The following is a 72,089-nucleotide window of genomic DNA, read 5'->3' as shown; positions in this document are numbered from 1 at the left end:
AGAACTGGTTTGTCACAAAGCCCAGACTCCCTTGCTCCATATCCTCACAACAGCAAATGTCCAAGAAACTCGCTTAAAACATTTCTATAAGATTTGATTTCTTTAGCAATAAGCATTCAAGATAAACTATGTAATTGAATAGCATAAATAACATTGAGCATCTTCAATTCTATTCCAAGCCATATATTTCTAAGGCAATGACACAGTAGAAATTGGAGGGGGTTTTCTGCTTGAAATAATAATAAGTGAGCTGGAAGGTACCTTAGGATGTCATCTAACCCAGTCCCCTGCTGTCTTGGCAGGGCCAAGCACCATCACTAACATCTATTTACCCTGACTTCTGAATAACCTCCTCAAGGCTTGAACTCATCACTGTGGGTTGAGCAGGCCAATAGTCAAAACCACCCAGCTATCCCAGCACTGGACAAATCATTTTGTTAGTCTTTAAAGTGCTACATTTCTGCTGTTTTGTTTTGTTTTGTTAAAGACATGAAAAGTTCATCTGTATTTCCAGCGTAGGGTGATGGGTGTTCTCCTCCAGCACCCCAATAGGGAAGTACTATTTCCTCGTGGAACCTCCTTTAAAAAGACAATCCAAGCCATAGCCCCTTTCATTTCAAAGGGAACGTTCCTCCTGCGTAAAATTCTGGTATTTTCGACAATTCACTCAGCAAATTTCAGCCACTTGCACCCCTTTATGTCGATTTCAGGGACTTTAAGGCCAGAAGGACCCTGAGATCATCTAGTTTGAAGTCTTGTGTGTTGCAGGCCATTAAATTTCACCATGTTGCCCCTGTTGAAATGAAACTATTGTGTGCTACAGGAAGAGAACAGTAGAGACTGAGGTGTCACAGATGCAGTGGCAGGGGATGGATTCTGTGAGATACTTCCAGCAGCTGATCTGTGCTCCAGGCTGCAGAGGAAGGTGAAAAGCCGCAGAGGTCCCTCCCTATTTGTTCTAAGGGAAAACTCTTTCCCAACCGCAAATTTAGCAATCGTTATGACCCTGAGCATGTGAGCAAGACAACAGCCAGAGGGCTAAGAAAGGGGATTCTTGGTACCCCTTCAGACCACTGATTCGCACTCTCTGGTGTCCTGCCTCCAGTTCTTGCCCACCGCTGATGCATCAGCGGACAGGGAAAGAAACCCAGACTACACCCGGCCAATTGTGAACTGAGTTAAAAAAAAAAATCTCTGCTAACTCCAGCCTGCTGACCAGATGCAGCACAGCAGTTCCTAGGGGAGTCCAGGGCCAGGGCAGAAGTGACTTTTGGGATCAATCCATCACTTTGGAGTCCAAGCACACCCCTAAAGCACAGGGTCTGGAGCAGGGTCTGATTTTCTGTTCCCTAGGGGCAGCAGTGAGCAGAAGCCCGAGATTTGATTGTAGTCATCGTCTGACTGAGGAGCAACAAGGGTTATGAGTACGCTGGGGGAGATGGAGAACGTCAGTTCTCTCCAGGGCCCGAGCAGTGTTCCTTGTACGTTAGATAGTACTTGGTCCTGCCATTGGGGCTGGGGGCTGGACTCAATGGCCTCTTGAGGTCCCTTCCTGTCCTTGTGTTCTATGATTCTATGATTCTAAACTGTGCAGCCGTGCAGCTGCTCAGGAGAGATTCCAGTGCCACCCAGCTGAATAGCAGCCCCCTGCAGGTATGTTTTTCGTTTTCACTGATGGTGCACATGTGAACATGTCTGGGTGCACACGCAAAAGTTATTCCACACACAGATGGAAAAAATCTGCACATGGATGGAAAAGATTAGAGGGAACATTGAGGGGTGGGCAGGGAATGAACCCTAGTCACTGAGACAAAAAGCTTTGAAAAAGATGATTGGTCCACTTCTCCTGCACAGGGATCTATGCTTGGAGAGGGAAGCATCACCTGTGAAAAGGATCAACCCTTTGAATAACTGGTGTGTGGGGTGAATGCCATTGTAGTAAGTTGTACATACTGACAGTGACAGAACCAGACTTTGGATGGGGGGGTGCAGGGCGGCTGTAGAAGGGGATGTGTTCCTGTCCAACATCATGGGCAGAAGGGGCAAAGGGCCAGAGACCCTGGGCATGCAGGGGACCTAGTGAGGAGGTCTGGTGCCCGCTGCAGGGATCCAGCCCTCCCCTAACACTCACTGGCTGCAGTGGGGGAAGTGGAGCAATGGGGCCCCATCTTGTTCTGCTCTTTTGGCTGCAATCGCTCAGGGAAGAGGGGCGAAGCAAAGATAGGGAAGAAGTGGGGAGAGAGCGGATCGGGGTGGGGAGAGGCAGAGCTTGGGGAAAGGGGAATTGTCCCAGCCCCTCCCCAGGCAGGGTTGGGCAGTCCCATGGCCAGGGATCCTGTTACCCCGACCCACCAAATAACAAGATTGTTCTGTCATTTGTTGCCATGAACGTAGTGAACTAACAGCAAAGAAACACTGAAAACATTAAGCCAGTCTTGGTGCTGAGTATGCAGCCACTGAGCCTGTGATGCTACCCCACACAAAATCCCAACTGAATGGCAGGTCTTCATCATTCAGTGATACTGAAGATGGGGCTTGGACAAATTGTTCTCAATTCATCAAATGCCAAAGGAAGGTGAGTTAAAGTTAGGTCTCTTGTAACCAGTCAGAGCAATAGATTATAAGGCCAGAAGGAAATATGGGGACTATTTAGTCTGACATCCTGTGTAACACAGGACATTGGACTTCCCTATGTGAATACCTTCTGAACTAGAACAGAAGTTTCAGAAAAGCATCCAAGCTTGATCTAAAACTGTCCAGTGAAGGTACTTTCACCACAAGCCTTGGTAAATTGTTCCACTGATTGATTACCCTCCCTGTTAAAAAGTTTCACAAACAACAAGCAGTCCAGTGTCACCTTAGAGGCTAACACATTTATTAAGTCATGAGCTTTTGTGGGTAAAACCCACTTCATCAGGTGGAAATGGAATGGAAAAACAGAATCCAGGGTTTATATAGCGGAGCGGGGAAAAGCTTTACCTGTCAGTAGTAGGACCAGTTAATGAAGCAAATGTGTCCTCATTCCTGTGGGTATTAAAGGTGGGGAAGGTGCCCTTGTAATGCATAAGCCATTTAAGATCTCTATTCAGGCCAAGGTTAAAGATGTTAAATTTGCAAATGAATTTCAATTCAGATGTCCTCCTCTGTAACTTCGTGCTAAAATTCTTTTGCAGAAGAATGGCTACTTTTAGATCCATTATTGAATGTCCAGGGAGGTTAAAATGATTGCTCATGGGTTGTGTATTTAACCATTCCTGACACCAAAGGATAAATGGACAGAACTCTGACATCAGGAGTAGAGTGGAAGAATTACTTCTCATAGCATATTTACAACACTCCTGCTAATGCATCCCAGAATTACAGTCCTTATTTGTTACAACAGTATTACACTGAGGAGTCACATTTATTTTGAGAGCTACTATAACCCCTAGTTCCATTTCTGAAGTTCTCCTTTCTAGGCAGTCATTTCCCCTTTTAGAATAATTGAATCATAGATTTGGGTTGGAAGAGACATAGTCCACCCTCCTGTTCAACACAGGACCAACCCAAACTAAATCATCCCAGCCAGGGCTTTGTCACACCTGGGATTAAAAGCCTCTAAGGATGGAGATTCCACCACCTCCCCAGGCAAGCCATTCCAGTGCTTCACCACCATCCTAGTGAAGCAGTTTTCCCCAATATCCAACCTAGATCTCCTCCACTGCAACTTAAGACCATTGTTCCTTGTTCCATCATTTGCCACCACTGAGAATAGCCTGGCTCCATCCTCTTTGAAACCCCCTTCAGATAGTTAAAGGCTGCAATCAAGTCCCCTATCACTCTTCTCTTCTGAAGACTAAAGAAACCCAGTTCCCTTGGGCTCTCCTCTGCAGTCATTAGCTCCAGCCTCCTAATAATTTGTGCTGCCCTCTGCTGGACTTTCTCCAATTTGTCCACATCCTCTCTGTAGTGGGGGCCCCTAAACTGTACCTAATACTCCACATCTGGCCACACCTGTGCCAAATCTGGAGGAATAATCACTTCCCTAGATCTGCTGGCAATGCTCCTACTCTGAGAGCTCTTCAGCTAGCTCCTGAAGTACTCTAGGTGTGTTTCATCACTGCTGCCTACTTGAAGACATCTAATTTCAGAAATTCTTACTTTTTCTGTCCCTCGTTTTAGTCTCAGACCCCGCTGCATTCACATTGATGTTCACGATGTTAATTGTCCGATCACCGATCAGCTCTTTGGTCAAAACTGAATCAGAAAGGTTTTTCACAGTCGGGTCATTGCCGCATGTTCTGTTATTGTATTTCTCTGCTCATTGAGTAATGGGCCTATTGAGTAAAGTCCCGTCTTTGGACTTCCTCTTGCTTCTATGGGGAATGAATACATGGATGAATGTGTAACTTCTCCTTTATACCGTTTTTGTGGATTAATTGCTGGGTGTACGTATCCTAATACATAAGGCCACCCCTGCGCCCTCAGCTTCAGAGCCAAAATCTGAATTACAACCAGTAGGGCTGACAGCCAATGCAGGCCCTGGGGCAAGGTGGGAGGGAGGCATTCCCACCCCCAGAAGGGGTGGTTCCAAAGGGGGCCTGGCTCTTAGCGCTTGGAAGGGGCAGGGACAAGGGTGGAAGGGGTGGGGCCCAGGTTAGACAGTCCTTAGCACTGCACAGCCCAGGGCGCTGGGGCCACCCTCCCTTCCTCAGAGTTGCATGGAGCGGCAGAGGAGAGCTGCGGCACTGTTGCAAAGGAGCTCAGAGCTCCGGCCACTGCTGCTTTGGTAGCAGCAGTGGCTGGAGCTCTGGGCTCCTTTAAATGCCGGGTCCCTGTGTAAAACTGGCCCATTTGTTCCCTGACCCCTCAGTGGGCCTGACCAGAACAATTTCTATCCACTCTTTTCAGAGCACTAGTTGAGCTGTTGACTTGGGATGGGACACTCATTCCCTCTCGCACCAAAATCCAGAGACTCCTGCTGCAGAGCTGAGACTGTTCCCGATGCTATGTTCATCACATCCTGTAGTGGCCGAAGAAAAATCCCCATGATTTCATCTTTATTTAGCCTTGGACTTTTTAGAACTGCAGATAGCTTCCTTGTGGCTACAGGAGAAACTATAAATCGCCCCTTTATGTGTGAGAAAAATCAATTGTTATTTGACATTTTACCTTAATATTACCAACTTCCTTCAACTGCAATAAAGAATCCATCTGCTTTTTATTTTACAGGCAATTAGTAAGTCACCTCTTTTTAATTTCTTCACATTTTCTATCAAGCCAACTCTAGAACTAAACGAGAAAAGCGATTTTATGGCACTGAACTTATTGAGTAGGATGGATTTATCTGTAACCCTCTAGGTACCAACATTTATTAATGGCTTTTATTGATCCATGTGAACGTTTTAACCCTTAACAAAACTACAGACGTCTCTGGCCCAACACTGGGAAAATCTACGAATACAGGGTTTGCCTTGCACAGTTCTGAACCTGGCACATGTGAGGAGATTGGTAGCATTGGATAGACTCCTTGGCATATGGCCTTGACCATGCTGCTCATTTCCCCCTTCCTGCCCTGCTAAGCCATCCAAAACAGAAAGCATTTTACCAACCGATTTTCAAATTTTGGCTCTGGTGGTAAACTGGGGCCTCCAGGTAGACCCCCGGATATCCCGACCGAAAATAATTTGGACCTGGGACTCTGTTTGTAGGACCTGCATGTCTAACTATTGAAATGCAGCCACCTCTGTGGTAGAACTTAGCAGCTGTTAAATAATGCACAGCCAGACCATTTAGAACATAAATCAGACATCAGGAAAGTAACATACAAAAACCTGTAGGAGAACACTTCAATCTCGCTGGACACTCAGTAACACATTTAAAAGGAGCAGTCCGACAGCCAAAAAATTTCAAAAATAAAATGGAGAGAGAAATTTCTGAGCTGCAATTCATTTGCAAATTTGACTGCAGCCACCAAGGATTGAACAGAGAGTGGGAGTGGCTGGCCTATTACAAAAGCAGTTTCTCTGCTCTTGATGTTCAACACCTCCGCATTAGCATCTGATAATGGGCCAGATTCCCCCTGACTGATCTGACTTGTTTTCTCCTCTCTTGATGTTCACATCTCCACCTTAACTGCTGATAATGGGCCACATCCACCCTGACTGAATGGACCTTGTCAGCTCTGGCCCTCCCCTTTACTGAGATCCCCCTCTTTAAATCCTCCTCTAAACCTCCCCCCGCCATTCATGCATCTGATGAAGTGGGTCTTTGCCCATGAAAGCTTATTCTCCAAAATATCTAAAAAAAAAAAATAATAATTGGAGATACTCATCTCCTAAAGCTGGAATGGACCTTGGGAGGTCACCTAGTCCAGTCCCCTGCCCTCTTGGCAGGAGCAGGCACCATCCCTGACATCTATTTACTGCAATCCCCAAACTGGCCTCCTCAAGGATTAAGCTCACCACCCTGGGTTTAGCAAGCCCATGCTCAAACCACTGAGCTATCTCTTCCCCCCGGTTAGTCTATAACATGCCACAGGACTGCTTGTTGTTTTTGAAGATACAGATTAACTCGGCTACCTCTCTGACACTTGTCTCCATTTAGAACAGAAAGTGAAGAAGAATCCTGTATGTAGTTGAATTTGCAGGGAAAAGTTTAGGCAACCAAACCAGATCATGGTGCCATTGTGTTAGTACTATTCAGCCCTTGGTGGAAATACTTTTTCCAGCAACATCCAACTTGGCGAATGCCCCTTAAGCCCCACCCACAGTCCCTCCTACTATTTGCTGTGCGCGCGCGCTGTGAATGCACCTCCATAATGGTAGGCAAAGGACAACAAACTCCCTTTGTTTGCACACCATTGGGACTATCTGAAAATGCCATCCCTCCACAGCCATCCTCACAGAACTACTCACCTCGCTCACTGATCTGACTACATCACTGTACTGGTTGGCTCAGCCATTACTGTCTGTACTAGTTCCTAGATGCGCCTGGTTAATGGCTTTGATTGCTAGAAGAAATTTAAATCAACACAATTTTCCTCCAGAATTTTCAGGTTTTGATCAAAAAGCAAAAAAAAAAATTTTTTTCCAGCAAGTGAAATGAAATGAAAAAAAAAAATCAGTTAAAAATTGGTCAGTTTCCATTTGTTGTTTTTCCCACCAGAAGTAGAATAAAATTCAATTTGCCACAGAGCAGGGTGCCACTTCAGCTTGCAGCTGAGCCTGGCTCTCCCAAGAAACTCTGTTTTGAGTTAAAAAGCACAGCAGCACTTAACCCTGCACAGGGTATACTTGGAAAGCAGAACACTAACAAGCCTATTGGCGTTTCTTGGGCATACCCTACCTCTACCATCTGCTCTGTTATATACTGACTCCCTCGCTCTTGTGGTAGCAAGGCTTCTCCACCATGCACAATGGCAAAGACCCTTTCAAATCCCCACCTCCTCTGGCCACTTTGTGCTGTGTTCTAATGAGGCCCTTGATAATAGTTATAATTTTCAGTAGGGTTGAGGGCCAAGGTGATGCAGATTTATATGCGAGGTGGCTGTATAAATAATCTTCATGGGTTCGCTTTACACATTTCATTCCATTTGCCTATTTTGCCAGAAACACACAAAAGTTTCAGATCGTCATTTCAAAAATGATTTATCGCCAGTTACAGCTTTAATGTAAGTGACCCATGTGTCTCATTAATCAGATTTAGTTTTATGATGTAAAGATTCCTTCTTCATTTTACCTGGTCTTATCTTCTTGTGCCCAAAGGTTGTTTTTTTTTCTTCTCTCAGATTAAGAGCCATTTCATGCCTAACACTTTAAAGTTCTAATCTCTTTCAATCCACCTTGCTCAATCGTCTGTCCTTTTGTAGTATAAACTCACCCAGCAACAGGGGGAGAGGACAGAGAGGGCCCATGACAATGTCTCCCCTATTTTCACTCAGCTCCTACCCCCCAAAAAAGAAAAGAACCATTTCTAAATGGGAAGTTACCTCCAGAATTCACTCATTTAAAAGGCTGACCCAAACCAAGACTCATCTAGGGCACAATAATAGATAATAATATTAGTGATAGCCTAGCCTGTGCCCTCTGAAAAAACAAATCTAAACACAGTATCAGTGCGTAATAACATTACTCTTACAGAAATGGAATACAGAAAACGCTTGAGTTATGCAGGCGTTGCATTCCTGCTACCCCCGTGCAACTCAAATTTTCATGCAAGTTGGGGTCGGGGGGAGACAGGAACCAAGCCGCTGCCTGGTTCCTGGCTCCCTTGAGCTTGCAGGAGCTGGGAAACTGACCACCCCCGACCAGGGCTATATCTATTACATATCTATACAGAGATATAGATACGTATTAGCTATCTATAGATAAAAATAAATATATAATACATTGCTTAATACTCTCCTCCTCAAAGAGCCAGGCACTCCCAGCTTCCCTACTCTAACCCAATCTCCCTCTTCTCTGGCAGAGCCAGGAACCCCTAGCCCCGCCTCTCCTTTAACCCAGTACCGGCGACTCACCGGAGCCACTGCTGCCACCAGCAGTATCTGCTTCTCCTGCTGGGCTCTGGGGTGTGTGCGCAGAGTGGTGGTGAGCAGTCTGGGCATGCAGCTCCGAGTAGGATTGCATGTTGCTCGAGAGCTGCGGGTTGGCCACCCCCGGTTTGGATAAATCCAAAGTTTTACAATAAATAACCATTTGACAATGATAACAGTCATGCAAAATAGTGAAACAATTTCTTTTCTCCATCTTGCAAGAGGGGTAGAAGTCTGGCAACACAGCAAGGCTGACGAACCTTGTGCTGGCCTCCCCTCTCCTCCAGCCTTCTCCTGTCTATACAGCAACGTAGCAACTAGCAACGATGAATGGCACACGCACTATGCCGGCGTGGCAGCTAGGCTGTCCGTCAGCTGCTTGATGTCAGCCAAGGTGCACGTGTGGCCTGCGGTGATATATTGAACATATTTGTGAGCAGTTCGCACCTGGGCCTGGGTGGCCTAGTGGTTAGGCCCCCTGGCCGGGGCCTGTTGAGTGGGTCTGCAGCCCCCACCTAAGAGTCTATGGTTTGAGTTTGGGGCATGGCCTGAGAAACTAGTTCCCCCTTTTAGCAGGAGAGGGGTTCCCCGGGGTGGGGCCCCCTGCTCCCCTTGCTACCTTGGAGAAGGTCCTGGGCTGCACCCTCCGGCAGCTAACCGGGTGGCAGCCCTGGCCTGGAGCCTCCTGCCTCAGCGCCAGTTCCTGCCTCTTGGCTGGTCCGCCCCCAAGCTGAACTGGCTTCTCTCCCTTTATACCCCTCCAGGCCTGACACTGGCTGGGCAGGGCTGATTGGGCTAACAGTCCTTGTTTAACCCCTGCCTTGCCTGGCCTCCCTCTCACGCTCCTCCATATTATTTCCCTGATGTGGGTAAACAGAGTAAGTTACATTTCTTTTTCAAAAAGCCAGAACTGATGAAAATACTAATTAAAAAATGTTATCGTTTGGTGTTCCGTGGTCTCAAAAAGTTTAAGAAACACTGCTTAAGGTACCATACGATTGCTTATTATTTCTGAAGAAATAATATATGCTAATTATTTAGAGCGAAATTCACCACTACATAGGAGGGGCAATACAAAGTCTCAGGGACTTCAGTGGCGTAAATTTCTTCTTTTAGCCTTCAGCAAAGGCTGACTGTCTGCACCGCTGGAAACCCCTGCTTGATGTATATTTGTTTGCATTTAGTTCAACATGTTCCTGCTGATAGAATTATTCTGGATAACAGCAGCAACAGCAGAAGCCTTCAGTGTGGATCCTGATTAAATACAAACACTTCAAGCACTAAAATTAGAGAGGATGAAACAGGGCAAGGAACTGATCAGTTGGCAGATTTTCCTCTGACCCAATTTTTTGCAACGTTTCCCAAGGTGCTCTGTTCTCTTTATAGGCAGATCCATGAAAAATGCACATGGCAGGGCACGATCGCTCCCTTCCCAAAATGTGTGTGCATTGTATGTTTATAAATAGATGTTGATTTGTTCATCTATATCTGCACAAAGAGGCTGGAAGATGTTGCACACTCTGTTCCTAGCACCGCTCCTTGGGGATGCCATGGTTCCTGTTTCTTTTGTGTGGTCTGATGCAAACTGCAGATGAGCGCTCAAATCTGCCAAAAGCTGAGCTAATTTGGTATTTTTAAATAAATTTGTCCACCATAAACTACTTAACTCTTCAGCTACTGGGCCTAAATAGCTTCCTGTTGCTACACAGAATCAGGTGCCTTCTGACCAAGGGCTTGTCTATACTACAGGGAAGATTGACCTATTCACGGTTGATCTTCTGGGTTCAATTCTGCATGCCTGATAGAGATGCATGAAACCAAACTGTCTGGGGTTGACAGTCAACCTCTGTACTTCTCAATATTGCAAGGAGTAAGGGAGGATGGTGGGAGAAACTCCTGCTGTGTGGACAGCCAGGTAAGTTGATTGCAGGTAAGTCAGTTCTAGCTATACAATTGTGCAATCTGCAATCGACTTACTTGTCTTGGGAAGACAAAGCCCAGGAATCAGGGTGTCTACGCTTACTGGAGGATCAGTGTGCTGGCAATTGATCAGCTGGGGTTCAATTTAACACTCCTAGTAGGGCTGAGCTAAATCAAATGATCAAGGTACCCTGGTACTCCTGGCAGTCACAAGGAATAAGGGAAGTCGATGGGAGAAATTCTCCCCTCGACCTCCTGCTGTGGGGATGGTGGCAAAAATCAAATTAAGGTACATGAGCTCCAGCTACACAATTCTCTTACCTAGATTTGCATGTTTTAAGTCAATTTTTTCTCCCTCACGTAGACCTGGCTCCATATTCAGTAATGTTCATGTCTTCATATCAGTCTCCGGGGGGTCAGCAACCTTTGTGAGGCGAAGTGCCAAAATTTGACCTCTTGACCTCCACGTACAGTCCAAGTGCCGGTGATACTTTTTGAAATATTCCTCCTGACAACAGTTTCATTAATGAATAAATGAAGAGGCTGAGCTTTACCGTTTCGGTTGTGGCGGGGAGCAGGAGCTGCGCTTTTGTTAATCCATAGGCGGCCTGGCTTTGAGCAAGCTCCTAGCTCTGGGAAGGAGGGGGAATGGGGCTGAGCTTCTGTGTTGAGCGCTGATTAAAATGGGCTCATGTTCCACTCTTGGCGCTTGTGCTGGTGGTTGCTGACCCCTGCCCCATGGCATGAACAGTGTAAGTGTGGATCGCATTGTGCTATAATAAAATGTGTTTGTCCAGTGGTCTCCTGCTTCTAAGGATAAAGGGGAAGCCAAGTCTCGATTCGTTATTATGGCCATTCAGGGGAAGGAGATGTGCACCATCAATAGAAAAAACACATGCTGTTGGCTCTCGGTGCCCCGCTAATCAGTTAATCAGCAAATGAATCTGTCCTGGGCAGCTACCCTAGCACTCAGCTTTCAGGGAACACTGGTCTCATGTAATTCCATCGAGTCCAGTAAAATCAGAGCAAGGATTAATTTTACTAGTACTGTCTATTCCAACATGACCCCAAATTCCCAATCCTTTACGTTGAAAATATAATAATAAAAACAGCAAGACAAGGCCCTGGTCTTTCAGAGTTAAAATCTTGCAGTGTTTTCACTGTGTAATATGATAGTGCAGCTTCAAGATAATTTCCCCATACAGAATTATTTTCCTTATAATATTTTCCCCAAGTTGAAACAAACTATATTTAAAATCCCCTTCTTTCTCTCTCTCTCTCTCCCCGCCTCCCCTCCTCTTCTTCTTCTTTTTGCTGCTGGGGCTGCCTGTTTTTAAGATAAATTATCATCTCAGTCACTCTGAACACATTTTGGTGTTTCCTGACCCTGAAACTGTTTTCTCACTTCTATAAAGCCATCCAGTCTAATTAATACCGGAAATATTGACTTAGTTCTAAGAGAAACATTATCGTTAAATTAGAATTCTTGAGACAGTGATGTCAACTGCCAGCTGTAGGGCGAGTCAGACACCAAAGTCTCAAATGAACCTACTGAATAAAGACCACGAGGAAGGAAAAAAGCTACAAGGCTCTGTGGCGTGGTTTAACTGCATAGCTCCCACTGACTTTAATACAGAGTCTGGGGACTTTAATGACTCCCACTGATTTTAATGTGAGTTGTGTGGCTAAACCCACACACGGTGCCTTGCAAATTTACTGGCGAACTGAAGAAATTGAGAAAGTGCAAAAATCCAAGCAGGAGAAGATGGATAATGTAGAGGATAGAAGAATAAAATGGATGGATGGCTTGATGCACTCTGTGCAGGAGAAGGAGCTAGTAAGAGAAGCTTTTTGAATATTCCGCTTTGCATTGTTAAACCAAGATTGCTATATTGTCAACAGATCCCAGTTGCAACACCTGGCCATTAGCAATGCAGAAGTAAGGGTGGCAATACCATTACCACTCTTACTTCTGCACTGTGGCTGTCAGAGCTCGGTGGCCAAAGAGTGGTGGTGGTTGACTGAGGGCCCAGCTCTGCAGGCAGCAGTGCAGAAGTAAGGGGTGGGGAGTGGGGTGGTGGTTGTGTGGGTGTGGGGGGAAATACCGCACCATCCTTACTCCTGTGCTGAGGTTCACAGTGGTTCTGGCTTCAGAACTGGATTCCTGGCCTGCAGCCACTGCTTTCCAGCTGCCCAGCTCTGAAGGCAATGATGCTGCCAGCACCTGTACAGCTGTAAGGGTAGCAATAGCACACCCCTTCTATAACCACCTTGCAACCCCCCCACCAACTCCTCTTTTGGTCGGGACAAGGGTTCCCACTAATTTCTTCCATCCATGGGTGGAATAAAATTTGTTATGTGCACCAAGGCATGTGTGGAGATGCACCGCCAATAGAAGCAAAATGCTGCCCCCTGTGGGTGGCTCTGGGTGCTCTGCTAATCAGCTGGGCAACACCTGAATCTCTTCTTCGCAGCTGCCCAAGCACTCAGGTTACTGGGAACACTGATCAGGAACTTACAATTTCAAGAGGGGAAAAATTCAGATTTAAATACCCAAAGTTGTGAAATTTACAATTTTAAACATCACTAGACCATGAAATTAACCAGAATGAGCTGAGAATTTTGCTGGTCTCTACTTATTCCATAACAATTCCAAAAGGCAATTCAGGCCAGCTGAACCAATAAGGCAAACCCTCCGAGTGTGTATCATAAAGGTGTAACACTCTAGGGCATTAGGAGGAGAGGAAATTTTCTGTTCAACTTGAGTCACTGGAAGTAGATCTGATTTCCACATCCTAGTGCCACTCAACCAGTTAAAACCAGTGGGTTTCTGGTACAGCATCCAGTTCTCAGGAAGTCCATACCAGTGAGAATTTGCTGAACTGTGCCACTATCAATTGTGCCATGTGCTGGTTTAACATTGTGAGTCTTTACAAACAGGTCACTTGTGTGAAATATGACAGCGTAACCAAAATGTTGAGTGGGGCAGCACCAAATAATCCCACAGACCATCAAACCTGTTCTTTCCAATAGTGTATTACAAAGTGGACATTTTCCTTAATGCACTCAACAAATAGCTCAGCTGAACACAATGTTAACAGCGGGAACTGACCAGATGAGTATAAGAGAAATACATTGAGTGCAGCTGGATGGTATTCCAAGTTAATGCTCATTAAATTACCCAGATCTTTAAAAAAAAGACAGCCACACTATTTACTTAAGAATTAAAAACTAGAACTGAAAGGGACCTCAAGAGGCCATCAAGTTCAGTCCCCTGCCCACATGGCAGGACCAAGCACCATCTCACCATCCCCGTTAGATATTCATCTAACTCGCTCTTAAATACCTCCAGCAATGGAGATTCTATAACCACCCTAGGCAATTTACTCCAGTAATTAACCACCCTGACAGTTAGAACACTTTTCCTAATGTCCAAACTAAACCTCCCTTGCTGCAAGTTATGCCCATTGCTTCTTGTCCTTTTTTCAGAGGCTAAGGAGAATATTTTTTCCCTTCCTTCTCCTTGTAACACCTGTTTAGATACTTGAAAGCTGCTATCATATCCCCTCTCAGTCTTCTCTTTTCCAATCTAAACAAACGCAATTCTTTTAATCTTCTCTCACAGGTCACATTTTCTAGACTTTAATCGTTTTAGCGGCTCTTCTCTGGACCCTCTCCAGTTTTTCCACATCTTTCCTAAAATGTGGAGCTCAGACCTGGACACAGTACTCCAGTTGAGGCCTAATCAGTGCAGAGTAGAATGGGAGAATTATGTTTCGAGTCTTGCTCACAACACTCCCGTTAATATGAACGCCATAGCTGAACTATTTGCTGCTAACAAAAATATTCCCTTTGATCAAATTATATATTTTCTGCCTCTTGTTGCTCTTCAGTGTCTTCTAGCTCTTGATTTTGCACTGTGCTAAGAAAGCAGTAGATATGTGCATTTTCCCGGCTCCAGGGATCCCCGCTGCTCACCATGGGATGAGAAAAGGATCACAAGAGCTGCAGCGTGTGACAAAGCAGGTGCAGATTTCTACCAGGAGTCATTAGGGATAAGCAAATTTTAGCTTATTTAATTTTGAGCTCTGCGGCTGGAGTGTAAGAATTATTTTATATGTTATCTCTTGAACAAAGACAAAGCCTCATCTGCTCCCTGGAAGAAAATATCCTTTCAAACCCAAAATGGAACTAACTAGATCACTGGTTCCCAAGCTCTTCACTAGTGCAGACCCCCGAATGCTCCCGCAAACTGTTTGTGGATTCCCAACAAAGCCAAATTTTAGCCGCTATGTACTCTTCATTAAACAAAAAAGGAAACTGCAACATCGATTTTTCAGACAGCCCTTAATAACATCATGGGAAGGTATTTAATTTAAAAATAATAATGATAGATTGTAACTTTGCAATCTATTTAAAAACTTACTATCTACAATCATTTTTATTTGTCTTATTTTTTTCACAGAGCCCCTGCAATACCCTTGCAGACCCCGAGGGATCTGTGGGCCCCACATTGAGAATCACTGAACTAAATCTTAGTAACAGAGAGGAAGCCATGCTAGTCTATACACTATCAAAACAAAAAGCAGTCAAGTAGCACTTTAAAGACTAGCAAAATAGTTTATTAGGTGAGCTTTCGTGGGACAGACCCACTTCTTCAGACCGTAGCCAGACCAGAACAGACTCAATATTTAAGGCACAGAAAACCAAAAACAGTAAGTAAGGAGAACAAATCAGAAAAAGATAATCAAGGTGAGCAAATCAGAGAGTGGAGGGGTGGGGGGGAAGGTCAAGAATTAGATTGAGCCGAGTATGCAGACGAGCCCCTATAGTGACTCAGAAAGTTCCCATCACGATTTAAATCATGTGTTAATGTGCCAAATTTGAATATAAAAGCCAGCTCGGCTGTTTCCCTTTCCAGAACGGTGTGATAATTCTTCTTCAGTAACACACATACCTTTAGGTCATTGACAGAATGCCCCATTCCATTAAAATGTTGACTAACTGGTTTGTGGATCTGGAGTGTTTTGATGTCTGTTTTGTGCCCACTGACCCTTTGTCTAAGGGAGTTAGAAGTCTGTCCAATATACAAAGCATTTGGGCATTGTTGGCACATGATGGTATATATGATGTCTACTAACATATATGTCTACTAACATCATATATGCCATCATGTGCCAACAATGCCCAAATGCTTTGTATATTGGACAGACTTCCAAGGAAAAGTAAATCCTGCTGGATTTCATGTACGAAAACCCATTAATAGAAAATGGGGACGAGAAAGATTTGCTTTCAACTGTACTGTGTTCAAGCACTAAATGACTCTTTAAACCACTGGCCATCATTGGGCTACATCCAACTTTCAAAGTGCTGCACCTAAGGAACCTTCTCAGGAGCTTAAGGTCAATGAAGTTACATGTCCCTCATTCATCTCTGCTAGAACAACACCTTGGAAGGAATCAGAAAATTTCTGTTCTTTTCAGGAGTTTGGAATGGCAGTGATGAAACCTACCGGCTGGTATAACCGCGAGACCCATATTACAAAATAGCTGTCATAGTCTTTGGAAATTTATCTTACTGGTCCCTGTGCTCACAGGCTCTTCCCCTCAAAACCTAATATTCCCCATTAATTCACGGCAAATATCAGCCTCTGAAATTGGACTAATTTGTCACCTGGGATTACAGCAAAAGGCGAGTTAATGTTTCCTGACATTTTGCCCAATACCTAATGTCTTTTTACATTGCTCCTTAACCATGCGGCTATTTAACTTTCATTGCTAAGAGATCATTTTCCCCTTCCATGTACATTGTCTCTATTAGTCCCAGCTTTACACTTTTCTCTCTCCTTTTATTCCTCAAGAATGCTGAGATAACTATTAAAATGATAGATAGATCCAAAGAGCCCATCTTTGGCCTTGGCATTTTTTCTTTAAAGGTTCCTTAGCCCTCCCTCATCTCCTCGGTGGCCTGCCCCCCTCTTCCCTGCAGGCTGTGCCCTCTCTCTGAAACAGTTCCTCTTTTTCATTGTCCTGCACAGGCCCTCCCTTTACAATGGTTCCACTTGGGGTGTGTCTCTACTACCAGGAAGATCAACCCAGTCAGGGTCAATATTCCAGAGTTTGACTTTGTGCATTTAGTAGAGACACAGGAAATTGAACTATCTGGGGTTGGCAGTTGAGCCCTGAACTCCTATTGTGAGGAGCAACGGAGGGTGGTGGGAGAGTCTGTCCCATTGACCTCCCTCTGTTTTGATGGCCAGGTAAGTTGATTGCAGATAAGTCAATGCAAACCACACAATTGCTGCAGCTAGAATTGAGTATCTGCAATCAATGTTCAGTCCCTAAGTGCAGACCAAGCCTTGGTTTCCTTTAGGCCCCAGTTCAGTGAAGCCCTGGTGTACCTGACGCCAGGTCTTACAGTAGGAGGTAAAATCAATTCTAGATTCGCAAATCCATCTACAGGAGTTGCGTAGCTGGAGCTGACGTATCAAAAATTGACTTTTGCTTCTGTCCACGCAGCAGGATGTTGACCGGAGAAACTCTCCCATTGACTTTCGTTACTCCTTGCGATTGCCAGGAACATCGGGGACGACGGCAGTGCCATGGGAGTTTGATTTAGCATGTCCCCCCTCGGCACACTAAATCAAACCCTGGAAGATCAACCATCAGCGCATCAATCTTCCCTGAAGTGTAGCCATACCCGGAGTCTCATTCACTTCCTTGGGATTTAACGCCATGCTTCAGAGATTTGCTAAATCTGTGATTTACTTTCACCCTCTCCTCTGCCTACATGGTCAGTCTATTTCTGTCATCTGTTGTCTGGCTTATGTATTTCGACTGTAAACCCTCCAGGGCAGAGAATTGTCTCTCATTCTCTGTGAAGTGTCTGTGGAATGGGACCCCGTTGTTGGTTAACCCCTATGTGCTACCATGGGAAACTTGACAAATTAAAAAAGAAGCCAGGTTATGCAGCACGTCAGCCACCTGAGAAGGTTGACTGATCACGTACCATGCCAGGGCCAAGGATATCATTGGAAATGAAATTGATCTGAAGAAGTGGGTCTGTCCCATGAAAGCTCATCACCGAATAAATCATGTTGTTAGTCTTTAAAGTGCTGCATTTCTGCTGCTTTGTTTTGATAGTGAATGGGGCACACTACCTGGATATCGTGAACTAACTGTCCACTTACAAATTATTATTGGATTTTTATCACTTAGGATGGCTTTGTTCCTTAAACACTGAAACAAATAACAAGCAGTCCTATGGCAGTCCCATTAAAGACTAACAAATTTATTAGGTCATGAGGGTAAAACCCGCTTCATCAGATGAGTTGGAGTGGAAGTTATAGAATCCAGGGTCTATATAAAAAAGCAAATTACAAAAGTAGTTACCACTCATTAATAGGACCAGTTAATGAAGCAAATTAAGTCAGGATGGATGTGTCTCATTTATAGACTGTGATGTAGAAATGCGACTATTAAAAGATGGAAATAAATTATTTTTGGTCTGTTGGAGAAGGGCATGTGATTTGATGGTTCGTTCATGATACCAGGCCTCAGGATTCCTGGAAATTATCTCCATCTACAACTCACTGCATGAGCTAGAATGAGTCTCTCAGCATCTCAATGTAAAATACCGATTTACTGCGTTTGGAGTTCTGATTCATTTGGTGTTTGTACAGCACCAGAAGCTCCTCAGATACAAAAGATTCCACAGACGAGCAAACTGTCATTATTCCTAGTTAGAATCCTCCACACTCTGTGACAGAATAGAGGGGAACTGTAGTGAGGGGTTACTTTTGGAGAAAGGGATTACAGATCTCCAGGTTTGGGCTTTTCGGCGTCTGTCACTAGGATAAAGTGTTAATTTGAAATTGCCTCTTGCCTGAGGGAATCCTTGTCTACTTTGACCTTAACACCAAAATCCTAGAATATCCTGTAATTTATATGCTTTTCAGTGGGCTAAATTGAAAACTCTCAAATAGTTGCATCAGTCTGGACTTTCTTTCCCATTATCAGTTCAATAGCTGTTGGGCTAAGACACAAAGAGTGTGTCTACACAGCAAAATTATTTTGGAATAATGGCCACTATTCCGAAATAACTTTGCGAGCTTCCACACAACACAACTGTTATTTCAGAATAATTTCAAAATAACAGATGGCTTATTTCAAATTTGGTAAACCTCATTCTACGAGGAATAGTGCCTATTTTGAAATAGGGACCGTGTAGACAGGGAATAGAGCCTATTATGAAATAGGCCAGAGTGTGTCCAATGCACCTATTTTGAAATAGGCTCTATTGTGTGTAGACACACTATTTTGAAATAGTTGAGGGCTTTTGGCTGTGTCTGCACTTGCATTCCTGTTTTGAAAGAGGAATGCAAATGAGGGAAACTGAAAAGACAAATGAGGCACTGATTTACATATCTCATGCTTCATTTTCATAATCTCTTCTCAGAAGACATTTTTTCAAAAGAAAAAATAAAGTGTAGATGGAGCTCTTTTGAAAATAAACTCCATCCTCAAAAGAGCCCTTCTTCATATTTTGTTTCAGGAAGGAGGGCTCTTTCGGGGATGGGGTTTATTTTCAAAAGAACCCCATCTACACTGCTTTTTCTCTTTCTAAAGAATCGCTTCTGAAAAGAGATTATGCAAATGAAGCACAATATATGTAAATCAGTGCCTCCTTTGCCTTTTTGATTTCCCTCATTTGCATTCCTTCTTCAAAAGAGGAATGCAAGTGTAGACACACTGGCCGTTTCTACACATGCCACTTTCTTCGAAGTGGCATGTTAATAAGTGGCCCAAAATATGCTAACGAGGCGCAGATGCAAATTCCCCACACCTCATTAGCATAAGGTCACATGATTTGGAGTCTGGAAGACATTCAGCATCTGCTGAAAATTTTTGGGAAGAAGGGGCCTCTGGAAGAAGGACTTACTTCTGGAAGACCCCCTGGGGGCTGTGCTTCTAAACAGCGTTTTGGAGTCTGGAAGACAGTCTTCCGGTCTCCATACCACATGACCTCATGCTAATGATATGTGGGGAATTTGAATCCATGCCTCATTAGCATATTTCGGGCCATTTATTAGCATGTCACTTTCAGAGAAAGTGGCATCTGTAGAAGACCCTTGTGTGTAGCTGTGTTATTTTGAAATAGTTCTGCTATAGCTTATTTTGAAATTAGGCTTCTGTCTGGGGACTCCAAGCTGTGCTCATCTAGGGAAGGCGAGCCGATGTGGGAAGAACAGTGCACTGCTTGGGGTCTTAGCTCACCCTCTAGACTTTGGAGGGTCTGAGGAACTTGTAGAATTGAGCAAAGTGTCTCTGAGAAGTAGTGCCCTCGCCTTTGACGGGGAAAAGGGTTGCAGCAGTGAGTGAATTGTAATGCAACTTCCAGACTCACCCCTGGCTTGCACCACTCTGCTGGGACAGCAAAAGGCCTTTTTCCAGGCAGCCCTTACTTATTGGAAACTGTTCCTCACAGTTCCGCTTCCTACCACAGGATGTCCCTGCTGGAGCTCCCTTCAGGTTCAGGCATTTTCGCATGGCATGCTAAAGTCATTTCTTCCTGCTAAAAAAAGATTTGCAGCAAACATGGAAATTCACTTTTTACAGACAACCGATTGACTTGAATGGCACTGGACAATGAAGCCCGGAGGCCCAGCTGTCTTGACACCAGATGTGGATAAAAAAAAAAAAAAAAAAAAAGCACCGGATTCAATTTCAGTATTTAAAAATCTCTGTTTTAACTCTTTTTGTGCCTTGCTGTAAAGTCCTAACGGGGTTTGAACTCGGTGCGTCCCGGACAGCTGCCCCATTAAATTAACTCTTTCAGCAGTGCTGTGCAGAACCATCAAGAAGCCCCATTTGATGGGAGCTGTGAACAATGTATTGACGGCGGGTCTGATTTTCTCCCCTTTCATACAGCGTAGAAACGGCGTTCTTCTCAGGCGCAAACACCTCACGTATCAGCTGCGTCTGCTTTCATTTTCCCAGTGCTTGGCTGGCTCCAACAAGCTGCCCCATGCACTAGCTGCTCTAGGAAGTGCTCTCAAAAGACTAGAGCAAGGGTCAGCAACCTTTCCGAGGCGGAGTGCCCAAATTTGACCTTTTGGCCTCTAAGTACCGGCCGAGTGCCAGTGATATTTTTTAAAAATCACTCATCCTCCTACTTACAACAGCTTCATTCATAAATAAATGCCGAGGCTGAGCTTTACTATTTAGCTGGTGGTTGGGAGCATTAGCTGGTCTTTTGTTAATCCACAGGCGGCCTGGCTTTGAGCCAGCTCCCAGCTGCATGGCGGGGTGGGGGAAAGGAGGGGCAGGGCTGAGCTCCTGCCTTGCATATCGATGAAAATTGACTCATGTGCCAATCATGGCACCCGTGCTGAGGGTTGCTGCTGCCTGGACTAACTCGAACGCTTGTTTCTCTCACCAACAGAAGTTGGTCCCACAAAAGACATCCCTTCATGACCCCTTCTCCCTCACAGGGACTTAAAAGTCTGCCTTTCAACGCTGAACGGACAGACTGGAAACCAGAGCTCAGTCGTTCTTGTTCGGAAATCATGGCATTTCAACCCCACACAGTTCTCCCTTCAGACAACCAGCCTTGGCCTTCTCAATGAAGCACTCAGGGACTACCCGGCCCGCCGACAAGAGGAGGAAGAGGGGACCACTGCACACGGCCTTGCCCTTTCAAAGGGCCCAGATCTCCTGCCACAGTAGCAGAGGTGACAGATGGAAGTGCCCCTCAGATGCTCCATGTGTCTTCTGAGAACTAGGGGAAGGACCAGTGCCACACTGCTGGCAGCTTTGAGGGGCCTTCACTCTGCCCCTTCCGCCCAAAGCCCTTCTGGGGTCATGGAGCCAGGCTTCCCTACACCAGACTCCGGGGTCCACCTTGGTTGTAGCTGCCAGTGCAAGGGACTGCTCTGAATTACAGCCTTCTCAGCAAAGGTCCTGAGAGGCAGTTCCATTCCATTCAAATAAATGGGATAGAAGTTTTTAAAAATGCAAAATACTAAGGGAGCAGAATTTCATGGAAAGGCCGATTCCTCATGAGGGGAGGGGATATTAAAAGGCCTGTATAGGTTGAGCCTCTTTCGTGTAGCAGTCTCTTATCCAGCAACATCTGTAATCTGGCATGATTTTAGTGGGATGAGTGACCACTTATCAAGGGTCTGGGCAAGTTTCCTGCAGTCCCATGAAGTTAGTTTCCAGCCACCAGTCTTGGCTGTCAGTGTTCTGTGCTGTTATTTAGCTGTAATTTACCCCTAAATCTCTTCTAAGGGCACAGTAAGCAGTGGAAGTGTTGGTAATGCTGCTGGACAATATTGACCTCCAGTGGTTTGGCAAATTCTCTCGTTTGACACCAGTCAGGTCCCCAGGTGCAGGGCTAGAGAGACTTTTTAACCTATTGCCTTAGGAAAACCCAACAGCCCTTCTCACCACTGTTCAGTCCTGCAAAACTGCACGGGCCTGGCCCAGCCCTTCCTTAGATGCATTAACTCTCAGGCCTGAGAAGTTATCTCCCCAGTTCTTCCCATGTTTGGACATAATCCCCACAGGTTCCAAAGAGCTTTGAGTGCTCCCTTCCCCCTCCTCGGAGGACACAACTATCAGACAAAAACAGAACAAGAATTTGCAAGGCTTTGAAAAATATCCCTTGCTGGAAACAGGAGTTCTGAGCTGTTGTTTAATGGAAACCCATTTCCCATGCCCTGTCCTTGGAATGGCAAATGCAGAAGGCTTGGCTACACTGCAGGGCTGCCTGTGTTGCTGATGGAGGTGAGCAGGTCATCCCTTTAGTGGATGCAGGTGTTCCTCTGAAACTCCCAGCAAATGTTCAACAGCTGCCTGCCAAAGACTCCAGGCTGGTGGATACGGTGCCGGTCACAGTGCTGGTAACAGGTTCCCGGCTGGAGCTCTGTTCAGCGTTTATCAAACAGAAGCTCTCTTCATTCTCACAACACCCACAACCGAGCAGATTCTTCAAGTGGTTTTAAAGTCCCCTCACTATATAAATCTCACAGGCTATGTCTATACTACAGAGATCTTTCAAAAGAAACCCTTCTGGAAGATCTCTTCCAAAAGAAGTTCTTTCAAAAGAGTGCATCCACAGACAAAAAAGCGGATCAAAAAAAGGGATCTGCTCTTTTGAAAGAGTGTGTCCACACAGCCTCATCTTTTGAAAGAACAGGCCAGGGATTGAAAAAAAAAAAAAATCAGGCTCCAGGAGGACTGTTCTTTCAAAAGAAAAAAAAAGTGCCTGCAGAGGATCCACACACCGGTCAGCGTACATTTTAATGGAGTGGGCCATTCTGTTAATGACTTAAGAGTTTGTGTCTTACTGAAGAGGAATTTTCACACTACTTTGGAAAGAGAGGCTGCTGAAGTCTTTTATATTCAAATTCAACACACTAACACATGGTTTGAACTGGGATGTGAATTTTCTGGGACATTATAGGGGCTCTTTTGCATACTCGGCTTAATCTAATTCTTGACTCCCCGCCCCCTTCTGCCCCTCTACTCTCTGATTTGCTCACCTTGATAATTTTTTTTCTGATTTGTCAACCTTGATTACTATTTTTGGTTCTCTTTGCCTTAAATATTGAGTCTGTTGTGGTATGGCTAAGAAGAAGTGGGTCTGTCCCACAAAAGCTCACCTAAAATTATTTTGTTAGTCTCTAAATTGCTACTTTACTGCTTTTTTGTTTTGATAGCATACAAGCCGTGTATACACGTGCACGCTACTTCAAAGTAGCGGCACTAACTTCGAAATAGCGCCCGTCACGGCTACACGTTGCGTGTCCCACAACATCGAAATTGCGGGGTCCTCCATGGCGGCCATCAGCTGAGGGGTTGAGAGATGCTCTCTCTCCAGCCCCTGCGGGGCTCTATGGTCACCCTGTGCAGCAGCCCTTAGCCCAGGGCTTCTGGCTGCTGCTGCTGCAGCTGGGGATCCATGCTGCATGCACAGGGTCTGCAACCAGTTGTTGGCTCTGTGGATCTTGTGTTGTTTAGTGCAACTGTGTCTGGGAGGGGCCCTTTAAGGGAGTGGCTTGCTGTTGAGTCCGCCCTGTGACCCTGTGTGCAGCTGTGCCTGGCACCCTTATTTCGATGTGTGCTACTGTGGCGTGTAGATGTTCCCTCGCAGCACCTATTTCGATGTGGTGCTGCGCAACGTCGATGTTGAACATCGACGTTGCCAGCCCTGGAGGACGTGTAGACGTTATTCATCGAAATAGCCTATTTCGATGTAGCGTTCACGTGTAGACGTAGCCACAGACTAGCCTGGCTTTCTCTCTGTTACTCAACTTTCAAAAGGGGGCGCTCTTGCTGAAATGGGAAAGGAAGAGTGATTTCGAAAGGCGTGCCACCTTCTTTTGATTTACTTTCAAAAGAACACTTTTTGTGTATAGACGCACAGCGGGATCTTTCGAAAGAGCCCCCTTCTTTTGAAAAATCGTTTGAAAGAATTTGCTAGTGCAGATGCAGCCTGTACAGTGTTTCTGTCTCTGTTCCTAGTAGCAACCTTCCTCCCCCGCAACTCAAAACAGAATAGTTTGTCCAGGAGCTATAAGCGAGGAAACTGCAGGATGACTGGGGATTTAGAAACGAGATAAATCGAATCTCTAAATTCCTAGTCAGTTGTGACAGTCTGTCAAGGTTTCTCATTGCCACAGGACAACATAATGCAGAGCACTCCCCGGGTACTCCCTTCTGATGGCCCCCTCAGCACCTCCCTTTCTTTTGGGTTCCTCTGCTAGGAGAAATGAAGTAGCAGGGACTGTGGCGTTACGTGGTGGGGGAATTCCTGCTACCAGAAGTGGGGTTTCTGTCTGTGGACTTATGCACAATGGTATGGCTGCACTTAGGGTGAATTTGCAACCTCTGCTTTAGTTTGACAATCAGTCTGGTTTCCTTACGTTTGTGTAATTCACCCCTCCAGCTGACAGAGCTGGTATTCAGCTTTCAGTAGATAAGGGGAGAAAACTGCACAAGTAAAGCAATGGAAAGGACAGCGTAACCCATACATCTACAGGGGAGCTTCATTGTTGCATATAGTGGCACCTAGACCACTTAAACAGAGAACGAGTGAGTCTCCTCTACAATCTCAGCTGAGAGCCAGCTCAGACACTAGGCTGCAAGTCTGTCTGTGATGACAACCACGCCGTGCAGAAAGACAGGAAAACAAAACACGGGTCCTTGAATAGGGTTCTGTGGCTGCAAGGAAGGGGAAGGGCAATTCTGATGAGAGACCCAGAGTAGGAACCATCTGTAACTAAAGCTACATCTACGCTTACCTGGAAAATTGACAGCTGCTATGTGACTTTTGGTACACCAATTGCGTACCAAAAATTAACTTTGCAGCTGTCGACTTCTGTGCCTGTCTTCATGGCAGAAGGTCGATGGGAGCCCTCCTCCTGTAGAGCTTTCTTAATCCTTGTGGCTCGTGAGGCATTCCGGGATCAAAGTTGACCTCACAATGCACCATTTCGCCCATGCGCGAAACGGCATCCTGGAAGATCGAACTTAAGCGGTCAATGATCCAGAGTTAGTGTAGATGTAGCCTAAGAGCCATTATCACAGTTAGAACCTTCCTTCTGAATTTGCTTCAGTGGGCTTTACCTGTGTTCCCTGTAAGACGAATTCTTGGGCAGCCACCCAGGAGAGATACAGATGCCATGCAGGTGATTAGAAGAGTGCCCACAGCTCACAGCATGTGTTTTTATCAGTGGTGCACATCTGCACATAAAATTTATTCTGCACATGGATGGAAAAAATTAGGGGGAACACTGGGCTTTGCCCCCCAAAACTTCACATTTCTACCCCAGTGGTAATTAACAGCATTGTCCCTCAAGATGGGGCAAACTTTGGGAGCACCAAAAATGAGCCACCGCTATGAGGAAGATGCTTGCCAAGGAAGATGTGCAGAGAATAATCAGCTCCCTGCATCTGCTTCCTTTGCCACCTGAGCTACCTCACCCTGCTGGGCTGTAGCGTCCTGTTTCCACAAGGGAGACCAGGAAGCAGTTGACAACTTGGCACAAGAGAGGTCTATCTTCCTTCACAGTTCTGGAGCTTGGTTAAGAGGCCAGAGGGATTTATTGAAGAGGAGAGATTAGATTAAGGGAGCTAAATACATGTGGGTTGGTTATAAACTGGCTGAGCAGAGGGCAGTCATTGCCTGCAAACTTTTGACCCATGGCAGGTGATGGTGGAGAGCTGGCCAGGATTACACCGAGGGCTGTGATTAGGCGTGACGATATGAAGGTGTTCAATGGAAAACTGAGTGTAACTAGCTGAAAACACCCTACCAGGGAAGAATTCCAAACACACCCACAAACAGATGGGCAGGAAATCTCATTGTTAGGGACATTTTAAATGGAACTGGGAGAAGCCCTAGAAAAAGTTCCATGAAAGCAATCAAGGGACTCAATGATCTATTAGGATTTTTTCCATCTCTCTCCTTGTGGTACAGTCACCTCCTGGACAGTAGCACAAAGATGAACAGCTATTATTTCAGCTCAGTCTCCACCTCGCAAGAGCTAAGGATGCAGAGTGGTGCCAAGAGCAAGGGCTCAGCCACGAATTCCCTAGCCCTGATGGAGATTCACCATCCAGATGCCTAGCCCAGTTACTCAGCTGCAGACCAGCATGGTGCCTTTTTTACATGAAAGGAGCCTAGTCTGTTGCAAGTTAACAAGTCATAGAATGGAACAGAATGATTCTGCGCCTCTTGAGTTTTCTTCCTGACAGGGCCTTATTTTTCTCACACTTGAAATGAGATCGATCTTTAAGGGCTGCGTCTCTGTCCAGATTGCAGGACACAGGAAGTTTTAAATTAGAAAGAAACTCTTTAATCTCAGACATCCCCCTTTGGGTGTCAGCTCCAGATGCTCTGGGGAAGTTTCATGGATCTGCTCCCTACAGGTGGCTTCCCCATTACCCTGTTCTCTTCTCCCCACAGGCTAATTGCCCAAGAGCGTTATCTTGTTGCTCACTGTAGACTTGTGCTAAACATTTCCAGAGACTTTTTCAAATGTCTTAATTTAACGGGCAGGATGGGGTGCGGGAGGGAAGGGGGACAGAAGAGATTTCATATGTATTCTGTGCAAAAATGACTTATCTCCAGCTTCATAAATGAACCCTGGCACATCTCCAAATTGGCTACATTAGGAAAGAATTGTCCCTGCAGGGAATGTTGACCAAAGGATGAAGGGGCCTGAACCCCAGAATCAGAAAGTGGAGTGTGTGAGGGTTTTATCCCAGAGGATAGGTTGCACGTGTTTCCTACTGTTCTGTAGTAAAACCTGGTGTGTGCCTCAGTTTCCCTAGACAAGCACTGCAGTAATGAACAATGGTGATGGGAGTTTTGGTCTGATGACTTCTCACATGTACACAATGGCCCTCCCCGGCCTTGTAACCCAGGCAACCTGGTGACACCTTTCTTCCCTAGGAGACAGGACAAAGGAAGGGCCTGGCTGATTTGAATTGGAAGTGGATGGTTGAGTGGAGCAGTTTCATCTGGCTGGGGAGGGAGCAAGGGGGGCCAGGACCCCTGCATGGGGACCCCCTTTGGGTCGCTTCTCCTCAAGATGGATGGTGCTGACGGCTTCTGGTTCCTGTGCTGACAAGTCTGTTCTATGCTGTGTCCCTGTCACCTGCTAACCCTTCTGAGTGAGAGTCACACCTGCCTGCGGGTGGGGGTGTAGCACCTGGGGACCCCCCACACTCCATGACAGGAAGCTCCTTTCGAGAAAGTGATTCATCTCTGCCCATTCCACAGGGGTGGGGCTGACCACTCATTGAGCAGGGATGGGCTCTCCGTTGGCGCAGCAGCAGGAGGGAGTAGCCACACCGAGCATGTGCCCCTCACAGACCCCGCATGTCCAGTGGGCCCATTCCGGCACTACAGCTACGTTTCACGTTCGTGCATTAGCTCCTAGGCGCTAGACTGAGTGTATCTCCTCCAGCTGGGCTCAGTGTAGACACAGCCACAGAGCCACCAGCCAGTGACGCTGACCTGAGGCCACCTGAGCAGGCTCAAGCCCATTTTATACCAGTGGGGCACATCCCCATGGCTCTCATGCTGAGTTGACACCTCTGTGGGATTCTCCTCATAGGAAGGGGGCATTCTGCCTAGAGAAGCTGGCGCTGGAGGCCAGCTCCGAGGCAGGGGCCATTACCGTCTGGTGGCACCAGGCAGAGGATCCACTTTGTTCCTCATCTTACCTTGCATGGGTGGCACTGAATGTGACAGAGATTGCCGGGCATTGCCCTTTCACTTCTATCACTAGGCTACTTGAGCTCCCTCCAACTGTCCTGGCCCCATCTCACCCGCTGCCCTGGCACAGTACTGGGGCTCAGCAAAGCCTGTGTGACACCTCCTCCATAGGAGGGCTGGCCTGGGCCTATTCCTGCTGCACGCTGGGGAGCAGGAAGGACATAGCCCCAGTGTTCTCTGTAGGCTGAGCGCTTGGGCAGCCGCCCAGCAGCGATTCAGGTGCTGATCTGTTGATTAGCACAACGCCCACGGCCAGCAGCCTGAGAGTCTGTGGGTGGTGCACATCTGCACATGCCTCTGTGCACACAACAAAATGTATTCAACTCATGGAGAGAAAAATTAGTGGGAACCCTGCACGGCCCTGGCCGCAGGGCACTCTCTGAATTAGCTGTAGATCGCAGACAGGCTCAGCAGCTGTTCTAGGAGTGGATCCCCATTATCCCGGGTGCTGCACAGACCTAGTGGGTGAAATGGCTCCTGCCCCAGAGAGTTCACAGGCTACCCAGTGGGTAAAATCAACTGTGGGGGAGGGGGAGCCCACTAGCCGGTGACACGAGCATTCGTGTGACTTGAGAGGAAGGGACTGGGGATGAGCAGCGTGACTCTGCATTCGTGAGAGGGAGGGGATTGGCTGTCTCTGCCCTGCTTAATGGGATTTCCCACCCCTCCGCCTCTCAGGGACAGAGCAGAAGGACATGGCCCCCACTCTGCATCAGCCTGCTGATGGGGATGACTGGGGGAGAGGGGTGCAAAGGGAGCAGTTGCATTGTGGTCCAGCATTTCTAAGCAGACCAGAGCTTTGGGCCCCTTTGAAACGCTGTGGAATGCTATGCCACCACTCCACGCCCAGTAGGCAGAGCCAGGGCTGACTGCCCTAAGCCTCACCCCTTCTGTCCTTGGCCCCGGCCCTTCCAGGGACAGGATGCTGGGCCCCTTTCCCGCCTTGCCACGGGATCGGCGGTGGCTGTCAGTGCCGTTGCTTGGGGGCTCACCAGACACTATGCAAACCTTTCACAGGCAGAGCTCCCTCTAATGTTTCCATCCATGGGCAGAATAAGTTTTGTTATATGCACCAAGGCATGCCCAGATGTGCACCACCCATAGAAATACATGCTGCCAGCTGTGAGTGCTCTGCTAATCAGCTGGGGCAGGGGGACCTGAATCTCTCCTGGGCTGCCACCCAAGTGCTCAGCGCATAGGTAACACTGTTCACAGGGCACCCCCCAGTCCGCAGGAGAAAGCTAGAATAGCACCACCAGCCTTCCTCTGCTGGAAAGCTGCACTCAGCTCCTGAAAGCAGCTCCTGTTACTCTCCCTGATTTCTATCCCACCCAGCCTGGAGCTTGGCAAGGGAGATGTTGACTTTCCAGAGGTTAAAGGTGGCTGCCCCCTCTAACAAATGGGCTCCGGCAGGAGGGGAGGTCTGTTGTTGTTTCTTGGTTCAGGGGGTGAAGTGTCAAGAAGATGTAGAGGGCAAAACAGACCCCTGCTGAGCAGCTGATTGACAACACCAGCTGCTGAGGGTGCTGGGGTGATGCCAGACTAGTGGTTCTCACCCCTGGGGAATGCAGCCAGCCCACTCCTTGCATATCTAAAGGGAGAAGACGACTAGGGAGGGCTCCACCCAGAAAACTGAACCCTAGTGATTCAGCTCCCAGTAGGGTGGGACTTGCAGGAACCATGTCTGCCCCTGCAGATAGCTCCCAAACTCAGCATCATGCAGACAACAGAACAGCCACCTAAACCTACTCCCAGGTGGAGTGAGCCCCTAGGATCCTAGGGTTAAAGTGATCCACAGTAGGACCATCTTCCACCATAAGACAGTACTGTCCAGAGCCCCTTCACCCCACAGATCCCACCGAGCATCCCACGGGGGAGAGTCACGCTGATCCCAAAGAATGTAAGTGACAGACAGCCCCCATTGCCAGGTCTGTCCACATATCTAGACGACTCACACCCTCACAGGACCTAACTGCATCAGCCACACCCTCAAGGGCTCAGACCCCTGCACATCCACTTAATGTGATACATGCCACCACGTGCCAGCAATGCCCCTCTGCCACGTGCACTGGACAAACCAGACAGTCTCTGCACCAAAGGATAAATGGACATATGTATCGGACTGTAGGAGCTATAGGGGAACACTTCAACCTCCCTGGTCGTTCAATAATAGATTTAAAAGTGGCCGTTCTTCTGCAAAAGAATTTCACCACAAGATTGCAGAGGGAGACATCTGAATTAGAATTCATTTGCAAATTTGATGCATTTAAATAAGGTCTGAATAGAAAGCTCAACTATCTTATGCATGAAAAGGGCTATTTCCCCACCTTTGATATTTGATTCCAATACACTGAAGAAGTAGGTGTTGCCCATGAAAGTTCATGGTCTAATACTTCAGCAGTTGAAGTCTTTTTCCTAAGCTGACAAAGAACAGCCAGCCCATCACCTTTCTGCCTAAGACTGCCCATCGTCACCCCCAAACACTCTGGGTGAAGCCTGATATCACAGGGAATGTTTCCCTTGATTTCAGTGGGGGCAGAACATCATTCCTGGTTTCAACAAGGGAAGGGAAGAGAAACTTGAGCTGTATGTGTGTGGGAACCTACCAATTCAGAGACACAGATCCGTCCTGTGATAATACATGCGGTACGAATGGTTGGATGATTAGTTGGATTGGCTGAGCCAGAGCTAGTAGTCCAGGGCCCTAATCCAGATGCTGCCCTTGACTCTGTGTGTGACCTTGACAAATAACAAGCAGCCTTGTAGCACCTTAAAGGCCATGAACTTTCATGGGCAAGACCCACTCTTAGGTGAGGACTGTAAACACATTTAGGCCTCTCAGCTCACCAGGAAGAGGTTTAAGGGACAGTAGCCTAGCTGTTGACAGGCAGTGTCTTTCTTATACCACACAAGAGAGCTCAGAAAAACCTAAACACAGGCTTTGTAATTTGTATTTCACAAGGCACCGTGTTCCCTGCAAACTCTGCATGCTCCGTGGACTATCATGTTTGACAGTTACAAGATTCATAAAGTCAGTCCTGGCACCCGCTTTCCGAGAGTTTGCTTTGAACTCCCTGATGGGAGGAGAAAACATTTAGTAATGTTCAGCTAGAATGGCGCTCCCACACAGCTGCAGCTTCTCTAAGTAAGAATGGCTTTCCTTAAAGGATGTTTAGTGTCTTGCTGGATCAGGGTCACATGAAAAGAGTGGGATTACATGCTGGCGGCGGTTGGAAAGCCCAGCATTCTGCACTCAACCAGCCTGGTTATTTGGAATAAGCTCAGTACGGAAGAATGAGAAGAAACCAGAGTGAACGCATATTTTCCCTTTTCTCCGATTCCTTAGAATAAATTCCCCTTGGATGCAATTCAGAAGCCCAGAAAAAGCCTCAACCCCACTAAAGGCCCTCAGGAAGATGTATTCTGTAACATAGCTGGCAATTACTGCTAATACGTGAGTTCATGTCCTGCAATCAAACTCCAGGCAAAAGAATCAGAGGAGAAAGTTTCCTTGGTTAATTTCATCTTTATCACCTGACGCTGGCTCCAGACCAGTGCCCCGCAGAACACAGCCAACCTATAACAGGGAGTTAGTAGAGTGTGCATTTATGATTTCTCTTGTGGCTCTTTTGAGTCTTGGGGGTGGAGGCACTGAACTTGGGGCAATGAAGGCAAGAATCATGATGATTCAGCACACTTAGGAATCATACAGAGGGAGCAACTTCCGTTTTCTCGTTTAATGCATGTTATTGTGAATCATAGACTGTTGTTTTGATTCACAGAAATATTCCAGATGGTACCAGCCTTCCAGCACTGAATTCCTGGGGGAGGAATCTGGTTCAAACAGCTATCTAGCCAAGAAATTATAACAGCCTTTCAAAAGAAAGCTCCTATGGATCACAGGGCTTTTAACTGCCTCCCAGTTTGCATGTACAAACAGTCACTGTGCACTGACATTTCTACAACTGTAACTTTTGGTTTCTTCACAGGCTCATAGTGGTCTACCAAAAAGTGCATCTTGAAGTTTGTAGGCGCGGTGTTTTGAAAATGGGTCTCCAGATTTTGCTTACGGATTAAAATTTTACATGGCCCGATAAACCCCTTTGAAATATTTACAGAAGGGCCTTATAAACAAAGGACAAACACTACCTCAAAAAAAGCAAATGCATTGCAAAAAGCAACCTATCATGTTAAAGAATCTCAGAACCTGACCTTCAAGCCTTCCTGATCCCTGATTTTAGTTTTTGAACCTACCGTTTTAAGAATCAGCATCAAGTCGGTATAGGGTGGTACAAGCCACTTCCTCAGAAAATCATTTATGTCAGAAGGTAGTCCGTCGGGTCCAACAAGGACGTCTTGAGCTTGCACAAGGTCCTTAGTTGTGGACTCACATGTGGTTGAGGAGTCCAAGCTTTGAACGGCATGGGCGTTCACAGTGGGGGCAAGGGAATGATCCTGGCTCTGTTAGTGCAGCTGCTGCTGTTGCTTTCTTCCTCTCACGAGCATCAATGAGGCGTGCGCGTCGCTGATCTTCAAAGTTGTCATACGCATGTTGTATGAGAGCATGGGTGCCTGTTCGGTCTTTTGCATGCTGCTCTAGCTGATCTGGTTTTAAACCAGCATGAGCAATGTTAGCCTTCAGGCAGTCTTTATATCTCTTGCGAGGCCTACCTTGATTTCTTTTGCACTGGGAGAGTTCACCATAGGAGTTGCTTAAGGATTCTTGACTCTTCCATTCGTATGACGTGCCCTGTCTAGCAAAGCTGGGCTTTCAGAATCATGGCTTCGATGCTCGTGGTTCCTGCTCTGTCCAGGACTTCCAGGTTCGTAACTCTGTCCTGCCATCGAATGTGCAGTATTGACTTCAGGCTGCACGTGGGGAAGCAATCCAGCAGTTCTATATGTGTTCTCTACAAGGTCCAGGTTTCACAGCCATACAGGAGACTGGTCAGGACTACAGCCTTGTACACTTTCAGTTTAGTGGACTGTCTGATATTGTGCTGATTCAGCACTTGAGCTCTCAAACATCCTAGTGCCTGGCTGGCCTGGCAGATTCTGGCATTGATTTCTTTGTCAAGGGAGCACGCTGCCAAGGTACTTGAACTCCTCTACTGTTTTTAACTCTGTTCCTTCAATAAAGATTGAAGCGGGAAGAGCAGGAGCAGGTTGAAACAGTACCTCGGTCTTTCCTAGGCTGATGGTCAAACCAAAGAGGCGAGTGGCATCAGCAAACTTGTTGATGATGAGCTGAAGATCAGATTCCTGGTGTGCCATAAGTGCCCAGTCGTCAGCAAAAAGGGCTTCAAGGGTGAGCCTCTCAAGCGTCCTGGTTTTAGCATTCAGACGATGAAGGTTGAAAAGTGACCCATCAAGTCTGTATTTTATGTAGACTCCATGGTCCGGGTCCCTAACTGCGTGGCTGAGGACGCAAGTGAAAAAGAGTTTGAATAACGCTGGGGCCAGCACGCACCCTTGCTTCACGCTACTGGATATCTCAAATGGATCTGAGGACTTGCCATTTGAAAGAACAAAGCCAGACATGTCATCGTGGAATAGGCGTATGAGGTTAACGATTCTTCTCGGGCATCCAAGCTTTGACAAGATAATCCACAGGGCTTCTCTTTTGACAGTGTCAAACACCTTGGTCAGGTCTATAAGGACAGCGTACAGATCCAAGTTCTGCCCTATGCACTTTTCCTGGACCTGACGAACAGCAAAGATCATGTCAATGGTGCTGTGGCGTGGTTGAAAATGCCATAGGTAAGCACATATCTTCACAAACACTAAGATGACTAGGTCTCTGTGCAGAGGGACTCACATGCAAATATCAAAAATGGGAACAGGCTTTAACATAAAAGCAAAGAGTTTGGCATCACCTTGCTGGTTCCAAGATGCCGGAAGTGTTTGAACTGATTGTCTATTTTGCTATCTGGTACTAAATCCTTAACTAACGTAAGTCTCAGTTGAGATACCATGGCCAGAAAAATCAGAGCAGTTAACCAGTGGATGCATTGCCTGCCTGCCTGGACTTGCAGATCTTCAAATGTTTGTTATTAATGATACGTATCCCAATTGTTCATAAGGCCCCAAACCAAGTTCGGGCCCCATTGTGCAGATCTGCAGTGAGAAAGGGCCTCTGCCCTAGAGAACTTACAGTTTTGAAAGCCACAGTGACAAAATCTGCGTCTGCCCTGCAGTTGTTTAGACCGAGTCTGCTGCCAGATCAACCGCAGGCGTTTTACTGCGACACAGACAAGCCCTAAAGGCCTCAACCTCTCCTCCTGTAACGAGCCACTGCACGTGTGTTTAATTTCAATGATTCGCTGGTAAACGGAGGCCAGGGCTCAGTGCAGCAAAATTAGGTTCCCAAAGACAGACAAGGGGCCTCAGTGGATAAGTCATAAGATTCTTCCATGAGGCACCATCCCAGCCCTGTACAATACACCAACAATCATGACTGCTAATGGGGGAAGGAAGGGCAATGAGGGGGGCTGCCCCAGGGCCCAGTCATTCAAAAGGTCCTGGGGCTGCCAGCCATCATTACTGCAGTGATAGCTGCAGACCCAGGCCCATTAAATTGCAGCCAGAGCCCCAGCTGGCACAGTCCAGGCAGTGCTAAGGGCTGGCTTGGCAGGGGGAACATGGTAAGGTCCAGATGGCACTCAGGGCAGGCTGCCCATGGTCCCGGAACTTCTGGACAAGGCCCCACCCCTTCTGTGAGCATGGAGGTCCCCACTACCTTGTCCAAAACCCTGGCCATTCTGTTGACCCCCACTGCCGACAACATTACTTATCACAAGCGCCAGACAAGGGAACTCTGGGACTCGGCTCTCCAGATCACGTCCCCCAGGGGTGGGTTCCAAAAGGAATCACTAAGGACTTTGGCATTCAGTGATCTATCAGGAAGGTGAAAGACATGCTAAAGCCCAGATAATGGCCCAGTCCTTTACTAAGCAACATGCCAAAGGCAACTGTGTGCTTTTTGCCAAAGTTCCATTTGAAGTTCCCCTGTTGAATGAAGAAGTGAAGAAGTGAGCCTGTGCTCACAAAAGCTCATGCTCAAAACTTTTCTGTTAGTTTATAAGGTGCCACAGGACCCTTCGTTGCTGCTGAATGTTATTTCTTTCTGCAAGTCACTTACCTTTTAGTCCAGGTCTACATTATGGGGAAAATTCGATTTAAGATATGCAACTCCAGCTATGTCAATTGCGTACCTGCAGTTGATTCATCCTAAAAATCGATTTCTCCTGCCATTCCCACAGCAGGAGGTCAGCAGGAGAAACTCCATTGACTTCCCTTACTCCTTGCGACAGCAGGGAATACCAGGGTCAATGGTGGAGCTCTGATGGTTCCATTTAGCACGGCCCCCACTAGGCATGCTAAATCAAAACACTGGAAGATCAACTGCCACCGCATCGATCTTCCGGTAAGTGTAGATGTAACCTTCAGCTTGGTCTATACTAGGCAGGTAAATTGATTGCAGATACACAATTCTAACTACAGCAATTGCATAACTAGAATTGACTAATCTGCAGTTGACTTACCCGGCCGTCCTCACTGAAGGAGGTGTTGACCTCCCTTACTCCTTGTGATAGGAGGGAGTACAGAGGTTGACTGCTGACCCCAGATACTTCGATTTCGCTCTTCTCTACCAGGCCTGTGAAATTAAACTCCGGAATATCATCCCTGAATGAGTCAATTTCCCCGTAAGTATAGACAAGCCTTCAGACTAACAATAAAGCAAGGCCGTGGGAAGCTAGTGTGGAAGACGGATGGACGGCAGACTGTGGAAATATTATATATGTAACTATCCAGCGTAAAGAATGCTAGAGCGTACAGCCCTGAGACAGGTTACAGAACTGTGTATGTTCTGACTATTCTCTGCCGCTACTCGTTTTTGGGACAGATCTGGAGGGCAGATTCCATCCCTGCTAAAATCCTTTCAACCGCGATGGCTTTAAGGGCTGAGAATCTGTTTTCTGTTAACAAAAACTATAAAACTTTCAACAGCAGATGAAAAATGTATCTCCCATTGGCATGCAAACTACAGACTTCTTCAGAGAAAAGTGGCATCTGGACAATTCTCCAGAAAAATGGTCACACCAAGAGCTGATTCTTCTTTGCCACTGGCAGTAGAATCCGCCTGTCACCAAGCCCCTCTTTGCAGAAAGTCAACATCAGTCATTCACGAGACCTTGAATAATAATATCAAGTTTAATTCTTTTTTAAACTTTCGGATCAGCTCTTAAATCAAATGCAATCAGTGAAGTTCTTTCATGCTTTTATTTCCCTTATTTTAGTCCCTGGAACTTGACATCTGTTGAATTCTGGATCTGGTTTAGGGCTTTTTCCAAATCCAAGACTTGGGGAGTTTTGTTAACAGTGCAATAAAAATAACTTCTTAGTGTTGCAGGGAAACATTAAAGACTTTTTGTGTGCAGCATTCTCCCTTTATAAAATATATATATATACACACAGACAATGTTTCTTTAAAAGTCTCCATCTGTAAATCCCATTAGATGCGCATATAAGGTTTCGGATGATTAATAGTTGCCTGCTTTGCTTTGGTTGGAGGGGCTGAGAGGACGCAGGTTAACCCCTCCCTCTTCTCTCTCACATTTCACTTCACAAACTTGTCACCGGCACAGTCTTTAAAAAGTGCTTCGCCTGTGTCCAGTGTTTCACAGGGAGGCAGCTGAAGGCCTTGGGAAATCAGGCCACTTGCGGCATAGATCTGGTTGGTGTTTTCCAGCTGGGACTATGGGAAAGTTTAGCCGGGCTTCCAAACGAGCACATTTGCAATAGAACAAAATCTGCAAACAAACCACTTTTTAGGGGCGGTGGTGGGGGAAATCCAATTCTGTCCTGTATAAGTTTGGATACATTTTTCCCCCTGCCTCTCTTGTATCCTTGAAGCCTGAGCCAACTCCCATTACGAATCTGGAAGTACGGACAGGATAGAGCCAGCGAATGGATCCCTCCGTAAGCAGCTGTATGCAAAGTCCGCATCCCACTGCCCCACTTTGGGGGCGCCTGAGGAATGCCCATTCAGATGTTGGCACAGCAGCAGGAGTGAATCATTACCCACAAGCACCGTTCTCATTCCATCAAAAACCAGACTTCTCTGCCTATTCCGATTTCGCAGCCTCTTGTCTGGCCGCTGCCCCCCACAGCTTCCCTCGGGAGGAGTGCACGATTGCGGAGCAGCACCCGCCTTTCCAGCATCCTGACTGGCACTTTGCAGCATCAGAGGCCAGAAGGCAACTCAACCCAGGAGTGGCCTTGGGTTCTGGAGAGCTAGAAAGCAGCAGCCCAAGCCTAGTGGCTGCTGCAGGGGGCGTGAATGAAGATTATGGGGTACCAGGAAGCACTACAAACGAAACGGAGAAAAAGTCCTCCAAAAGGAAAAAGGAAACTTCAGGTAGGTGGCATGTTACCAGGGATCTGGGGCAGCAGTGTTTGCAGGGTCAGAACCTCTGTGCAATTTTACAGCAGGGATCGGGGAAGGAAACCAGGGAGAAGTACATTTCAGGATTCTCGACAAGGGGAGCGGGCAGCACGGAGCTAGTGCTAGCATGCTTTCTGTTTGCTGCTCTGTGGGGTTTCGCTTTGCATTTCCAAATCTCAGGCCTGAACTAGCTACTGTCCCGCAGGGTCACAGTGCAGCCTGAGCGAGATTCACAGGGTAGCCTAAGCAGTGGAACCGTGGCCAGGCAGCTGCACCATGCGCTCCCCGAGTGTGAAATGATGAGGGAAGGTCAAAGAACAGGTAGCCTGTTGGAGTGCATTAGAGAAGGGGAAAAGCAAAACCAGCTCCAGGCTGGTTAGTGGGGACCGTTGCTAAAACGAAAGGATTAGGAAAAAGATCCTGGCACTCAAAAAATAACCCAGACTTCACTGGGAATAAATCACAGATCTTAAAACACGCTTCCCACCCCCGACTCATAAATGGGGAGGCAGCAGGATTACTGGTTTGGTAAATGCATTCTCCGGGGCCTCCAGGGAGCTAGCTCCAAGGAGGACACTCATTCTGAGCTTTAACAAGACATCAGGTAGCATCTCTATTGCTAGGTGCCGAGAATCTCACCAGAAGATGATGTAACTCATTTTACACATTCTTTGAGAGCTGAATAGCATCAACCCATTTCTCCATGTGCATTGCTATGGGCCAACCAGTCCTGGCATTGAACTGTGCCATCTGTGGCTGTCCCGTGTAGGAAGCTACATGGGAGCACAGTGAAGAATAACGACAGCCAAACACGCAATGTTGTTGCCTGCCATCAAAGATGCCTCCTCCCCTTTGATACACTTTCTACCTATGTAGCAGTTTGCCTGAGCATTTAATACTTTCAGTGCCAAACCAGATCAGGGAAAGAGCTGGAATTAAGGACTTTCTCATGATTAGATACAACCAGGAGAGGTTGTCTTCAGCGAGTAGGAGGAGAGCAATATGGTGGTGTAAGTTACCAAAGGAGAAAACTTTCCACCTCCTAGTTTCCAAGGGTCTCATGGATACTTTGCAGCTGTCAGTGTGAAATACCAGCATGGAGAGACCGCTGGTTTCTCCTAAGAAATAACTAACTCAATCGCTTCCTTAGGAGTACCGCTGACTATGGTATTTGAGCCCACCACAAATCTAGATAAATTTATTCTCCAGCACCTCAATTTTTAAACTGGGAACTGAGGCATAGAGAGATTAAATGACTTGCCCAAAGCCACAGGAGCTGCTTGGGCAGAGCCAGGCCTTCAACCAAGGATCTCCTAACAGTCTGCCCAACACAGTACCTCTGAGACCAGCCCCCCCCGGCCCTCTCATTCTGTCAGCTCCATTGTTAGTCTTAATCTCTGCTTTGGAGAGCTTCCCATTGCTGTTCCTTCCAGACATTGGCAAGCTGTCAGTGTGTATTTGAAACAGATAATAATCCAAACCTCTTTGAGACCCAGACTCTGAATTATTCCCTTAGATACTTGATAGTCGCTAGAAACCCAGGTTGATGGAATTTGTCACCATCCAAAGCCATAAAGCCTTTCAGGCAACAAATTGCCATAAAGTTACACATTTTTTTTCCCCAGACCACAACAACGCTATTGCAGGTGGTTAGGTTTTCTTAAAAAAAAAAAGAGAATGTATATGTTTAAGGGTAGCTGGGACATCTCTCCACATTTCAATGAATGTATATCTTTAAGTTAAGAGTATAATGGGATTCCAAGGCACATCCCCATGTGTTAAGCAGATGACAAATAGTTCCTAACACCTTTCACCCTCATTGCTATGAGCAACCTTGACACAGTCTCCTTCCACTAAATGCCAGCCCAGATGCCTGTCATTAGAGAGGAGCTGTAACCCACAGTGCAGCACATGACATCATTGAAATGTAAAATGATTCTCTGCCTTCTGGCCAAGTGTTTTCATTATTCCTCTCTCCCTAGTTTAACACCTTGCGCAGACGGTGTCGCAAAGGTGATGCCATTGCTGCTTTCGATTCACTCACTTCTGTGCTGACAAGGTTAGAAAAGGTTCAGAAAAGGGCAACTAGAATGATTAAGGGTTTGGAACGGGTCCCATATGAGGAGAGGCTAGAGAGACTGGGACTTTGCAGTCTAGGAAAGAGGAGACTGAGGAGCGATATGATAGAGGTGTATAAAATCATGAAAGGTGTGGAGAAAGTGAATACAGAAAAGTTATTTACTTGTTCCCATAGTATAAGAACTAGAGGACACCAAATGAAATTAATGGGTAGCAGGTTCAAAACTAATAAAAGAAAGTTTTTCTTCACACAGCGCACAATCACCCTGTGGAACTCCTTGTCAGAGGACGCTGTGAAGGCCAGAACTCTAACAGAATTTAAAAAAAGAGCTTGATAAATGTTTGGAGGTTAGGTCCATAGATGGCTATTAGCAAGGGGTAAGGTATGGTAACTAGCCTTTTGTCGAAGGCGGGAGATGGATGCCAGGAGACAAATCGCTTGATCATTGTCTTCGGTTCACCTCCTCTGGAGCACCTGGCATTGGCTACTCTCGGCAGACAGGATATTGGGCTAGATGGACCTTTGGTCTGACCCAGTATGGCCGTTCTTATAATAAAGTAGATGTAATTAAACAGTACCACTCCTTTCCTTTCCCCAGAATGAAACAAAACAGGGAGAAAGTCCTAGCCTTTTAGCATTCCGATTTCCTGAGTGGCAGTTCCTTGAAATGCAGCTGGCGTGGGACACGCTTTCTCTCCCTCCTGCTGAGGATTGGCTTTGGTTTGCATTTGCAAAATCCAAGTGCCTCTTCAGAAGTTAGCAAAGGTTAATAAAGTGAACCAGCAAATATCTATCAACTTACGATGAGCCCATCAACCATAGGCTCAGTGCCAGTTCGTTGTCCAATACCTCCCTCATTATTTCCTTCCATTTTTCCCTGTCCAGTGCAGCGTGGCTTAGTTTCTGTAGACTAGCTCTGCACCAATCTACCCATTCTCTGTGGGGTCTGCCTCTCCTATTCGAACTGTCCATTATGCCAAATACCAGGGTCTTAACTTATCGTTCATTGTTCGTTCTGCAGCTATGTCCGAATAGCTATAGCTTCTATTGTATAACCTTCTGCAGTAGGTTCTCTTTCGGCTTTATCTTCCTCTATAATTCCTCGACCTTAAGTCATGCTGTAGGATAATTGTCTATTACAGGGGTGAGCAAACTTTTTACGTCGAGCGCCACCTTTTCATCCCTGCAATTAGCAGCTCACTCCCAAACGACCTAATGTAATCCAAACTGACAGAAATTGCAGTTATGTTCCTATATATATATATATATATATTTAAAAAAATCCCTTTCGGCACTTGTAAGAAAACAAGTCTGTAGAATGGAAAAAACTTTATTAATGGGCATATAAATGTGAATACACAGACATAAAAACAGTAATAGATTTCAGCATTTTTAATGAGGTGGGTGAGCCTGAGAGCCAGCAGCCGACCATGCTGCACTCTTGATTATGAAATTTCATGCCCCCCGATGGGACCCACCCCTCATTTTGTGCACTGCTGCTCTGTTACATAGAGCCGTGTGATGCTGTCTTACCAGCTACTATTGTGCACTGCAGCACAGTCACAGAATTTCAGTCATTTTTTTTTTTGGTGTCAAGTCCTGTAATTCTTTCTTGGTCCGTATTCAGCCAAAGAGATACAACAGGAACTTCTGGACTGGGTTCTTTGCTTGCATGGTACTCCCCAATAGTCATAGAATATTAGGACTGGAAGGGACCTTGAGAGGCCATCGAGTCCAGCCCCCTGCCCTCATGGCAGCACCAAGTACTGTCTAGACCATCCCTGATAGACATCTATCTAACCTGTTCTTAAATATCTCCAGAGATGGAGATTCCACAACCTCCCCGGCAATTTATTCCACTGTTTGACCACCCTGACAGTTAGGAACTTTTTCCTAATGTTCAACCTAAACCTCCCTTGCTGCTGTTTAAGCTTTCTCCCTCCTCCTTATGACACCCTTTTAGATACCTGAAAACCGCTATCATGTCCCTCCTTAATCTTTTTTCCAAACTAAAGAAGCCCAATTCTTTCAGCCTTTCTTCATAGGTCATGTTCTCTAGACCTTTGATCATTCTTGTTGCTCCTAAAACAAGCATGCTTCTGTGATAAACAGGGAGACTTTAATACAGTGCTTCTTGCAACCTGAGCGCTTGGGCAGCCACCCAGGAAAGATTTGAGTGCTGCTCAGCTGATTAGCAGAGCACCCACAGCCACCCCCAGCTGGCAGCTTGTGTTTCTATTGACGGTGCACGTCCACCCCTGCCTTGGTGCACACAGCAAAATTTGTTCTGCCCATGGGGAAAAAAATTAGAGGGAACACTGTTCTGTCAATGTAAAAGAAAGATGGGCCATTCAGCTTAGTTCACCAATTTTCACTACAGTGCGGTAGTCTTTAAATATATTTCTGTTACTGCCTAGTATGGGCAGCAGCAAACACAATGCTATTAATATGTGCAAGTACTCATGTACATCTCTCTCTCTCTCTCACCCACACACCCCTCTTTTCTACCTACTTTTATTATTAAGGGGCTATGGTCTGCCCTTATTGACCGCCTTGGCATGTCCAGGAAAATCAAAGCAGAAGATTGGTGAGCATTTGTTTTCACAGCTGTAGTTTCAGTAGTTCTCCTATAGATCAGCTGTAATATTTCCAATAAGTGTCTTTTACAGATTTCCCCAAAGTTGCCATATTGCACAGCTGTACCCATGACACATAAAACTGGTTCTAACATGAGGCTTTGCAATGACCGTCGTCACAAAAGGCAAAGAGTCTTATAATGACGCATAACTTATGGTATTCTACGTTTCCATATGATCAAGGGGCAGCTACCAAGTAAACAAACAATGCTGCAGGCACTTAAACCAGCTCTAAAATAAAACGACAAATGGTCTGAGTGTGGGAGTGACTAATAAACCCCTGCAGGCACTGACAGTGTGGGGCATCTATAAGAACTGGAAGCAGCTTTGAACAGACCTTCTGTCATCTGAGTTTAGACTTTCCACATGAAGCTTTTTCCAGATGACAGCAATGCAGAAGACATCTTAACCCACATGTTTACAAATAAAACAGCCTCCTGGCAGAAACATCCAGCTGGACAATTGGATATTTCAGTTTTCTCCCACTCAACAGCCTAGAACTCTGTGCTGGGAACAGCAGAACACAGGCGAGAGAAAACAACATTTTGTTTTTATGTTCATCAGCAATTACAGTCAGAGAACCCACGGATAAGAGCTCGCGGGTGTTGCGCAGGTGTAACTGAGCACAGAATCTTGTGCATTACCTTTATACTTGCAGAATTTAAATGGGGACAGCAGAGATGAGATCTGATGACATTGTGAAAGGATTCATTTACAACATTTTGGCTACGTCTACACTAGCCCCTTCTTTTCCAAAGGGCCATGGTAATGAGCGAGGTTGGAAGATGCTAATGAGCTGCTGCTATGAATATGCAGTGCCTCATTAGCATAATGGCACCCACAGCAATTCGAAAGTGTCGCTTTCGTTTATTGCACGCCACCTGTGTAGATGGGGGCCTTTCCTTTTTGGTTTTAGGAATAAGGGGCTTTCGAAGACTAGGAGGTCTTTTAGAAAGGCCCCCCCATCTACACAGGCAGTGCGCGATTTGAAAGCGGCACTTTCGAATTGCTGTGGCTGCCATTATGCTAATGAGGCACTTCATATTCATGGCAGCAGCTCATTAGCATCTTCTGACCTGGCCCGTTACCATGCCCCTTTCGAAAAGAAGGAACTAGGGTAGATGTAGCCTTTATGTTCATACCATGCCTTTTATGCTGGAAAAGCCCCAAATATATTACAAAATTTTCAAAGTCAGTGTCAGATCACTTTAGAAGACAAAAATAAAGGTTTATAAATCCAAGGATCAATGAAAATAGTCCTATCATTTTTATACCCAATTAAAACAGTCTGAGGTTTTCATTTAAGTCCTCCGCCAGCAGCGAACACGACCTAGGCCTTACACTCTAATGTGCTAGTGCATTGGAACCAGAAAGCAAAAATGGCCAGGAACAGCCTATAAATAAAAACAAACCCATCAGTCTATTTTCCTTGTTCAGACACAGTGAAGTGCAAAAAAATAAAGGCTCAAGCAATAACAATGAGAAATAAATTCCATTTTTAAAATTCTTCTCATCTTAATAATGTAATAATACAGGAAAGGCAATCTGCCTAAATGATTGCCCCTGTAACAAACTGGCAATTAAACTCTGTATAATGAGCTGAGAAGGCACATGGTGTAAGTCAGTATTTCCTAAGCTTTGAGACCATGGAACACCAAACAATATTTTTTTTAAATGCAAAAAACTATGAAAGCTTGCTTCAAAAAAAATGCTTTCGGACCAAATAAATAAATAAATACCCCAAAGAAGTAATTTAATCAGGTATCATAGACATGAAGTAACATTGTATCTGTATTTAATCCAAAAAAAAAATTAGCCCATCAATGTATTTTTCCAAATACTCACAGCACACTTGCGAGTTGTTCATGGGACACCAGTATTCCATGGAATGCAGTTTAAGAAACACTGGGATAAGGGATGGTACTCTAGACAGGGATTCATGACTCTTGAGTACTATTCCTGCTTCTGTAGCTGACCCACTACTGCAGGGATGGGGAACGTCTTTTAGGTCGGGGACCACGGACCCACATAAAAACCAGGCTGGATACTGGGGCGGGGAGCCCTGAGGGTTAGATCCAGGCAAGCGACAGTCCAGATTCAGACTTCAGGTTGGAGATTCCCCACTCCTGCAGTGCTGTGTAACTTGTAAATCACTTCTGTGCCCTTTTCTCCCCATCCCCTTTCTGGTTAGTATGTAAACTTTCAGGGGCAGGCCTGGATTCTCGCAATGCACACGTACAGGGCTAATCATTGTGGGGCCCAGAACTCGGTTGGGGTGTCTGTATGCAATACAAATAATAAATGAGAACATGTACCATGCAGGATACCTACAAGAAGATTAAATAAGGGCTTGGCCACTTCTCTGATACTTACTTTTACTTTTCAAAGAGCGTACGATGCCCTATGTCAGTGGTTCCCAACCTGTGAAAAAAAATAAAAGGCAAATAAAAATGGTCATCGAAAACAAGTGTTAAACAAATAGCAAAGTTACAATCAATTATTACTATTTTTAAATTAAATCTCTTCCAATAACACTAATGGCTGTCTAAAAATCTATGTTGTGGTTTCCTTTTTCATTTAACGAAACATACCTAGGGGCTAGAGTTGGCTTTGATGGGAGTCTGCAAAAGGTTTGGGAGATGACTGGAGGTCAACATCAGGGGAAAAGGTTGGGAACCACTGCCTTATATTTTTGCCTACGTAAAACCTTAACCCTGTTTCCAGTCCTCCTTCAAATTTGTAACATCTCCCCTGAGACACTTTACTAGTCATACCACTGATAGCAGCGCAACACAGTGAGTTTTCTATGGTTGAGCTGCATTTAAAGTCACGATGCCCTCAAAAGCATGTCGGTTCTAACATGCCTGTTAGCAGGTGCTGGTGTCAGAAAGAATCACAACCTGAAAAACCCCCAGAGGGCAAGGGCAGCGGGATGGTTGGCAAATTAGTGGCAGCTGTTTCACTTCCACAGCTGTGATTAAGTGAGGATTTGACCCAAAAGAGACACGACGGTCCAAACGTTCCGGGTGAAATGTGCTGTAGTAATTAGGCTGAATTTTGACTGATTTGTAAGGGATGCGTGAGAGGTACCAGATGTGTGTGAAAAGACAGAAAGCTCAGAAGCCTGTGTTTGATGAGAGGAAGCTATAGCTCTTGGGGACAATACAATGAGCACTTATTGCAGCCCATTTTTGCAGCTTATTAATATAAAATAGGCACCCATTGAATATATAGATGGCCTTTCAGCAAGGATCTCAAAGCACTTTGCGAGGTTCTGCTTCACAGCCCAATTCTGAGCTATTACTGGGAAGCACCTCATAACCACTGGACATCTCCTCAAGAGGTCCTCAAAGATGTTGGGCTATCAAGACTAAAATCAACATATGGGGGGAAAAAAAAGACAGTGGCACTAATATGCTGGTGCTGAATTCGTTCACACTGCACGTTCCTTACATCCTGCTCTCCTTGCTTTGTTTGTGAGCTGCCTGTATCAATTTCTATTGTAGGGTCTTTGGAGCCAGGCAGAGGTGTCCCATCTGTAGGGCAAGATGGGACAGCCACCTTAGGCCCTGTGCTTTTGGGGGCCCCACAGCAGCTCCCCTATGGATCGGAGGGGAGAGAATTGCCTGTGGCAGGTCATGGGTGGCTGTGGGTGGTCGCAGCAGTGGTGGGTCACCTCCCCTTGCCCCACTACCCCCTACACATCACGAGCAGCAGCCTGTTCTACTCCACCATGGCCTTCTGGCCCTTTGAGCCCTGATTCTCCTCAGGCAGCTGGGAGCTGGGTGAATGTGGAGGGAGGCAACCCCCTGTTGCTGCTGCCCCCATCATCTGCTCCTGCACCCTGCTTCAGGTAATCCCCGGTCAGGGAGCAGGTCAGGGGGCTGAGCATGAAAGGGGCAGGTCCTACAGTATGCAGGGCTTGCTCCAGGCTCTGCCCCTCCTGGGGACAGCCCTAGAGGTAGGTACCTTATTTATTTCTGCTCTTTTTAAACTACCCAGCTTGCTACACAAGCAGCAAATACATAATATGAAACCTAAGCCAGAGATCCACCCTGCTCTGCAGCAAACAAGTGCTGAAGATGCACAAGTCTCTGTGTGAGATATTTATCTTTTGTAATATATTAACTTCCAAATTTCAGGGCATCCCCCTTACCCTTATCAGAGTAGCACTCACTTGCCCCTGCAGCAAGGAAGGGAAAAAGTGACTATTCCTTCACCTTTCATAGGTCTCTTTCCTGCATTTTTTCTCTTTAGATCTGTAACATGTCAGTTCACCAGCTGGCTTTAATTGCATTTTCCTGCAGGCAGCCGCCTGGGGACATAACTACAGTTAAGACAGGAAGAAAACATATCAAAAGCCAACAGGTGTCAGGCTTAATTGCCTCAGCCCTGTGCTGGCTGGAGAGGTGCATTTATATCACATTTTACTTTAGCAATTCAACTAACTGTGTTCTCAGTTGTGCCAGCAGACATAGCTCTAAATCAGACTAAACAACTGAGTGCTGTCAGAACCCCGGGGAAGACTCAGTAGTTTGGAAATTACGATTAACTTGATTGCAATAAAACAAACAAGCCTGTAGCGCTTTAAAGACTAACAAAATGATTCATTAGGTGATGAGCTTTCGTGGGACAGACCAGCTTCTTCAGAATGTCCAGCGCTGAAGAAGTGGGTCTGTGTCATGGAAGCTCATCACCTAATAAATTATTTTGTTAGTCTTTAAAGTGCTACAGGGCTGCTTTTTTGTTTTGTGAGGATACAGACTAACAAAGCTACCTCTCTTTTTTTGACTGAAATAAAGCAGCTACAGAAACTCTCTTCCCCCTCTGGATGGCCTCAGAGGGGATCTGAAATAGTTTGACAAGAAAAATACCTCCCAGAGGTGAGCTGATGAGAACTCCTAGTCACTTCAGCTATTTGTGAGCTCACCTCACTTGGACAACATGAACGCACGTGGTGAAAGCTGCAGGCGCACAGATATCCTGTTAGCATGGATTTGGGAATCCTGTGATATGTTCCATAACAGCAAACCCATTATGCATATACTCTAGTGGTTTGTAAATATTTTATTAATGGGAAAAGGAAAAACAAAACTACAGAAATGAACAAAATGGCAATAATTAAAACTCCAGCTGCATGGTGACTGGCTGTGAATTCCAATGTACATCTAGCAACCATGTGTGCATGCATTACCAATTGACCTTCATGCGTAAGTGCTCAAGCCAATCACTAACGAATTGGGGGTTACAATGGGACCCCTACCGGGAAAGGGGGACAGTTTATCCTACATCTGCCTACAAACAAGTCTTCCTGAAAGTTGTAGCTGTTACAGGCCTGATATCTCAGCTGCAACAAATGCCTTGTGCAGTGTTTCTGTGCCGATGGCTGTTCACACCAGCTGTGCCCCAAAATGCACCACATAAATTCAGTATTCCCTGTAAGCTGTGCGCTTGGGTGGCCGCTCAGGAGAGATTTAAATGCCACCCAACTGATTAGCACAGTGCCCACAGCTAGGTTTTTAGTTTCTCCTGGTGGTGCACATTCACCCATAAGTCAGTGCACATAAAACATTTATTCTGCATATGAATGGGAAAAATCCACACCTGGATGGAAAAGATTAGAGGGAACACTGCACAAATTAATGCTGGATACCAGGAGACGGAGAAGGAGGCTATGAGTTAGGGTTGGTGGGAGAGAGAAAAGTTTTCAGGGAATATTTGCAGAGAAACTCTTGTGTATCTCACTTGGCTCAGCGTGGCTGAAGTGGACAGCAGGTGAAGCTGGGTGAATATTGTCACTGCATCTCTGCTCTCTTGCCTGTCTTCTCAGGGGGCCAGATTCTCATCTCAATAGCACTGGTGTAAATCTAGAATAAATCCCCAGACTTTAGTATAATGACTCCAGATTTACACTCTAGCTCATCATCCTTTTGTAAATAACAGCTCATCTCCGCCCCTCTCCCTCTGTGTGCAAAGGCTGATGCAGGTCTTATGTTGGAAATGTTATGGCACAAGACACAAGTACTTTTTGGCTCCCACAGTGTCTTTTGTACACAACAAGCCCCTTGGAGAAAACCAATTGGATTAACCTGCAGATATGAACTTGCAAGAGATGTGAGATCCAGGGAGAGGCTGGAGGTCTGAAAATGTTCACCGTTTGCAAGAAATGTCACCCTATCTTCTCCTCAGTGAGGCCGCAGATCTTTCTGGGTTGGGATATTTTTATGATTTCTGCTGGAGGAAAAAAGAAACAAACCCTTTCTAAAGCACAGACTCGTAACAGTTCATCTGCATTCTGCATTTTCCACATCCTCTGGCCAAAACTCCAAAGCACAGTCGAGCCAGTTTCCACTTTTGGAAGGGCACAAAAACCACAATCCCAATTAAGCAGCCAATTCCTTTCGCAGCTCTGTCTGCCAGGCGGCCCATGCCACAAACTCCAAGTTATACCACCTACTCCAGTCCAGAGTTTCCTGTAACCTGAGTGCTTGGGCGGCCACCCCAGAGAGATTCTGGTGACCAGCTGATTAGCAGACCATGTGTTTCCACAGGTGGTGCTCGTCTGCACATGCCTTGGTGCACACAACAAAATGTATTCTGCCTATTGAAGGAAAAAAGTTAGAGGGGACCCTGCACCAGTCCCCAAGACAATCAACTTGAAGGCCAGAGTTAAAATGATTACAAATGACTGAAACTGTTTTTTAACAGCAAAGACCAGTGAAATGACCTTCGTTAGAAAGGATGCACTCCCATGAAACAAATTGGAAGCTGCCACTAGCGGAGGGTGTGCTGCCTGCTTGTTTAGACTGCACTGGCTACTAATGCGCTCCCTGATGCAGTTTGTTTATTGGCTTCAGGCCGTACAGCTTTGTATGGTTTGGAGCCTGACCAGTGTCCACTCTAATTTTTTCTCCATCAATGGGTGGACTAAATTTTGTTGTATGCACCAAGGCATGCGCAGACTTGCACCTCCAGTAGAACCACATGCTGCCGGTTGTGGGCACTCTGCCAATCAGCTGGCAGAATTGGAATCTTTCCTGGGCAGCCGACCAAGCGCTCGGCTTACAGGGAACACTAGTCCTGACTACCACTGAGATTGCAGGGAGCAGGGAGCAGCTGAGAATCCTTTGACTTGGAAACTCTCAGGAGTCAGTGGCAAGGGCCTCCCAGCATGGAGTCCTCAGCTATGAAACTCCTGCTGCTCTGTCAACCCCCCAAACTTGTTGACCTTTGGAGACTGATGTGCTGCTGGTCTGTTTACTTAGGGAGATGCCAAAGGGAAGGATTTCTGGGCAACAGGGTTTGATGTTGGATGGAATATTTTGGGAGTGATTTTTCCCCTCTGTTATTTGGTTGGGAGGGAGTTAAAGGTCAAGCTAAAACGAACAGATTGTTGCTAATGAAAAACATTTTTTAGAAATGTGGCCAAGGACAATCCCATCAGTGAAATGCTAGCAGTTCCTGGCAGAAATGATTGTTAATGGGAGTGACATGTCATGTCTCCATTTCTGAAGGGCAGCATGAAGAGTGAACGCATTGTGAGGCCTGAATTTTAAACCCCGTGGATTATTCCAGTTGGTTTCCTTCCACAAACAAATTGAGCATTTGAAGACTGTTGTATTTTACATTCATTGCTTCTGTTAGGGATGTACTTTAAGTGCTTCTCCAATCGTCTTTTGTGCATCGTCTTGGAATAGCTCCCTAAGGCTGGGCCTACACTTGCCCCCAGCTTCAAAGGGGGCCTGGTGATCAGGGGGCACAGGAGATTACTAATGAAGTACTGCGGTGAATACGCAGCACTTCATTAGGCTACTTTTCCCCTGCGGCAACTTTGAAGCATCAAACTTCAAAGTGCCAGCATGCGTGTAGCTGCGGGCATTTCAAAGTGCCCGCGCTACTTCGAAGTGCCTTTTACTCCTCCAAATTTTGGCATATTCACCGCAGCACTTCATTTGTAATCTCCCCTCGCCCTGAATAATATGCCCCCTTCGAAGCTGGGGGCAAGTGTAGCCAAGCCCTAATAGTAATAGCATTTCTATTCTTCCGTGCCTTTCCTTCAGAGAACTCAGTAATAGTATTTTTAATGTATCTAGCTATCCTTCCAGCCAGTTTTTTTTTTTTTTTTGCAAAAACACAATGAGGAGCCAGTACTCTGCTGGCTTCCTGTCCCCTAACCCTAGGCAATCCTGTGGCTGGGGCTAGCGAGGTGCCGGTACTCAGCATGGGCAAGTACCAGCATAAAAAAAATCTATCTATCCTGCTCTAAATTAGGTGAACAATTACTCCCCAGACAGAGTGACTGGTGTAGGGATTCTAGAGGGAACAATGGCCATGTACCCCCGCCCCTCCCTCTCCCATCCCTACTCCACCCATGCTCCGCCCTCCCTGCCCCAGCTCTGCCCCCCGTGCACTTCACTGTGCTGCTTCCATTGAGTGTGGGGCAGTCCCTCCCCATGCCATATGGACTGGTGCTGCCTGGGTTTAGTGTGAGCTAGGAAGCTCATGCTGCTTTTGGGCCACAGCATTCCATGGGTAGGGCAAGACCAGCCCTGCACTCATCAGAAGTGGCGCGAAGCTGATGTTGAGTGTATATGGGGTGGCTACGCTTGAGAGGTACATGTGGACTCCGTGTGCACCCCCATGTGTTGTCTGTGCCCCCGGACTAGTTCCCTTCTTTTTCCTAAATGCTGGCTGCAGCAGAACCTGAGGTTCCCCTCATCTCTCTTCAGGCTACATGGGAAACTGGAACCTGAAGGGCTTTGGATAAGAGTGGACAGGGTGGCTAATCCTCAGCAGATAGCTAAAGCACGAAGTGTGTCCATCTGAATAGATTTATTAAACCTAGCTGGAACTGCTGCATCCTAGTTCATATCACATTTCTGTGAGGTTCCAAAGCTGGTGTTTTCCTCTGTAAAGTGGTTTCTAGCTGTGACTTCACCGCACCTCAGTGTTCCCTGAAAGCTGAACCTTCGACCGGCCACCCAGGAGACATTCAGGCAACACCCAGCTGATCAGTAGAGCACCCACAGCTACCCACAAGGGGAAGCAGGCCTTTCTATGGGTGGTGCACATCTGCATGTGCATTGGTGCACACAACGAACTTTATTCCACCCACGAATGGGAAAAAGTGAGAGGGAACCCTGCTGAGCCCGCATGCTGAATTTCCTAAATCAAATTCCGAAATAAATTAAATTATTTTTAATGAGGAAAGGCTGACGTGGAAGTTGGTGAAAGAACAAAGTTGAGCGCCTTAGAGAAAATTTGCTTCAAGGCCCAAATACGCAGGGCAGCTTGGCAAGGTGTACACGTCCTTCCTCCCTTCTTCATCCTCCCAACATCGCCAGCGTTTCGGTCTTCCCTGTCACATAACCAGATGCTCCCTAGTGTGGGGAGCTTTTCATTTCAGACAGTGACAGAAACGCAGTGGAAAATGGCATCATTAAACAATGGTAGATTTTTCTTTTTAAGATGAGACAAAACATTCTGCTGGAGACAAAAATCTCCTTCACCTCCACTGTAGCAGGCCAGTTTACATCACGGTGTTAGGCCTTGTAGAAATAGCCTGGGCTTCTCTTTGGGCATTGAAGCAGAGGATCTGTGTCCCTATGTGGCTTAGAAGTAATAAACCACTCTCCCTGTGCCTGTGACTGCAGTGTTTTGAAACGGGGTGCGGATGGCAGATCCCCACCTAAGTCTTGCACCAGCCACGGAAATGTGAAAACTACATGCACAAAACAGTTCTGGGCACCTCAGAGGAGAGCAACGACAATGATCAAAAGTCTAGAGAACATGACCTATGAAGAAAGGCTGAAAGAATTGGGCTTGTTTAGTTTGGAAAAGAGAAGATTGAGGGGGGACATGATAGCAGTTTTCAGGTATCTAAAAGGGTGTCATAAGGCAGAGGGAGGGAACTTGTTCTTCCTTGCCTCTGAGGATAGAACAAGAGGCAATGGACTTAAATTGCAGCAGGGGAGGTTCAGGTTGGAAATTAGGAAAAAGTTCCGACCTGTCAGGGTGATCAAACACTGGAACGAATTGCCAAGGGAGGTGGTAGAATCTCCATCACTGGAGATATTTAAGAAGAGGTTAGATAGATGGCTTTCAGGGATGGTCTAGAAAGTGCTTGGTCCTGCCATGAGGGCAGGGGGCTGGACTCGATGGCCTCTCGAGGTCCCTTCCAGTCCTACTCTTCTATGATTCATTGATTCTATGATAATAAGAACTGTACACTCTTATTGGGAGTAGCAATAACATGCGGCCACCAGCGTCCTGCTGCCCCATCCCCCGCCCGTTGTGGAGTCATTCTAGGAGAATTTTTCCGTGGCAAAGCTCATAACCCAAATGCATTTCCAGGGAACCCTGCAGGCACCAGAACCAGTGGAGCTGGGTATGATAAGCCACTAGCTCCAGGCCATTGTCTCATCACTGGCGCTGCTAACCCTGGTACGTGCGACATGACCTCCAGCCATAGTGGTCACAGCACACCTCATTCAATGCACTGGTGCTGAGACAAATTCCTAAGTAAAACTGGAGGCAAATGCAGTGTAGTTACGTGACAGTGGCTGTCAGTGTTCCCTGTAAGCTGAGTGCTTGGGTGGCTGCACAGGAGAGATTCAAGTGCCACCCAGCTGATTAGCAGAATGCCCACAGCCGGCAACATGTGTGTTTCTTGTTGGTGCACATCCACACATGCCTCGGTGCACACAACAAAATTTATTCCTCCCACGGATGGAAAAAGTTAGAGGAAACATTGCTCAGGATCCAAATCAAACAAAGCTGTATGGACTGAAGCCAATAACACAAATCGCATCAGGAAGCACATTAGTAGCCAGCATAGTCTACACAAGCAGGCAGCACAGTCTGTGCTAGTGGCAGCTTCCCACTTTGTCTCATGGGAGTGCATCCTTTCTAACGAAGGTCATTTCACTGGTCTTTGTTGCTAAGAAACAATTTCAGTCATTTTAAATCATTCTAACTGTGATGTTCAGGCTGATTATCCTGGGGAACGGACCAGGATTCCCTCTAATTTCTTCCATCAATAGGCAGAATAAATTTTTATGTGCATCACTAGAATCTCTCCAGGGCAGATGCCCAAGCCTCAGCTTACAGGGAACTCTGGACTGGAGTCGGTTGTGTAGCACATGTTTCTGTTGTGGTGCACATGCCGGTAACAAAATTTTTCCCACCCCGGTGGAAGAAATCAGCAGGCCCTCTGACGGCTGTATGTGAAAAAGAAAAAAAAGGAAAGGGAAAGGGAAGGCTAGATACAGTGCAGCCAAGCCTTGTGCACGATTCCACCATGCAGCTCTGCTGCTGCCCCCTCAGTCCCACCCCGTGGCCCCTGCTTTTCCAGCCCTCTGCCAATGTACCCAGCTTCCAATCAGGTCTTTGCCTGGGACTGACAACAGCATCACCCCCTGCCACGGATGCTGTGCAGGGGGATAGACTCAGGTCATTACACTCACTTTCACTTGGGACCTACACCAAGAACCCATCAACGTCTGCTGCAACGTTAACTAGTATGACAGCAACTGACACATAAAGTATGTTTGTCTCTTAGAAAACCAGGACTCCAGTAGCAAGCCAGAAGCCAGCAGCAAAGCACGGAAGGAGAGGACAGCTTTCACCAAGGAGCAGCTGCGGGAATTAGAAGCTGAATTTGCACACCATAATTACTTGACCAGGCTCAGGAGATACGAGATAGCTGTGAATTTGGACCTCACTGAGAGACAGGTACCTCTGGAATATTTGCTTCTGCAGCTGCACCCCCCTGACAGGGCTATCCCTGCGTGGACTGACAGGGGCATGCATTATATTACCTCTGCTTCTGCTTTTGTAAATGTGCATAAATATTCGTACTGCACACAACTTGAAAAACTTTGTCGCAGCTCTGACCGATGCATTTTAACTTGGGGATCGTTGGGAAGCTGATTTCTGGCATTTGGTTGAAAAAAGCCATGGATAAATATAATTTTAAGCTGCAAAACCATTTCTGAGCGACAGATGCCTAGGCTCTCTCAGATGGTCTATCCCATTCACTTGCATGCACCAAATGGCTGGTACTTCATAAGCAGGACCGGGTGGAACCTCCCAGGATTTGAGCTGCGCCTGCAAGGCCCACAAATACTGCAGCATCCCAAGGAGCACAAGGGGAAATGAACCAGGCACCGGGGTTCTTAGATTCTCATCTGATGAGGTGTCTTCTTTCAGGCAAAGGAGATGTTGTGAACTAACGAGGGAGGATAAACGTACGGGGAGATTTTATGGGGAATTGAAAGAGTTTATGCTCTGTTTCCTGGCCTGATCTTAGGGCTTGTCTACACTTTTTTTTTTTTTTTGAGAAAATTCCCTTTTTTCCAGAAAAACACTCCTTGCATACACATGCAAAGCTTGTTATTGGCTACGTCTACACTAGCACCCCCCTTTCAAAAGGGGGGTGCTAATGTGACACTTCAGGATATGCTAATGAGGCAGTACAATGAATATGCAGCACCTCATTAGCATAATGGCGGTCGTGGCACTTCAAAAGCGCCACTTTCAATCATGTGCAACTCATCTACACAGGGTCCTTTTCAAAAGGACCCCGCACCCTTCGAAATCCCCTTATTTCTATAACTAAACAGTAATAAGGGATATCAAAGGCTGGGTCTACACGTTCCCCTTCCTTTCGAAAGGGACATGTTAATGAGCAGGTTTGAAAGATGCTAATGAGGCGGTGCAATGAATATACAGTGCCTCATTAGCATAATGGCGGCCACAGCAATTCGAAAGTGCAGCTTTTCGAATCGTGTGCCACCCGTGGAGATGGGACCTTCTGAAAGGATCCCCCCCGTTTTCGAAAGCCCTTCTTCCTGATCTTCCTTCTTCCGAAAGAAGGGCTTTCGAAAACGGGGGCGGGGGTCCTTGTGGAAGGTCCCGTCTCCATGGGCGGCACGCGACTCGAAAAGCCGCACTTTTGAATCGCCGCAGCTGCCATTATGCTAATGAGGTGCTGCATATTTATTACAGTGCCTCATTAGCATCTTTCGTACCTGCTCATTAACATGCCCCTTTCGAAAGGAAGGGGAACGTGTAGACCCAGCCAAAGTGTGTGGGGTCCTTTAGAAAAGGACCCCGTGTAGACAAGCTGTGTGCGATCGAAAGTGGCACTTTCGAAGTGCTGTGGCTGCTATTATGCTAATGAGGCACTGCATATTCATTGCAGTGCCTCATTAGCATGTCCTGAAGTGTCTCGTTAGCATCCCCCTTTTGAAATTGCGGTGCTAGTGTAGACATAGCCATTCTGGAATAACAGGGCATTTAATTTAGAATAGTAACGCCATCAAAATGAACAACTTTCACCCACTTTCATGTGTACTATGCGGAGGTCATTACGACTTACGTGACCTCCCATCACCGCTCTTGTTTCAAAATTGGGGTCTCTAGGTGAAGGATTCCTTTCAAAATGCTCTTGCAGGGAGAACGCTCTTTTCAGACATAACTTATTTCAATGCTAGAACATTGGGCGGCGGGTTTGCAGAAATTTTGGTGCTTCCCAGGCTGCTCAGAGCCTGCAGTCCCTCCCCTCAAACATCCTCCCCTGCACCTGCCGAAGGGCCTGGGAATGAGTTTGGGTGTGGGTGGGGATCTGGGGTGCAGGCTCTGGGATGGAGTCTAGGCCGAAGGTCTGGGCCCCTTTGGAATGCCATGGAGTGCTGTGCGCCACCCCGCAGGCAGTTCAGAGGAATCATGGGGAGGGGCAGGGCTGACTGCTCAAGCCCCGCCCCTTCTGTCTTGGGCCATGCCCCTTCTAGAGGCGGTGAGCCAGGCGCCCCTCCCACTTTGCCCCAAGGCCTATGGCACCTATCAGCACCACTGGGGCGGGGGCAGAGGGTGGGGATAGAGAAGCGGGTAAGGGGTACAGGCTCATGGTGGAGTGGGGGGATATGGCAATTACCTGGGGCTCCCTACTCTGACAGTGGTTCCTAGACTGGTGGCCTGAGGATGTCTTCATGTGTTGCTGCCCACAGGCACCACCCTCACAGCTCCCATTTGCTGCAGGGGCAATATACGGAGACACCCTCCTCCCTGCGACATGGTGGCAGCTGCACAGAGTGAGCGTCTGGAAGCCACGGTGCTGGTGGAGAGACCCCCAGGATGTTTTAAATTGCCTGAGGGTGGCAGGCAGGCCAGGGGATGCACCAATGGGTCATTCACGAGGACGGCACATGGGGGTGGTGGAGAGACCTGGCCCCAAATTTTGCTGGGGCCAGGAGCCAGGCCAGGAATACTCATGGTGCCCAGGCATCCCAGGTACATAGAACTCGCTGCCCATGCCTGCAGAGACAGAGATCTCCTGCCGATGACAAATGCCTTCCTTTTCTCCTCCAGGTTAAAGTGTGGTTTCAGAACCGACGGATGAAGTGGAAACGGGTGAAGGGCGGGCAGCCGGTGTCCCCTCACGAGCAGGACACCGAAGACGTGGACTCTGCTGCTTCCCTGAGCTCGGAATAGCTCCTCACACCAGCGATGACACATTGACTGAACACAGGAGAGGCTGTCACGCAGAGAACCGACGCCGTTAACACACACCGCTCCCTGCTCGAATCATCTCCTTCTTCGGTGAGTCCGGCAGCAGGGTGCCTTCAAGTACCTCGGGGACTGTAACGAGCAGCCAGAAGAGTCCAGAGAAGCCTCTCACCAGTGCCAGTATTTCTTCCAAATAACTAAAGCCACTGACTATGAACCAGAAATAAAGCTGATTAGAGCTGGATTTCTAACCACCAATAGTGGTCTTCAAGTTCTCAGTAGATACAGTTGAGAAGCACCAAGTTAGGGGGCCGGGGGGCAGTTATGTAGCTCCCTGACCTACGATCCTATCCAACATCTCTCTTTGCCATTTGTCGCACCGTAAAGGATTTATTATTCCCAAGAAGGGCCTTCTTCGTGCATCACTGGAACGCTCCAGTATCTGCTGACGGTTCTTGTGTCATCCAAACTGAAAATATAAATGGGTCTTAGCAAGTCGATGGAGGGGGGCAGCGGGCATGTGAAACAAAAGTGTGGTCCCAAATTCTGTGTTGGCCTTTGGCCATTAATTTTGGAAGGGATCATTCCCACAAGAACATAGGCTCCAGTTGCTGATATGCCTGAGTGAATGAGCTCCTGCAGGTTTGTTGAATTAAACTTGCGTAGCTGCATGTCACAACATGAAATCACACAGGGAAGATTTTCATAACCGCCAAGCCATGTGTAACGAGGTCCAGAATCATCCTAGTTCTGCTCTGGACACTGATGGGGTTATCTCTTCTGCAAGAATGTTGCCTCTTTCTGATGTGTTTCTCAGACTTGTTTCTGGAACAAGTGAGCAGAAAACAGAGCCCTGTGGTATGCTTAATTCAATGGATCAGTGTTAACTTAATAAAATTTATGGAGATATACATATCTTATAGAGCTGGAACGGATCTTGAGAGGTCATCAAGTCCAATCCCCTGCCCTTTTGACAGGACCAAGTATAGATTTTTTTAAAAAATCTATTTGCCCCAGACCGGCCTCTTTAAGGACCGAGCTCATAAGCCTGGGTTTACAAGGCCACTGCTTAAATCACTGAGCTATCCCTCTCCCACTTCTTGAGTCTTTTTCTCTTGGGATCAAATTTTTCTTCCACTAGGTATCAGTTATGTATATGTGATTTATGTATACATATATGTGTTCTATAGATAAAATAATTACTATACATTCACTTCGAATCAATATTCAGGCTGATCAAGTTAGCAATTAATCATCTAACCAACTGAAGTTCTTTTTTCTTTTTTCTTCCAAACTTTCTGTAGACAGACATTTTTGTGAATGCATTCACTGTTTACAGGTGTTTGAACAGTTTAGGCAGACAAGCTTTAGCCTGTGGATTGATTGCAACCCATCTACTTTCACTGTTAGTGCTTTGGGGTTGGTTGTCTGTGTTGCTTGGTATTGTTTCTGCTTCCTGATTAGATGACTAAACTTTTTAAAACAAGGGAGCCTAGCACAGCACAAGTGAACAAAAGGGAACACGTAACAACTAATTCCCTTGGTTGTGTGTCTCCTTTTTCAACATCCGTGCGAGCAAAAGCTCTTTGCGGAAATCGCATGATGCCATAAATAGTGAATAAAAATGGGGAACCAACACAGTCAAACTGACTATCTGTATGGAACTCAGATGAAAGTTCATGAGCATTGTTTCTACTATCCATCCCACAATACCATACAGAGTCAGAGCCAGTCATGAAAGGAAGTAGAGACGAGCCCAGACATCCCAAGAAGTAGCTGCATTATGAAGAGAGCTCAGGGTGGGGGGCACACATTGGCTGCAACTCTATTAAAATCTGACCACTCTAGTAGGTGCTTAAAATGAAAGATGAGCACGAAAGGGACCCTAAGGCTAAGGCTACATGACAGCTTAAACACGAAATAAGCTACGCAATTTGCTCTGTATTGTGATGATTATTTTGAGTGTAGTTCAAATAGGCTATTTCAGCATTGGGCTCTGTCTAAACTGTGCCACATGTTGAAATAAAGCACTCTTTCAAAACATCCCTTACTCCTCCTACAATGAGGACTACCGGGATGCTGAAATTGCTTACCCATATTTTGGAAAAATTTTTCCAAATAATAAGAGCATGTCCAAGACACAGAGTAGACATTTTGGGATACCTCAGTATCCCAAAATAGCTTTAAGTGACCTCTGCTGATCTCATTTGGAGCACTAGCAGCCAGCTGATTTCTTGTGATGCACCTGAGGGCAGGATCCAGCTAAAATAAACTATAAACCATGTGGCAGTTTTATGTTAGTAGTGGCTGTTTACTCTCATTTTAATCAGCAAACACCAGAGCAGGAGAGAAGAATAAGACACCACGACATGATCCACCTAGCATGCTCTGGGCTTCTCAGGAGCTTTGAAGAAGGTGACATCTATTGGGCATTGCTACAGCACCATTCACTTTATAAGGCCTCTGGATACAAAGTGAGAGAAAGCCCTGAATAGATGCTGTTGAGCCCTGAATGGAGTTTTAAAACACCTGATGCAGTGGTTTAGTTACAAAGGTACTGACATGATTCCAAATCAGAAACATCTGGACTTGATATCACCTCTAGAACTGTCTGGAAGTGTTTCTCAGTGCTATGGGCACCTCCTCTGCGACACTTTGACAAATTGCCACTTTCCCGATGCTAACACCCAGCTGCCCCCTTTTGTAATTAATCCTGTGACAGTTCCCAATACACAGCTCTTGAGTTTCTCTTGGAATCCATACATGCCCTCGCAGCCCCCAGCTGTCCCAGCAATGCCACCTAAAATTGGCTCCTCTTCCCCAAAGTTTGAAGTATATCGGTAGGTAGGCATCCTTCAGTCTGCATACACTATGGATCGCGCCCTTTGTAACTCCATTTAAGATCGTCATTTGCAGCGTTGACTGTGACTGTGGAGGCCCACATGAGAGTGACAGTCCTTGCTACATCTGCTGCATATGTAGTGGGCATCTGGCAGGTCCTTGCTGTCCTTTGTACAGGCTCGCTTCTCCTCTGCCACCTGTCTGATCTTCATCTCGCCCTTCTGAAGGCCTTTGTGTAGTTCCTGCTTCCAGCTGCTGCGGTTGTCTGCCAACTCTTCCCAACTATCTGGGTCAATGTCTACCTCTTTGAGGTCCCTCTTACAGACGTCTTTGTAGTGCAACTGGGGGTGTCCAGGAGGTCTTTTGCCAGAGGCTAGCTTGCTGTACAGGATGTCTTTTGGGATCCTTCCATCATTCATCCTGTGGACATGGCCAAGCCAGCGGAGCCGCCGCTGCCTGAGGAGGGTATGCATGGTTGGAATTCCAGCTTGCTCGAGGATGGCGTTGGGCACTCTGTAGTATATCAAATTATAAATAATTGTAGAAAAAAATAGTGTATATTTCTATAATGTCCAGTGCCTTGGGTTCAATGTAGTCTTACATAATATTGTAACAGAATTCTCTTAGAATGATATATGAAATGTTGACTTTCTAAAGGACTGAAATTCATGTTTAACTATCTTAAGGTAACATCTATTTGCTATCATATCGTGTCATGTTCTTTGCACATATCTGAAAGCCAGTCCCAAATGCTACACCTACACGGCCGTGCAATTCCATAATAAGCTATTTTGAAATAACACGTCCACATATAAAATGCATTTCGAAATAGCACTCGGCTATCTTGAAATAGCATTTCTGGGCCCACAGTGCTATTTTGAAATAGCGCTATTGGAGTCCATTATCGCTTATTTCAAAAAGTGCTAGTCCGTGTCATATTAGCGCCTATTTTGAAATAGTGATTTTGAAATAGGTGTTATTCCTCGTGGAATGAGGTTTACCGGAATCTGAATAATGCACCTGCTATTTTGATTTCATTTCAAAATAGTGAGTGTGTCATTTGGACTCTGCCAAAGTTATTTCTAAATAACTGCTACTATTTCGAGGCAACTGCCAAGTACACAGAGCCATACTGTTTGCATTTTGATGTTACTCTGATGCACTGTTAATGACAAACCCTAAGTATGCTACCAAACTCCAGTCTCTGGTCTTTATTCCCAGTGTCAAAGCTTGGCTGAAATGGTTGGACCCTCAGTTTTGTATCTGGATCATCAGTTTTAAAAATTATGACCATGTTACACTTTGCAAAAGATGTAAAAAAATAAATACAAAGTTAAAATAACCAAGAGTCTGGGGTCCTTTTCCAGAGCAGAGCATTGGTGTGAGAGTAAAATCACCCACTCAGGGCTATCATGGGCCAAACTCATGGCCACGGTGCTTCCTGAGGGTTGTTGAGGGAATTAGCTCATTCTCCCAGCTCTGGTCTGCTGCCTTTAATCTGTGCTCTGTTCAGGACCTGCATCACACCCAGGATCCCCAGGCCTCTCCTCTACAGTCCCTTGCCCCCTCCGGGGGTCCCAGAAGTCCTTGTTCAGGGTGCCCACCAATATGGCCAGCTACAGCCTCTATCTAACCCCCTGCCTCAGGGGCAAGCCACAGCCCATACTGGCCACAGTTGGTATGGCTAGGCGTGGTGCAAGGGGGGAGGGAAGGGACTCAGGCCTGCCCAGTACTCTGAGTCCTGGCCCAGAGACCCTCTGGCAGCAGTCTGTCCTGCTCTCCTTTTCCTCCTTTGACCCCCCGCCCCACTTCTCTTCACTGTCTGACTCCCTGGGCTACTTGCCCCATGACCCCTTGCACTCTCTGGGCCTCTCTATCGGGGTCAGCAGCCAGGCAAGCATCAGGCTGGACCCTCTCCCTAGCTCCCCGCAGCCTGCCCAGTACTGATCTATTTGGGAACTGGTCTGCACTGTCCCTGATCAGGATTTAAACTGATTCAGCTCTTTGGGAACAGCCCCTTATATGCCGGGCTGGTCCAACAAGCTGCCCTCTGATTGGCTCCCCCGGGAGCCCTTCACTCATTGGCTGAGGTTGCTCCCTCCCGCTGGCATTAACCCCTTCCTTGCAGGAGTGAGGCACTTGGCCCACCACAAGGGCCTTCTCTTGTCACATCTCCCGGCTTGCAGATGTGGCGGGGGGAGAAGGGGCAGTTGCCCCCAGGCCCAGTGTTTCAAGCCGTGGCAGGCGGAGCGCTGGACCCCTTTGAAGTGCCACGGCAGTGCTGCACGTGGTGGCGAGGGAGTGGGCCACGGCCTGAACAGAAATAAAGGCTGATTGCCCTCGGCCCTGCTTCTTCCGATCTTGACCCTGCCCCTTCCAGGGAGCAGAACTGGGCCTCCCTCTTACCTTGCTCCAGGGCCTGCAGCTGCTGTTGGTGCCACTGAGCAGCTCCAATCTTTGTAGGCCCCATGACGACACCCAAAGTTAAAATGCGTGTAATGCCCGCAATGCCTTTGAAAACAAAGCAACATGGCGAAGGAAACGTTACGTGCGATGTTTCCCTATTCATACAATAAAGCCCATAAGAGAACGGAGATCTGTGTAGAAATTTTGGAGGATGTACTTTTCTGTTCAAAACTTGAAAAGTCTCTAAAACTTTTTGTGAATCCACAGAGAAGGTGGGTGAGGCAGGTCCGCTGATGTCGGGGAGCAAAGAGGGCAGTTGCCCCAGGGCCTGGAAGTTCAAAGGGGCTCCACCTGTGGCTCTGAGGGAGCGTGGGGGTCAGGGCTGACTTCCCTAAGCCCCGCCCCTTCCACCATTGGCCCCACCCCTTTTGGGGGCAGGGAGCTGGGTCTGGGGTGGCTGTCAGCCCTGCTGGGGTGAGGTAATTCTATGAGTGAAAGAGGTCTTGGCTAAGCTTGAAAGTTCATTTTTCTGACCAACAGAAGTTGGTCCAATAAAAGATATTATCCCAGCCACCTTTCTTGCTTATCCTGAGCTGCACACGGCTATGCCAAAACTGCATACTCTCTATTATTCATATTGCTCCTGTATGCTTGAAAAAGAAAGAAAGAAAAAGAAAGCAGTGGTCCCATTAATTTTTTCCATTCTTGGGTAGAATAAATGTTGTTATATGCACTGAGGCATGTACAGATGTGCACCACCATAGAAACAGGCTGCCGGCTGTGGGTGTGCTGCTAATCAGCTGGGCAGCACCCGAATCCTTCCTGGGTGGCCACCCAAGTGCTCAGCTTACAGGGAACACTGCCTGTAAGGCTCAAGAAGTTCATGGAAACTTTTGAAAAGCATCAGCTGGAGGCATGAAAGTATATGCCAGCTCTATGCTCTGCTGCCAGGACGGGGGTGTAAATTGCAGATAGCTCTTATGCTGGCTCTCTGCACAAGGCTGATTTGTGCCCAGTGAGGTGATGAGCACACACCATCTACAGGCGTTCTTTGTTTATCTATTTTATTGGTACTATGTGCATGCTTCCCATGCAAAGACAGCTAACAACACCAATGGCACAGGCCTGCTTTGCTCACAGGCCTTAATTCTTACCAGGGCTGTCTTGTGGTGGGAGAGGAGAGGGCCCTTGGAGCAACTCCCCTCCTTGGTGCTTTAGGGGTAGGGACTGGGACAACCCCAAAGCTGAAAGCCCTACCTCTCTCCCTCCCCATCCCTGTCCTGGCCTCTTACCTGAGCAACAGGGCTGGAGCAGCACCAAGGGGCTCCCTCTCCTCTGATCCACATACTGGCTCCACTCCTCTTTGGCTGCCTGCAGGGTGTGTGGGGGTGGCTGAGGGGCAGTGACCCTGCTGCACCCTGCCCCAGGCAATACACATAGAGATGGACAGACCTCAGGAGGTCATCAAGTCCAGTCCCCACTCTTGGCAGGGCAAAGCACCCTTCCCTGCCCTTTTAAATCTATTTGCCCCCAATCCCTAAATGGCAATGGCCCCCTCAAGGATTGAGCTCACTATGCTGGCTTTAGCGGGCCAAGGCTCAAACCACTGAACTATCCCTCCTCCCCCCAAGAGGTGCCATAGGCTGGCTCACTCATGTTCATATGGAAAGAGAAACCTTTTGGCACGCGTAAGCAAATAAGTCCGTAGAATGTAAAAACGTTACAAATTGGAATAGAGATGTGGCCACACAGACATAAAATCAGTTGCAGATTTCGATATTTTTAATGAGGTGGATGAGCCTGAGACCCAGCAGCCAATTATACTGGAGCTCCCTTATGAAATTTCTCCCCGCACCCCCATACACACACTTTTTGCACCCCTGCCCTAAATGACAGCTTCCAAACAGGAGTGACGCAAGAAGAGGCCCCTAGTGCAGGGATTCCAGTGGGGGCACCAGCCACATGCCCCAGCCCCACCCTTTCCCTGTCCTTGTTGCTCCCCTTCTTGCACCTAATCCACTCATGTCCCACCCCTTCCCCACCCATGCCCCCACACCCATGTGCCATCTGTGCCCCTCCTCCACCCAACTTCTGCTCCACCCCCGGACTGCCCCCCACAAAGAAGCACAGCATGGTGAATGTTGTGGGGGTGCCCCGTGCTGGGGCTGCAGGGATGTGTGGCCCCCTGTGCACCCCCACGCCTCACCTATGCTCTTGACATACAGGTCACCTATGAGCCAGGCCCATTTGATGCCGGAGCTTCCGCAAGAAACCATCTGCTCATTCTGTGGCTGAGGTGTTTTGTGAAGGAACATTTCAGTCCTGACATCAAAGCCTTTGCCCTTTGATCCCTTGGTGCCAAGAATCATTCAGTCATCTGGGAGCAAAACCTCTGGCCTGCAATTATTTTTTCTCAGCAACACATGTCAGGATTTCGGCTCCTCACAGAAAGGAAGGGAAAGATTTGGAGGTATTTGGCAGTGCCTCCCATGCCTGATTCTAACCTGCACACAGTGGGTACGTCTACACTAGCCGGCTACTTCGAAGTAGCCGGCACAACGTTGAAATACAACGTGTCGCGTCTACATGCGCCGTGTGCTATTTCGACGTTGAAATCGGCATTAGGCGGCGAGATGTCGAAATCGCTATTCCCGTCCAAAGATGGGAATAGTGCCCTACTTTGACATTCAACGTCGAAGTAGGGCGTGTGTAGACGATCCGCGACCCGCTACTTCGAAATAGCGGGGTCCTCCATGGCAGCCATCAGCTGAGGGGTTGAGAGACATTCTGTCCAGCCTCTGCGGGGCTCTATGGTCACCGTGTGCAGCAGCCCTTAGCCCAGGGCTTCTGGTTGCTGCTGCTGCTGCTGCTGCAGCTGGGGGTCCATGCTGTGTGCACAGGGTCTGCAACCAGTTGTCGGCTCTGTGGATCTCGTGCTGTGCAGGCTGAGTGTGTCTGGGAGGGGCCCTTTAAGGGAGCGACTTGGGGCTTTGCTGGCCCCTTATTTTGACGGGGAGCACTTGTGTGGGTGGATGCTCCGCATTTCCTTCTGGGGCGGCTCCTTTCAACGTTCTCTGGCGCTACTTCGACATTGAATGTCAACGGCACCAGCCCTGGAGGATGTGTAGACTATACACATTGAAGTAGCCTATTTCGATGTCCTCACTTCAAAATAGGCTACCTCGACATAGTGTGCTAGTGTAGACATAGCCAGCGTGCCATAAGACGAACTGGGCAGGTCTGAGATCGGTGCAGGCAGGGAAATGAGGCTTTCTTCCCAGAACAGGCCTATTCAAAGAGATCCAGGAGGAATGTATCAGAGAGGTAGCTGTGTTAGTCTGTATCTTTGAGAACAACAAGAAGTCCTGTGGCACCTTACAGACGAACACATATTTTGGAGCATCAACTTTCCAGGGAGATTGAACTGTTCTCCTACAGGTTTTTGTATGTTTTATGTAAAAGAATAAATGGACATAAATCAGACACCAGGAGTGGTAACATACACAAACCTGTAGGAGAACACTTCAATCTCCCAGGACACTCAGCAACAGATTTAAAAGGAGCAGTCCTACAACAAAAACATTTCACAAATAAAATGGAAAGAGAGATCTCTGAGCTGCAATTCGTTTGCAAATTTGACTCCATCAACCAAGGATTGAACAGAGACTGGGAGCATTTGGCCCATTACAAAAGCAGTTTCTCTGCTCTTGATGTTCACACCTCCACATTAGCAACTGACAATGGGACACATCCCCCCCGCTGAACTGACTTGTGTTCTCTTCTCTTGATGTTCACAAATCCACATTAGCTGCTGATAATGGACCATTTCCACCCTGACTGGATAGACCTTGTCAGCTCTGGCCCTCCCCTTTACTGAGACCCCCCTCTTTAAATCCTCCTCTGAAACCCCCCATTCATGCATCTGACAAAGTGGGTCTTTGCCTTATGCTCTAAAATATCTGTTATTGTATAAGGTGCCACAGGACTTCTTGTTGTTCCAGGAGAAAAGGAGATTCCCACCCAACCTCAGGAATGTGTGCCAATGCTCCCGCTAATCTTTTTCCATCCATGTGTAGCATAATTTTTCTATGTGCACCAAGGCATGTGCAGAGGTGCACCACCAGGAGAAACAAAAAGAAAAGAAAAGAAAAGAAAAGAAAAGAAAACTAGCTGTGCAGAACTACTAAATGGGGTTTATAACTTATCCTTTAAATCAGCTTTGTACCTAATGACTGGAAGATAGCTAATGTGATGTCAATATTTAAAAAGAGCTCTAGAGGTGATCCTGGCAATTACAGACTGGTAAGGCTAATGTCAGTACCAGGCAAGTTATTTGAAACTTGTCAGACACATAGATGAACATAATTTGTAGGGGAAAAGTCAACATGGTTTCTCTAAAGGGAAAACATGCCTTACTAATCTACTGGAATTCTTTGAGGGGGTCAATATGCATGTGGGCGGGGAGACCAAGTGTATATAGTGTACTTAGACTTCCAGAAAGCCATTGATAAGGTCCCTAACCAAAAGCTCTTAAGTAAAGTAAGCTGTCATAAGATAAGAAGGAAGGTCCTCTCATGGATTGATAACTGGTTAAAAGGGTAGGAATAAATGGCAGGTTTCCAGAATGGAGAGTGGTAAATAGTGGTGTCTCCCAAGGGTCCATAGGGCATAAGGTGGCAAAATTTGCATGGTACTGAACTGCACAAGATGGTTAAGAACAAAGCAGACTGAGAAAAGCTTAAAAAAGATCTCACAAAACTAAGCGATTGGGCTACAAAATGGCAAATGAAATTTAATGTTGGTAAATGTAAAGTAATGCACACTGGAAAAATAATCCCAACCATATATGCAGAATGATGGGGACTAATTTAGCTATAACCACTCAAAAGAGAGATCTCCGAGTCATTTTGGTAGTTCTCTGAAAGCATCCACTCAATCTGAGCAGCAGTCAAAAAAGCAAACAGAATGTTAGGAATCATTAAAAAAGTGAGAGGGAATAAGACAGAGAATATCTTATTGCTTCTATATAAATCCATGGTATGCTTACATCTTGAATGCTGTGTACAGATGTGTTCGCCTCATCTGAGAAGAGATATCTTGCAACTGGAAAAGGTTCAGAAAAGGGCACCAAAATGTTTAGGAGGGTTTGGAATGGGTGCGGTAGGAAGAGATATTAAAAAGACTGGGACTTTTCACATTAGAAAAGAGAAAATTAAGGGGGACTGTGATATAGGTCTATCAAATCATGACTGGTGTAGGAAAAGTGAAGGAGGAAAAGTTATTTAGTTGTTCCCTTAACATAAGAACTAGGGGTCACCACGTGAAATGAATGGGTAGCAGGTTTAAAAGTAACAAAAAGAACATTTTCTTCAGGCAGAGCATGGTCAGCCTGTGGAACTCCTGGCCAGAGTATGTTGTGAAGACCAGGACTTAAACAGGGTTCAAAAAAGAACTAGCTAAATTCACAGAAGTTCGTTCCATCAATGGATATTAGCCAGGATAGATAGGAATGGTGTCCCTAGCCTCCGTTTGTCAGAGGCTGCAAATGGATGACAGGAGAAAGGTCACTCAATGACTATCTGTTCTGTTCACTCACTCTGGGGCATCTGGCATTGGCCACTATCAGGAGACAGGATTTTGGGCTAGAAGGACCTTTGGTCTTGGCTCAGTATGGCTGCTCTTATGGTCTTATGAGACCGGTGGTCGTAATGTTGGCTGGATGCCCAGCTCTAAAGGCAGGACCCTGCCAATGGCAACGGAGAAGGGCGACAATACCATATCCACATCTCCCTTACTTCTGTACTGTGGCTTTCAGTGCTGGGTGTCCAGAGAGTAGTGGCTGCTAACAGCTCAGCTCTGTAGGCAGCAGTGAGGAATTAAGGGTTGCAAATACCAGCCTGAGCAAACCTTACTTCTGCACTGCCTTCAGAGCTCAATTCTTGGCCTTCAGCTGCCGCTCTCCAGCTGCTCAGCTCTGAAGGCAGCGCTACTGCCAGCAGCTGTGCAGAAGTAAAAGTAGCAGTATTGCAACCCCCATACGATAACCATACAAACCCCACACAACTCCTTTTGGGGTCAGGACCCCCTGCAATTATGTCACCATGGCATTTCAGATTTAAAGAGCTGAAATCATGAAACTTAACAGTTTTTAAATCCCATGACAGTGAAACTGATCAAAAGGGAATGCATATTCAGTAAGTCCCTACTCATCTGAAAGGACCAAGCTTCCTGGAGCCACAGTCTGAGCTCAGGCTCATGTGCAATGTACCGCGTCCTGTGTCCAGTTTCTCTCCCTTCCTCCCCTGTTGCACTGTACAGGGAAAGCCTGCAGGGCATGATCAGGAAAGCCAAGGCACTCAGGGAGCTGTAGTTCCTTGGTCAGCTCCCTGACTACAGAGCTGGGCCTGGAGCAGGGGAGGGACTGTACTTCCCAGTATGCCTTTGGCCACCGCTAGCAACAGGAAAACAATGGGGACAGGGGAATATTATTTTTCACTTACAATATTACAGCAAGATCCCAGAAGGTAATTTCTATAAAACCTTTATTACTGTATAAATTTGTAGTAAGTTGCAACAAAATAATTTTACCAGTCACTGTTTCCACTCACATTTTTCATTAGCCTGTCTTATGCACACTTGTTACACTACTATTTTGAACTTCTTTATATTTAAAAAAAATGCATTCAGTATTTACAAAAAAAAAAAAACGCACTCAGCCACACCCACACCTACTCCCCACCCACCAATACATTCCTGCACAGGGGCCTGAGATTTCTGCTGAGCAGAGAACCACCACAGCATCTACATGCCCCTCTGCTCTCTGATTTGCTCACCTTGATAATATTTTTCTGATTTGACACCCTTGATTACTATTTTTGGTACTCTGGACCTTAAATATTGAATCTGTTCTGGTAGGGCTATGGTCTGAAGAAGTGGGTCTGTCCCACGAAAGCTCATCACCTAATAAATTATTTTGTTAGTCTTTAAAGTGCTACTGGACTGCTTTTTTGTTTTGATTGTATATGGACTAGCACGGCTACCTCTCTGTTACTATTCAGCATCTACTTATGTTATCAGAAGTATCCCAGGCACAAAGGGAGCCTGATGCAAGTGGATGCCTGAGTTGTTGCTTAATTGAGCAGTTAAACCTCTGACTTGCTGACCGCAGAACTTGCCCAGAAAGAATAAAAGGGTCGGATAAGGCTGAACTGTGATGAATGAAAGTTTGTCTTTTTCTTAGATTGGTTATGTTAAGTCAAATAACATCTTATCTAACTTTTTTTTAAATGGCCTCTTGTATCAGGTGAGACAACACACCGTCTAATGAGGTGTCTCCATTAGAACTCTACAGTAATCATGACATGGCTCCTGTTAATAATACCAGTAAGGGTAGTAATAAATTAACAGAGAGTGTAGCTAAATCTGTCTGGGCAAAAGCAGGGAGTTTATTACTCTAATATTAATCACAGCCTCCCTCTAGAAGTCGTGAAGCCTGCATGAATCATTATTAACTCTATTGCTCAGCCCCCGCAAAAGCATTTCTAAGGAGGTGATAGCTACAATATTATCAGACAGAAACTGTTATCATGTTCACAATCCCAACTTCAAATGAATGATTCCAGTTTATTCCTTAGAAATATTATTCTGGTCCAGGTTATTCATACTTCTATATCACATGCTATGAATGAAACACAACCAGCTTAATTTGCTTCATTAGTTGGTCCTAGGAATGACTGGTAACTTCCTTTTCCTTCTTATTTTTTCCCTGCTATATATACCCTGGAGTCTATTTCCACCCATCTGATGGAGTGCATTTTGCCTGTGAAAACTCATGACCTAATACATTTGTTAGTCCCTAAGGGTAGGTTTACACATCAAAGTTATTTTGAAATAAGAGCCATTATTTCGAAATAGCAAGTACATCGTGTAGGCAACGGTAGTTATTTTGAAATAGTTTTTGAAATACCAGTTGGCTTGTTTAGGAATTGGTAAACCTCATTCTATGAGGCATAGCACCTATTTCTAAACAGCTATTTCAAAAGAGGTGCTGTTAAGACAGAGAATAGAGCCTGTTTCAAAATAAGCCGTAGTGTGTCCAATGGCTCTGTTTCAAAATGGACTTTACAGCTGTGTCTACACTAGCAAGTTCTTTTGAAAGAAGGGGGCTTTTTCAACAAGGCTGTGTCTATACTTGCATTCCTCTTTTGAAGGAGGTATGCAAATAAGGGAATTGAAAATGCAAATGAGGTGCAGATTTGCATATCTGGCACCTCATTTGCATATTCTTATTTCAAAATGCTTCTTTGGAAAGAAGAAAACCATTGTAGACGCTGCTCTTTCAAATGTAAACCCCATCTTTGAAAGAATCCTTCTTCCCTTTTTTATGGGAAGAAGGATTCTTTCAAAGATGGGTTTTACTTTCAAAAAAGCAGTGTCTATGCTGGTTTTCTTCTTTCCAAAGAAGCTATTTCGAAATAAGAATATGCAAATGAGGTGCCAGCTATGCAAACCTGCACCTCATTAGCTTTTTTTATTTCCCTCATTTGCGTGCCTCTTTCGAAAGAGGAATGCAAGTGTAAACACAGCCCTTTTGAAATTGCTCTTCCTTTCCTGTTTCAGGAAGAGCTCCCCTTTTCAAAGGAAAATGAGTGTAGACACTCCACAGACCTCGAGGAGTCTGATTTTTCCATCCTTGGCCTGTTCTTTTGAAAGAGCGGGGGCTGTGTGGATGCTCTTTTTCGAAAGAGCAGATTGCTCTTTTGATCTGCTTTTTTATGTGTGGACGCACTTTTTCAAACGAGGTTCTCTCGGAAGAGATCTTCTGGAAGGGCTTCTTTCGAAAGACCTCTGTGATGTTCACATAGCTTAGATATATCCTCTGTGTGTAGATGCTGTATTTTGAAATAGCTAAATGCTGTTAAGTAGCAGCATTATTTCAAAATAAACTATTCCGGAACAGCTATTCCAGAATATCTTACTTCAGAATAAGGCTGTTGTGTAGACATACCCTGTAAGGTACCAGAGAACTTCTTGTTGGTTTTGAAGACAAAGTTCAATGTATGAATAAGTTCTAGTTGATCTCCTCTGTGTACAGGTATAAGAGATTATTATTCAGTGTTAATTAATACAAGGCATTGATACTGGAAAAGAAAATATGAACCACCCATGTTGCTGGGTTCTATATTAAACATAACCACTTAGGAAGTGATCTGCACATAACTGTAGTATCTGAAAACCTCTGCTTATTTCACAGTGATGTTTTAAAAATCCAAATAACATTTTATATTGATTTCAAAACAAAAAGCTGTCAAGTAGCACTTTAAAGACTAGCAAAATAGTTTATTAGGTGGGCTTTCGTGGGACAGACCCAAGTGGGTCTGTCCTACAAAAGCTCACCTAATAAACTATTTTGCTAGTCTTTAAAGTGCTACTTGGCAGCTTTTTGTTTTGCTAGTGTATAGACTCTCTGTTACTATATTGATTTCAATGGGAGTTAGGAGCCTACACACCTGAAAATCCCTCTAGCTATCTATCTACATCTTTATATGATGAATATCTTTCCAAGGCTGACCTGTACCTTTTATTTGCCATCTCTCCTTTTACAAAAACAAAGCAACATTTAATTATACAGAAGCCCAGCCAACTGAATGCTCATCACAGGAGACCACCTTTAATGCAATGCAAGTTGTCACCAAACCTTTTCTGTCCCTAAAATCAACAGCACTCCTGTGAAGAAATGTTTTTTCCAGCCAGCATTCTCAGAAAATATGTAAAAGTAACAGGTGTGGAAGGCAAGCGCAGCACTCAGCAGGAATGGCAAATTCCCGTGTCAGAGAAAATTTTCATTCCTTTCTGAGACGCGTGGGTGAGGAGAGTTGTTATCTGGAGGAGTTCTCCTCCTCTGGATCACAATATTCTGTGGTCTTCTTGTCAGCATGTCCATATCTAAACTAGGGCCTGGCCAACACTAGACAGGTAAATCGATTGTAGATGCACAATTCTAGCTATGGCAATTGTGTAGCTAGAAACGTCTTATCTGCAATTGACTTACCTGATTTTCTTCACTGAGGGAGGTCAATGGGAAAAAATCTCCCATCGACCTCCCTTACTCCTTGAAATATTGTGGAGTACAGGGATCAACTGTCAACCCCAGATAGTTTGATTTCACACGTCTCTACTAGGCACGCAAAACTGAACTCTGGAAGATCAACCCTGACCAGGTCGATCCTCCATGTAATCTAGACGTACCCTAGGATATTAAGTTATTTCCTCCAGTGTGTCACTATTGTCAAACAAGGTTTTGTATGCCGCATGGACAAGACAAACCAATCTATTTTCAATTTTATAATCCTTGAGAAATCTGAATGCCTTCCCTGTAAAATCAATAGCCTAGAACAAGACACAGGGCCTCTGGCTCTCCTCCCTTTTGGGGTAAAAATGCTG

The 72,089-nt window shown here is 46.2% G+C and overlaps 1 protein-coding gene across 1 annotated transcript; it reads left to right on the top strand.

Annotated features, from left to right (window-relative positions):
- Positions 1-36,417: 36,417 nt before the first annotated feature.
- On the top strand, positions 36,418-60,576 carry MEOX1 (mesenchyme homeobox 1). Its single transcript, XM_074978909.1, has 3 exons — positions 36,418-37,148; positions 53,452-53,624; positions 56,262-60,576. The coding sequence occupies exons 1-3, from the start codon at positions 36,698-36,700 to the stop codon at positions 56,382-56,384; spliced, it is 747 nt and encodes a 248-aa protein (XP_074835010.1). The 5' UTR covers positions 36,418-36,697; the 3' UTR covers positions 56,385-60,576.
- Positions 60,577-72,089: the final 11,513 nt, after the last annotated feature.

Source organism: Carettochelys insculpta, chromosome 28 (genome assembly GCF_033958435.1).
Source record: "Carettochelys insculpta isolate YL-2023 chromosome 28, ASM3395843v1, whole genome shotgun sequence".
Taxonomy (NCBI): Eukaryota; Metazoa; Chordata; order Testudines; family Carettochelyidae; genus Carettochelys; species Carettochelys insculpta.
This window is presented reverse-complemented; position numbering and strand designations above follow the sequence as displayed.

Excerpts from the sequence above, each read along its gene's own strand:
- MEOX1 (XM_074978909.1), top strand. The coding sequence starts at position 36,698 with ATGGATCCCTCCGTAAGCAGCTGTATGCAAAGTCCGCATCCCACTGCC. Across the intron at positions 37,149-53,451 it reads AAGGAAAAAGGAAACTTCAG|AAAACCAGGACTCCAGTAGC; the intron begins GTAGGTGGCATG and ends TTTGTCTCTTAG. Across the intron at positions 53,625-56,261 it reads TGGACCTCACTGAGAGACAG|GTTAAAGTGTGGTTTCAGAA; the intron begins GTACCTCTGGAA and ends TTTCTCCTCCAG.